We start from the raw sequence: 72,089 nt of genomic DNA, 5'->3' as shown, positions 1-72,089 counted from the left end.
TACAGGGAAGCAGGATGTGAGTACCATGCCCACCCCAATCCCAGGCAGGGCCGGCTCTGAGGGGGCTACATATGTTCTATCATACATATTGCATGTCTCATCCCCTTTGTCACATTTTCTCTGAAGCAGGAAAGAGTAATTCAGAAACTTTGAATAGAGGAATAACATTTGTGACAATGACAACATTCTGGACATCTGTACTGTTAGAGTACTTATAATAAAGTCACATGGCCATGGGGAAATTTCACAGAATTACAATCACAGTAATTTGCCAAGGTGTATAACTAGTTGGCTTTCAGCTGTTCTTCTCATGAATAATTATCAATCAGGAATATCCTAAAGCTAGCACAAGCTGTCACTTAACCAAAATATTCAATATTTAACATCGGATTTAGAATTTCATAAATGAAAATAATTACAGTAAAAGCAAAATAATATACAGTGTGTATATTTGCATGCCCAAATGCACACGGCTACATGTGAAAATTCAGATTCCAAAGCACCCTTATCAAAGGAAAGCATGTCTTGAAAGTTAAGGAGGAATAGAAGAGATCTAAGCACAAGTAAATCTCAGCCATTTTCAAGTGCAGCTTGGTCTTCAGTACTTTGAAGAACTGCCTCTCCATGCAAAGTGGAAAATGAAAACCAGCCTCTGCATATTGATTGTAGCTGATTACAATTGTGTTAGGATCTTTATTAAAGTTTGTTAAATGTTTGGAAACAAATAGTATATAATGGTTACCCAGTTATATTTTTAAATTAATACAAGTACATCGCTAAACATTTTAGCATTCATTTTTGAAGTGAATAGCTCAGTTCACTCTTAAGTATTTTCTAAAAAAATCTCTACTGCTGGTACTGAGAATTGCTAGGAAAATCTGTATGGCTAAAGAATGTCATCTCTTATAATGCACACCACCAAGCTATTAAGCCTGGGGTGGTGGTGGTGGTGGTGCAGTGTGTGTGTGTGTGTGTGTGTGTGTGTGTGTATGTTTAAATTTCCAGTACCTCTCCAAAAATTATTTGACTAGAGCAAATAATATTTCCCCCAGTTTTAAAAACCTCTGAATTTGTCTTGAATTTATAAGATGTGTACTTTAAGTTTTTGGAGTAATTCTAGTGTGTATTAGATTTTTGCTTGTTTGTTTTACCGGCGCCTGTGGTTCAGTTGGTGGGGCGCCGGCCCCATATACCGAGGGTGGCGGGTTCAAACCCGGCCCTGGCTGAACTGCAACCAAAAAAAAAATAGCTGGGCGTTGTGGCGGGCGCCTGTAGTCCCAGCTACTTGGGAGGCTGAGGCAAGAGAATCGCTTAAGCCCAGGAGTTGGAGGTTGCTGTGAGCTGTGTGATGCCATGGCACTCTACCAAGGGCCATAAAGTGAGACTCTGTCTCTACAAAAAAAAAAAAAAACTCAATAATACAGCTTAAGAATATATTTTTTCAGTTGAATAAAAGATAAATGATTTTGGAGAAGAAACTCAAACATGAGAAGCAAATCTAACTGAATTGTAGGTAATAAGTAGAATTTCCTTTGGGGGATAAATAATACTTATACTTGGATAACACCATTTGGTTGTCTGAATAGAATATTACTTTCCCCAAAACTTTAGGGAAATACTTCTTCTTTGTTTCTCCTATGATTTATTTTAATCACATCTATATGAAATATATAAAAGAAAGAATATTATTTGGAGCTAAGAATTACTACCAAGGTAAGAAAGGTAAAACATAGTTTCCATTTTAACTTGTAAATGATCACACATTTTCATACAGATAGATAACTTCTCTTGAGCAAGAAAGTAGATAATTCTAGTGGAAAGACTGCTTCACTGTGAATGGAAAGGTGGGGTCGTCATCCAACTAGGTCTACCAACGATTCCTCAAGATTTATGCTAAATCCATTTATGCTTCAGTTTTTTTTTTTTATTAATGTTTCTCTCTTTTAATATAAAAGTTACATTTACTCACTAAAGAACATTTAGAAATACAGGAATATGTAGTGAAGAAAATCACTCCTAGCTACTGTTACTAATCTGGGATAATTCCCTTATTCCATTTTAAAACAAGGTGTAGGATTTTTTTTTATTTTTTTTTATTATTAAATCATAACTGTATACAATGATATGATGGGCTTCAGTTTTCCTATCCCTAGAAATGAGACTATTAGGCATGATAGAGAGATACTAGTACCACTGCAAATAGAGTGTGGTACCAAGACGTGAATGTAACCAAATACAAGCAGAAGCGTAACTGTAGATGCTGAAAAGAGAAATGGTTTATTTTTAAATATCAATTACTTTGTCCACTGTACTGCACAGATAACTGAACATGACTGGCAGATCAGAAGAACAAAGTGGTCTTCCAACTACGCGTTTATTCTCCCTCATCCTTCAGAGTTATAAACCCCTGCTGCTGCTGTTTTACTTCATTCTCCCATCTTCTCCTACCTAGATGACTTTAACTGTTTTAGTATCTAATCTTTCTTCCATCCATCTTTCCCCCGTCCATTCACCATGCATGCAAAGGGGGCCTCAGAAACCTCTTCAGCTGAATTGCCTACTCCCTCCACCACTTCCTGATCTCATGTTATACTCTCTTACATCACTATGCTTTTCCTTCTGCCAAAGATACCTCCACCTCTCAACCCAGCCACGGAACGCCTATTCATACCCCAAGATTCACTGAAGTTTCTTATGTTCTGTATACCCTTCCTAATTTCCCAATTAGAAAAGCAGTCAACTCCAAGTACCACAGACCTTTCAACCTAACTCTGCCATAGTCCTAATTATAATACTCAGGAGCCAAATCCATTTGTTATTCTAAGAAGTATTGGGAATATTTTTTAAAAGTCTCTGGAACATAGTAGGGGTTGTATTTAATTGATCCCTAGGAAAACTGATCTTCGAGTTTGTTGGAAAGAGTAAGTGGAAGTATTCCCGACAAATGCATTCATTATTTATAACCATCGAATGTACATAACGGAAGACTTCTGATATAAAATGGCATCTGGCCACCATCCCCTGGCACCGCCTCTCCCAGTTGCCAATAACATACATATGAAAATGGAAAACTTTAATACAGAAAAGTAAAAGTGACAGGAAGCCCAGAGCCAGAAATCTGAGAAATATTTAGACTGATTAAAAGGCTGATGAGTCAAGAGTGAGAAAACATCCAGTAGCCTATCCAAGCATCACCTCATAAAGCACGAAAGTCCACCTCCTTGAAAAAGCAGTGGGTATTTTTTTTCCTTTTTATTTATTTATTTATTTATTTATTTTATTGTTGGGGATTCATTGAGGGTACAATAAGCCAGGTTACACTGATTGCAATTGTTATGTAAAGTCCCTCTTGCAATCATGTCTTGCCCCCCAAAAGTGTGACACACACCAAGACCCCACCCCCCTAAAGCAGTGGGTATTTTTTCTTCTCCTATTAACTGCTGCACAGATCAGAGATTCGAAGGCTCTAGTAAATAAGAAACTGAGCAGATTTTCTGTTCAAAGTGGGTGCTGATTTTCAGACAGAATATTATATTCCCTTTCCAATCCACTAATATTTCTATGCTATTCAGACAAAAAATAATAATTGAGGAAAAGAACAGTGGGAGAATAATTATAGCACATATCATCCTGGGAGATGCTGTACCCACAAATGCAGTGTGGAAGAAAAAAACTGGACGAGTTTCGCTCTCAAGGCATTTGGATGGCTGTAGTTTCAACCAGTCCCATCCTTTCTGGTGGATAGTGGAAGTGACAGAAGACTTCACCTCAGTAGAGCAAGATGATACGACATGAACGTCCCCTGGTGACTGGAAATTAGGACGGAAAATGAACACATCAACCTCCCAGAGGGTACATGGAGGAGGGTGCAAAGAGGAAAAGTGGGAAACAATGAATCTGGAAAAAGTTCTCCTTGGAGAAAATGTAAATAAAAGATCTGTGGTTAAATATTGTAAAACAAGCAAAGGGAATATCACTTAGAGGTTTATATATTTCTTGTTCTCATAGAAACGAGTAAATCTTTTATAAAACTGTTTGGCATCCTCAATATGTTATAAAGAAAGAACAATCTGAGGTGTAAGGAAAATGGGTTCGGATGAAAAGACTACTAAAACTCGAATAAAAAGAAAAACATCACAAATGGGAAAATTAAAATATAAAACCTAGTGATGAGCCCTGAACTAATTAAATGGAAGCAGCAGAATTAAATAGCAATTGTAAATATATTTTAAAATCTAAATGCAAGTGTTAAAAATAATTTTTGTAAAAGATTCATCTGAAGCAACAATAATTTATGAAATATCAATCTGAGTCTGAGTCGAGTACCTCTTTCAACATGAGTCAGTGAGGTTGGGAGGGTTGGGAGGAGGAAATGCGAACACATTCCTTGCGGATAACTAAAAGTTACTGTTTCCTTCTTGACCGTAATAGCAGAAAAAATAGAAGTTGGATATTTTGGAAAGTGAGTAGAATAAATATCAAGATGTCCGCTTTTTTCTAATCACTAAAGAAGATGAAAGCAAGTCCATGAAAACAACTACCACCAAAACAAAGATTAAAAGGAAAGAAATATAAAAATTAAAGGGAATGAAAGAAAACACTGCAAGGAAGATAACAGAGAGAGAGAAAGACCAACTTATTTGGTTTTTAATAATTCAAATAGCTGGCAGACCATCAGATTGAGTCAAAAGATGCATTCTAACTACGCGCTGCTACTGTGATATCTCTAATTTACAGGTGCAAGTAAATGTTAAAAATAAGAGAATGAATAGAGATTTCTCAAGCAAATACAAATTAGAGGTGGCAATGTTAACTTTGGACAATGTAGCTTTAAGAGAAAAAGCATACAATGGAATAAAAGAAAGTTGCTTGATATTGATACAAGTTATAAAGAAGACACAGCAGCCACGAACCTTTATGAATTAAAAAATGTAACATTCAAATATATTAAGCTCAAACTGGCAAGCAGATAAAAATGAAGAACGGATAGAAACAAAGTTGTCATAAGAGATTTTAATACAACTTTCTCAGCCTTAGATAGATTATGAAGAATTTGAGAATATGGAGAGTTGAGTTATTATAATTAAAATAACAGTAAAATGAGAATTTAACTAGTATAGTTAATAATATATATTAAGCTGTCTACTCTAAAAGCACATTTTCTTTGCATTTGAAGAATCATGTATGATATTTTTAAAAACTGGTAAGATATTAATCTACGAGAAGAAGCTCAATTTATGATAAGAAGCAGAAGTAATACAGATCAAATAATCTTACTATATACCCTGCAACTGCAAATATTTTAATCCAGGCTAAAAGATTACCCAATTACGTGAAAATGCGTGTGCATGTGTATGAGACTGTTTATATACACACACACTCACATAAACACAAATAAACACATACACACAAATACCTGCACACATACATCCTAAACACTTTTTGGAATAATGAGATACTCAAAATTTAAAATGTACTTAAATATTGCTATATTTCATAAGGCCTAGGATTTACATTAAAGTACCACAGAAAAATGGAGTAGGGGTGCCGCACAGGGAAAATCAGGATTGATAAATGTTGAAGGTTGATGATAAGTACCTAGGGGTAATTAAACTATTCTCTTTCTATGCATACGTGCCAAATTCTGAATATATAAAACAGAAATATTTCTTAAAGTGCGCCATATTATAACCCATGTGTTGCTTAAAAAGCTGTAACCTGGAGGCAGCTTCATAATCCTAAATGCTATTAGCAAAACAAACTTAGGAACATCAGAGAGAAGAAAATGTTAACAATGAAAGTAGAAATGAGTAAAAATGTTTAAAATATATATGTCCACTAAAATTAAAAAATAATTACAAGAGCTGATTTTTGCAGACATTATTAGGGTAAATATTCAAGAAACCCAATTAAGAAAGAAGATGCAAATAGCCAAAATTTAAACAAGCAACACAATAATGGAAAAAAACACTTAACATTGAAAAGAAACGAAATTATAAAAGCATTATTAATTAATTAATAAAGACAAAGAAACCATAATAATCTAGAGGGAAATCTATCTGAACATTTAACTTATTTCACGGCAGATTAGTACTGCTTAAGCATTAAAGCAATTGGAGGAAATTAAAAAATAAAAAGCTTGATGGATATGTTTAATGATAAAATTTATAACAATACATGGAAATGATCAAAACAAAATTAATATTCAGATGACAAACATGAGGGCTTGAATCAGAACAATGATAATAAAGATGGAGAAAAAAGCAGATTCAAGAAACACTTTAAAAGACATGAAAATAGGAAAAAAAGTTTATCGTAATTTGAATGAGGGAGGATAATGGTGCCACAACGAAGGGTGATCACTGTCATAGGAAGGTGTTTGGTAAAGTGACTACTACCCACATCCATGTTATTGAGCTTAACTATAAACTTCCCAAACTTCATTTCATCCCTGAATTTTAGCTTTTAGAATTTTTTCATGTGTTGTTTGTTTGTTTTTAGAATCTGTTGACATGCCTCTCCACCTCATGAAGAATGAAATTTGTAAGTCTGAATCTCAGGGAGGAGCACTGGAGTTAGTGAGGTAGGACAAGGAGTCATCAGCACAGGAGGAACTAGCTGTTAGCATGAAAGTCTGTAAAAGCATCCAAGAGGAGAGAACAGAACAAGAAGAGTAGAAGATGGAAGTTTTAAAACTGGATAAAATGATCTTTTAAAGTCAGAACTAAAGAAGTGAATCAAGAATGAGAATTGAAAGAGGAACGTTAAGAAAGAAGAAAATATTATTGGAGAAGCCAAGAGAGTTGAAGAACAAACAGAAGATCAGGAAGCCGCCTAGGAAGAGATTAACATCTGATGGTCCCAGGTATTGGGGCTTTGCTTAACCTCAGATTCCAATATATCCTGGAATTGGCTTTCCCGCATATAGTTTCTTCAGCCCTGGTCTGGAGCCGAAAATGAGTGACAGCCTTGTACCAGCCACTAGAATCAGAATCTTGGGGTAAACAGGAAGTCTGTCCTTTTTGATTACCAACAGTGTACTCTGGAGACCCAGTGGCTTCATACTGCTCTGAAAAAAACTTCTGATCTGGTTGAAGATTGGGCAGAGCTTGGGGCTCATCTGTAAGGCAATGATACAACGTGCTAAAAGCTGGGAAGTGTCCAATGAAATCAGAATGCCATCTAATGTCAGGGTAGAGGGATCATCACTTATACCAAGGGACTGTAGTCTGCGCAGTCGGATGCCGACTTTCCTAAATCCAAGTACCTTTCTCTGGGGTAGTCTACTCTTCTTCTTCTTGGATGCTTTTACAGACTTTCATGATAACAGCTAGTTATTCCTGTGCTGATGACTCCTTGACAAAAGACCAGTCAAAAAAGTAAGAGTTACAGAATATTATTTCATTATATTCTCTGGCAATGGGCAGGGGTTGATAGACTGAAATAGGCTATTCTCAGCATTTAGAAATAAGGACCATGCCAGCTAAGGGTATGAATTAATGAGTTTCAAGTTCACATTTAATGAGGTAGAGAAGCATTTCAACAAATTCCAAGAGCTAAAATTCAGGGATGAAATGAAGTTTGAGAAACGTATGCCTTCCTACGATAGTGACTACTCTTACGGTGCCATCTATGTGGTGTAATAATGACAATACAATTAATCATAATAATAAACAAGATGGATTGAGGATTTATTATGTCCCAGACATACTTTACTAGTCTAACCAGTAAGGTAAGGAATCAGAACTCAAACCTGGTAACCTGACTGCAGAGCCAACATACTTAATTGCAAGGCTCAGCCTACAGCCTTCCAACCATTCCTACAGTAAAGAGGATGAGACGGTCCTCAGATAAAATGACTGAAACATGATCTTTGTCACATGCAAACTGCAAAGCTCTGGGGAATTTTTACTGAAAGCCCTCAAATTGTTTATCATCTCCAAACTAGAAATAATACCAGAAATAATACTAGAAATAATACCTACCAGCATGGTCAAGAACTAATGAGATGACATGCAGCGCTCGCTTTGTACCTGATAGATAGTAAGCTCTCCACAAACAGTAACCCCACAGTGAGGAAGAAGAGGAGGTGGGTCATCCTATTTCTCATCATTACGATTATTGGTTTGTTTTGGGGTCAGGGCTGCATTTGTTTTGTATTGCTGCTATGACAAATTACCACATTTGAAACTTAGTGGTTTCCAATAATTAAAAATGCATTATCTTACGATGCAGGTCTCGCTGGGTTTAAGTCAAGGTTAAAATCTGAAGATTCTAGGAGAGAATCTGTGTCCTTGATTTTTTTCAGCTTCTTAAAGGCTGTCCACATTCCTTGTTTCATGCCCCCAAAACACTACCTTTCCATCTTTAAAGCCAGCAATGGTGAGTTGTGTTCTCACATTTTTAAATTCCAACCTCCTCTTCTGCTTTTAAGGTCCCTTGTGATTACCTTGAACTCACCCAGATAATCCAGAGCTAACATGTTTAGCCCCAAGGCTCTACTATGCAGGCAGTCCCTGAGATACAAACATCTGACTTAGTACAACTTACACTTACAAACAGGGGTTATTATAGGTAATAGATGAATGTACTTTATCCAACTCACACACGAGTTCAATTTAACAACAAACCTACAGAGCCTCGCTCCTTCACAACCTGGGGTCTGCCTATAATCTCTCTGTTTTGAAGTCAGCTGATTCACAACCTTAATTTCATCTATAAACCTAATTCTACAGAGATTATTTGTTCGATGATGGGAAATCAGCACACATACATTTCATTTTATGTTATTTTCAAAAACAAAACATACTTTTCTGTACAACTTCAATTATAATGGCAGTTCATTCATATCACTTTCTTACTCAAAAGTCACTCATGGCATAGCATTATATATGCAAAAAAGCTAAACATTTTTAGTTCATCGTTCAACGTCCTCAATGATCTTATATGATGTAAGTCCTTGTATTTTGAAACAAATTTCTAATCACCACGTCTCAGAGAAAAATAGACTTGGGCCATACTTATTCTGCCTAGAATATCCTTCCCCCAGCACCATCTAATTATCTAAATTATTCTTATTTCTCAGAATATGATAGAATTAAATATAATTTTATCTGTGATATATTTCCACTCAGGATGTGCAAAAATTTCAATGACACAAATTGTCAGTACCTTCCTTTGTTATTTGTCATGAACAAATGGCTATGAACACTTTTTTTATTTCTTTGGTGCACACACATAGGCATGCTCTTTCAAAATCTTTGAAATGATTGGCTGTTTAAGTCATGTAAGTTTGTGTTTAGAATATCCCACAATATTATTTCTGCAAATTTCTAAGCTAATTCTGATATTGGAAGGTTTTCTCCGAACACATACTCTGAAAGTGTATTTCTAAAAAGTATTATGCAATTTCATAGACCCAAATGAACATTTAAAATGGGATAAATTATAATAAAATAGTGCACTACTTTCCTGCCAGCCACCAGATCCCAGAGATACTATTATACTAATAAATAAAAATGGATATGATAAACTGTTTTCAATTGTGTACTATTTGGAACTATATTAAGTATTCTAATAAGAGGAGAAAATAGCAATATAAAAATGCTTGTGGAGAAATGCAACAGAATAAACATTTAATGAAAGGTTCAGAGGAGAGAAATGTATTCTCGTCTATTCGTTTTCCGAATACAAGCTTCTAAATACAAGAGACCAATTCAAATACAATAAAGTAGAAGGAACACAGGATAACAAAAGTCCACTGCTGAGGAAGTGGGGTCTCTGGAAAAGTCATCTACACTATGCCTCACTTTACACACCTATAAAGCAGAGAATATTAAATACTTGATTTCCAAGACTCATCCTCAGAAATTCCAGGATCATTTGACGTAAAGAGCCTACTCATCATCTGGGTAAATGACGTAGTTCATTATTCACTTCAAGTAATCTTTATCTTTTTAACAAAATATCATTTTAATACATATCAGTGCTATTTAGATAAAAGATTATCTTAAAATTAAGCTCATTAAAATTAAATTATAACATTTTACTCAATCATCATTCTTGCAAATGTACCATAATCTTATTAATATTTTCAAATATATGATTCAAGTTTATTATATTCTATTAAACATCATTGAAATGGTCCAGTTTAATATCTATGGCTATTGTGTAAGGCTAAATAGACCCCTGCTTTCATGAAACAACAACTGCCACAGAAGTTTCCCCATGTGATCTTTCCATTTGTGACATAGTTACTGAATTAAAACACTAGGCCATCAGCATGAGCATGTTAGTTGCTTTTTCTATTTACTATTTATTTCTAATATGGCAACCACATATTATTCAAAAGATTTGACAACCACATATTACACATATACTAAAGAATCTTTTTTTGGTACCACAAGGTGGCATCTTCTTATTTTGATATAAATATAAACCTCTGAATATTTACATAATTTGAATAATTCCATACACCTGAACTATTTTTTTTTTAATTTTAAGACAACCATTTAACAGCTGTGCAAATATATGGCAATTCTGTTGGCTAATACAAGTAATACTTGTGGATATTTAGGCTCCTGGTACATTCAGAATATTAAATCTTTAATAGAATGATGAGCTGTTAACACTAAAAACTCAATAAACACTGTCCTCTAAATGTTAAGCTCATAAAGATTAGTAATACAAAGTATACAGTGTAAAATAAATGTATTTAAATGGAAACTTCCTTTAACACAGCCACAGTGTGAAACAGACCGAGTCTCCATCATTTAATTAATTGTTCATCACAGCTAGACAAAATAACAAATGCACATTTATTCTATGGCTACTCTAGGCCAGAAAACTACGTGAGGCAATCTTACCTATATTTTCACAACATTTCCTAAGAAAATGTCTCTAAATATATCAACTCTAAAGCCAAATGCAGTGGTCTAGTTTTTCTGAAACATAGTAGCTATGTAAATCATCTGGGGAGCTTGATAAAATACAAAATTCCGATTGCCAGCCCTTAGAAATTGTAACCTCAAAACAACATATTACACATAAACATCAATAAATGTTAACAAGGAATTCTGACACATTAAAAATAAACTTTACAATAACCTTGCAAAAGTAATCTTAAAAAAAGAACTACTAATCTGAAATAAATTGGTGAATACATAAAACATACTGACAAATCACTAAGCCTGCTTACTTCTGGCAGTTATGAAAATTGTAACTCTTAATATGCCTTGCTTGAAATTTTTTGTCACCATTTCTTGCCCCACATCTTCTGGTGAAAAATCGATAATGAGTGTGATGAGAGCTTCCAAAAAAAAGAGGAAGAATAGATAGGGTAAGATTTCTCTCAGTTATTGCACTTTCCTGTGTACAGCTTAACCAACAACTTGCCATTTTGTAAAAAATAAATGGAAGACATATCCTATAAAAAATACAATGACAATTACAACAGGGCCACAGACAGCTCTATGCTCAAAGTGGTGTCGCAACCTTTAGACTCTGATGACAAGATTTGGTCATCGGCAGAATATGTCGATGGACAAGAGGAAGTCACTTATCTCTGGACACATTCTGTCCTGTTACATAAACATATATCCCTGCAGTTAAAACACTGTAATCTAGTACTGTTTTATCTAGAACAATCACTGATTAAAGATGCAGGTATTTTTGATGAAGAAATATTCCCAAATTTTGAAAATATTGTAGCTAATAAGATCATAGATCCAGGTTGAAAATGGTTCCCAAAATTCTAACTGTCATTCTACAGTCATTCTCTCTTTCAAGCCTATGTACATACATACGCATTCATAAATATGGAAGCATCAGGTGATTGTTGCTACATTTCATCCAACTTTTAGACAGAAAAATGATGCTATAGCACCACTGTGATCTTCATTGGGTCTATGAGATGTGAAGTTTCTCAGTTGCTCCTCTCTAGCCTTTTTAGTCTTTTGCATGCTATTTCCTTCAGATAGAAAAGATAGAAAAGTTGCATTTCAAACAATAGTGAAAATTAAAAGAAAAAAATCCCTACCTCACACCACACATCAAATTAGTCCTGGAGTTTAAAAAAGGAAAATAAACTATAATGGCACTATAAGATGTTCAATTCTAGAATAGAAAAGGTCGGAATGCACAACCCCCAAGGCATAACATAACTATTAAAAAATGGATGGGTTTGGTAATAAAAAATAAAGATAAAAACTTTAGTATTTTTATCAATTCAATGAAAGGCAAATAATGAACTAGGGGAAATAGTTGCAAAATATAATATAAACAAAGTAATTTTGCACATATTCATGTATATTGCATACATTTTTGTAAGAAAATAGCAAGCAACTTAGAAATTGTGAAAGTTAGACAATTCTCAAAGAACTACTAATATAAATAAACTTAAACTTATTCAATTTCATTAGAGAAATCAAAGAAGTTCAAATTAAAACAGTAATAAAAGGTTTTTTTAATCTCCAGGTTAGATTGGATTTTTTTTTTAACACCTAATATTAGAGGGAGGAAAGAAAATAGCAGTCTAGAATATTGCTATTGAGAATGTAAACTGGTATTTTCTGGAAAGCAAGTAAATAATTCATGTAAAAGTTTTAAAATGAACACATATATTTTTAAATAACAAATGCATGTGTAGTAATATATTCAAAAGATAAGCGTGAAAAGATATAATGTCCATATAAGATGAAAAGCATAAGAATACAATAATCCTTTCAATCTGCTACATTGCAGCTGTGAAATATGAGTTATAAAGGAATTAACTTTAATGAAGTGAGAAGCTGTGTATATTATGAAGATCTTTATTTTCATACATTTATTTTCAACATTGTAAAAAGAAAAACTATAAACATAAGAGGAATATTCCAGGAATATACATTGAAACATTAAAAGAGTTTATTTGAAGGGGCTTGATTACATGCGCTTTTTTAATATCCACTTTTAGTTTCCTTTTATTTCTAAAATTTCCATAATGAGTGTGATGGTTAATTTTATGTGACAATTTAGTATACTATAGCGCCCAGTTGTTTGGTCAGACCCTAGTGTGGCTGTTCCTGTGAAGGCATTGTTTAGATGTGATTACCATTTACAAACAGTAGACTTTAAGCAGGTTTCCCAGTGTGGGTGAGCCTCAGCCACCCAGCTGAAGGTCTAAGAGCAAAGTCAAGTTTCCTATAGAAGAAATTCTGTTTCAAGATTGCAACATACCAACCCTATCTGATTTTTCTGTCTGCCTGGCCTGCCCTGCAGATTTGGGGCTCAATACTACAACATCCACTCCTCCCTGAGGTTCTAAGCTGCCAACACATCCTAAATTTTCTGATTGCAAGCCCCCACAGTTCTGAGAACCAATTCCTTAAAATAAATCTTTCTCCTTCTCTCTCCACACACACATACACACACACACACACACACAGACTCACACAAACACACACACCACTGTTGGCTCTGTTTCTCTGGAGAATCCTGACTAACGCAATGACATCTACAAGTTTTGGCATAAGACACAATGAATAAAAAGATCTTTGAAAATTTAACAATAGGGAGGCAGAGCAAGATGGCAGCCGAGTAACAGCTTCCCTGCATCTGGGCACCGTGAGTCTGGGGAGATAGGAATCCAGGCATCTCTGGCTGGTGGGAACTGCCTATCATCACCCCTGAGAGGATACAGGGAGTCAGCGAGAGACTTCTGGACCCCAAGAGGAGGAATAAAACAGTGGAAAACCGGCAAGTGTGTTCAATCCGTCTAAACCCGCCAGCAACTTCCACAGGCACGAGAACTTAAAGAGCAAGAGGAGGTGAAAGGAAAATTAGGGCAAGGAAACAGATAAAAGAACTCACTCATGAGGAAGAATCAGCAGAAACCTCCAGGCAACATGAAGAACCAGTCCAGAACAACCCCACCAAGGGACCATGAGGTAGCAACTGCAGAGGATTCCACCTATAAAGAAATGTTAGGAATGACAGAAAGGGAATTTAGAATACACATGTTGAAAACAATGACTGGGAACTGCTAATAAAGTGGAAAATAACCAAAAGGAAATCCAAAAACAGAATCAAATAAGAGATGAACGATATGAAGAATATAAAAAGGATATAGCAGAGCTGAAGGAACTGAAACAGTCAATTAGGGAACTTAAAGATGCCATGGAAAGTATCAGCAACAGGTTAGACCATGCAGAAGAAAGAATTTCAGAGGTAGCAAGACATGATTGCAAGAGGAACTTTACCTAACAATTGCAATCAGTGTAACTGGCTTATTGTACCCTCAATGAATCCCCAACAATAAAAAAAAAAATAAAAATAAAAAATAAATTGAAAAAAAAAAAAAAAAAAGAATTTCAGAGGTAGAAGACAAAGTTTTTGAGATAACTCAGATAGTAAAACAGGCAGAAAAGAAGAGAGAGAAAGCAGAATGTTCACTGTCAGAATGATGGGACTTTATGAAGCGTTCCAACATACGAGTTATAGGAATTCCACAAGGGGAAGAAGAATGCCCCAGAGGAATGGAAGCCATACTAGAGAATATTATAAAAAAATTTCCCAAATATCACCAAAGATTCTGACACACTGCTTTCAGAGGGCTATCGGACCCCAGGTCGCCTCAACTCTAACCGAGCTTCTCCAAGACACATTGTGATGAACCTGTCCAAAGTCAAGACAAAAGAAAAGATTCTGCAAGCTGCCAGGAGTAAGCGCCAATTGACCTACAGGGACAAATCCATCAGAGTGACCACAGACTTCTCTAATGAAACTTTCCAAGCAAGAAGACAATGGTCATCTACCTTTAATCTACTTAAACAGAACAATTTCCAGCCCAGAATTCTGTACCCTGCTAAGCTAAGCTTCAAAATTGACGGAGAAATCAAATCATTTATGGATATACAAACATTGAGGAAATTCACCACAACAAGACCAGCTCTACAGGAAATATTTCAACCTGTTCTGCACACTGACCACCACAATGGATCAGCAACAAAATAAGAACTCAGAAATTAAAGGACAGAACCTAACCTCCACACTGATGCAAAAGATAAAACTAACCAATGGACTCTCACAAAATGAGAGGAATAGAATACTACCACACTTATCAATTATCTCAATAAATGTTAATGGCTTGAATTCCCCACTGAAGAGACATAGATTGGTTGACTGGATTAAAAAACACAAGCCATCCATTTGCTGTCTGCAAGAAACACACCTGGCTTCAAAAGACAAATTAAAGCTCCGAGTCAAGGGTTGGAAGACAATTTTTCAGGCAAATGGAATTCAGAAGAAAAGAGGAGTTGCAATCTTATTTTCAGATACACGTGGATTTAAAGCAACTAAAGTCAAAAAAGACAAAGATGGTCACTTTATATTGGTCAAGGGAAAAATACAACAAGAAGACATTTCAATTCTAAATATTTATACACCCAATTTAAATGCTCCCAGATTCTTGAAACAGACCTTACTCAGTCTGAGCAATATGATATCTGATAATAACATAATAACAGGGGACCTTAACACTCCTCTTACAGAGCTGGACAGATCCTCTAAACAGAAATTAAACAAGGATATAAGAGATTTAAATGAGACCCTAGAACAACTGTGCTTGATAGAAGTATATAGAACACTCCATCCCAAAGACAAAGAATATACATTCTTCTCATCACCCCATGGAACATTCTCCAAAATTGATCATATCCTGGGACACAAAACAAATATCAACAGAATCAAAAGAATTGAAATTTTACCTTGTATGTTCTCAGACCATAAGGCACTAAAGGTGGAACTCAAATCTAACAAAAATGCTCGACCCCACCCAAAGGCATGGAAATTAAACAATCTTCTGTTGAATAACAGATGGGTGCAGGAAGAAATAAAACAGGAAATCATTAACTTCCTTGAGCATAACAACAATGAAGACACAAGCTACCAAAACCTGTGGGATACTGCAAAAGCAGTTTTGAGAGGAAAATTCATCGCTTTAGATGCCTACATTCGAAAAACAGAAAGAGAGCACATCAACAATCTCACAAGAGATCTTATGGAATTGGAAAAAGAAGAACAATCTAAGCCTAAACTCAGTAGAAGAAAAGAAATATCCAAAATCAAATCAGAGATCAATGAAATTGAAAACAAAAGAATCATTCAGAAAATTAATGAAACAAGGAGTTGTTTTTTTGAAAAAATAAATAAAATAGATAAACCATTGGCCAGACTAACGAGGAATAGAAAAGTAAAATCTCTAGTAACCTCAATCAGAAATGATAAAGGGGAAATAACAACTGATCCCACAGAGATACAAGAGATCATCTCTGAATACTACCAGAAACTCTATGCCCAGAAATTTGACAATGTGAAAGAAATGGATCAATATTTGGAATCACACCCTCTCCCTAGACTCAGCCAGGAAGAAGTAGAGCTCCTGAACAGACCAATTGCAAGCACTGAAATCAAAGAAACAATAAAAAAGCTTCCAACCAAAAAATGCCCTGGTCCAGATGGCTTCACTCCAGAATTCTATCAAACCTTCAAGGAAGAGCTTATTCCTGTACTGCAGAAATTATTCCAAAAAACTGAGGAAGAAGGAATCTTCCCCAACACATTCTATGAAGCAAACATCACCCTGATACCAAAACCAGGAAAAGACCCAAACAAAAAGGAGAATTTCTACCTTTACCAAGTTTCGCAAATACCCCTGTAATATGCACCACAGGTAGAATGTAAATGTTTTGGCACAGTAACTGAGATAACGCCAGAAAGGCTATGTTAACCACTGTGATAAAAATGTGCCAAATGGTTTATGAAGCGAGTGTATGATACCCCATGATCATATCAATGTATACAGTTATGATTTAATAAAAAAAAAGGAGAATTTCAGACCAATCTCACTCATGAATATAGATGGAAATATCCTCAACAAAATCCTAGACAATAGATTACAGCTTATCATCAAAAAAGCCATTCATCATGATCAGGTAGGCTTCATCCCAGGGATGCAAGGCTGGTTTAACATACGCAAGTCCATAAACGTTATCCACCATATTAACAGAGGCAAAAATAAAGATCACATGATCCTCTCAATAGATGCAGAAAAAGCATTTGATAAAATCCAGCATCCTTTTCTAACTAGAACACTGAAGAGTATAGGCATAGGTGGCACATTTCTAAAACTGATTGAAGCTATCTATGACAAACCCACAGCCAATATTTTACTGAATGGAGTAAAACTCAAAGCTTTTCCTCTTAGAACTGGACCCAGACAAGGTTGTCCTCTGTCACCTTTACTATTCAACGTAGTGCTGGAAGTTCTAGCCAATACAATTAGGCAAGACAAGGAAATCAAGGGAATCCAAATGGGAGCAGAGGAGGTTAAACTCTCCCTCTTTGCTGACGATATGATCTTATACTTAGAGAACCGCAAAGACTCAAGCACAAGACTCCTAGAAGTCATCAAAAAATACAGTCATGTTTCAGGATATAAAATCAATGTCCACAAGTCAGTAGCCTTTGTATACACCAATAACAGTCAAGATGAGAAGCTAATTAAGGACACAACTCCCTTCACCATAGTCTCAAAGAAAATGAAATACCTAGGAATATATCTAACGAAGGAGGTGAAGGACCTCTATAAAGAAAACTATGAAATCCTCAGAAAGGAAATAGCAGACGATATTAACAAATGGAAGAACATACCAAGCTCATGGATGGGAAGAATCAACATTGTTAAAATGTCTATACTTCCCAAAGCAATCTACCTATTCAATGCCATTCCTATCAAAATACCAACATCCTACTTTCAAGATTTGGAAAAAATGATTCTGCGTTTTGTATGTAACCGGAAAAAACCCCATATAGCTAAGGCAGTTCTTTGTAACAAAAATAAAGTTGGGGGCATCAGCATACCAGATTTTAGTCTGTACTACAAAGCCATAGTGCTCAAGACAGCATGGTACTGGCACAAAAACAGAGACATAGACACTTGGAATCAAATTGAAAACCAAGAAATGAAACTAACATCTTACAACCACCTAATCTTTGATAAACCAAACAAGAACATACCTTGGGGGAAAGACTCCCTATTCAATAAATGGTGTTGGGAGAACTGGATGAAGACTGAAACTGGACCCACACCTTTCCCCACTCACAAAAATTGATTCAAGATGGATAAAGGACTTACATTTAAAGCATGAAACAATAAAAATCCTCAAAGTAAGCATAGGAAAAACACTGGAAGATACTGGCCTGGGGGAAGACTTCATGAAGAAGACTGCCATGGCAATTACAACAACAACAAAAATAAACAAATGGGACTTCATTAAACTGAAAAGCTTCTGTACAGCTAAGGAGACAATAACCGAAGAGACAACCTACACAATGGGAAAGGATATTTGCATATTTTCAATCAGACAAAAGCTTGATAACTAGGATCTATAGAGAACTCAAATTAATCCACATGAAAAAAGCCAACAATCCCATATATCAATGGGCAAGAGACATGAAAAGAACTTTCTCTAAAGAAGACAGACAAATGGCTAACAAGCACATGAAAAAATGTTCATCATCTCTATATATTAGAGAAATGCAAATCAAAACAACCCTGAGATATCGTCTAACCCCAGTGAGAATGGCCCACATCACAGAATCTCAAAACTGCAGATGCTGGCGTGGACATGGAGAGAAGGGAACACTTTTACACTGCTGGTGGGACTGCAAACTAGTACAACCTTTCTGGAAGGAAGTATGGAGAAACCTCAAAGCACTCAAGCTAGACCTCCCATTTGATCCTGCAATCCCATTACTGGGCATCTACCCAGAAGGAAAGAAATCCTTTTATCATAAGGACACTTGTACTAGACTGTTTCTTGCAGCTCAATTTACAATCGCCAAAATGTGGAAAGAGCCTAAATGCCCACCAACCCAGGAATGGATTAACAAGCTGTGGTATATGTATACCATGGAATACTATTCAGCCATTAAAAAAATGGAGACTTTACATCCTTTGTATTAACCTGGATGGAAGTGTAAGACATTATTCTTAGTAAAGCATCACAAGAATGGAGAAGGATGAATCCTATGTACTCAATTTTGATATGAGGACAATTAACGACAGTTAAGGTTATGGGGGGGGAAGCAGAAAGAGGGACGGAGGGAAGTGGGGGGGGGCCTTGGTGTGTGTCACACTTTATGGGGGCAAGACATGATTGCAAGAGGGACTTTACCTAACAATTGCAATCAACGTAACCTGGCTTATTGTACCCTCAATGAATCCCCAACAATAAAAAAATAATAATAAAAAAAATAAAAATCTGTCATGTAAGAAAAAAAAATTAAACAATAAATTGGGAATAAGAAAAAAATATCAAATTCTCCTGGAGATAAAGCAACATGACTGAGAAAAATCATCCTGTTTCTCTACTTATTATTTAAAAGTCACTGGCAATCATGTACAAGATAGACATAATGTAAAAAAAAGTTATATCAGCTCTATGTAATCACATCTTTGCCATCTCTATTATGTGCGATGATGAAATTTGTCACTTGTCTGCTATTTACGGGTGAAATTTTAATAATTTATACCATGTAAGCATTTGCTGATAAGATAAACTGCAATCGTGAAGGTGTTTCATGTGAAAAATAAGAAACATTTTCTATTTTGTTGCCTTTTCGTATTAATATCTGCTAGTCTATCATGCTAATTAATAAACATAGCAGGCAGGGTAAGTCTCTGGGATTTTTTTCGTATTTTATTTAATTTATCAAATGGAAAATAATCCAGCAAAGAGTCATTAATTTAATTTCTTCTGAGAGGGAATCATTACTAGATATGTTAAATTTTCAACAATGCTGTTTCAAAACAGCTGTAGCCATGGAAAATTTTTATAGTTTTAATTGAACATCTGTGCATTTTAATTGAGAAGGGCTGATTCTGTACCAACAGAATCACAAATGTCCTTGTATAATGCAAGGTAGGAGTTAGGATCACAGAAAGCAACATGATGACATAATCAGATGTTGGAGTCCAAGAAAGATATGAACATAGTGCAGTGACGGGTTTAAATATCAGGATGGGGCCATAAGCCAAGAGAGATAGGTGGTTTCCAGAAACTGGGAAAAGCAAAGGCATGAATTGTTTCCTAGACTCCCAAGAATAAACGCAACCCTGCCTACACCTTGATGTTATCCCAGTAAGATACATTTTGGAATTCTGACCTCCAGAGTTGTGAGATAATAAATTGGAATCACTTAAAGCCATAAAGTTCTCATAATTTGTTACAGTGGCACTAGAAAACAATCACACTCCTTGATGTCACTTTATTCAGCCAAATGTTTTGTGGTTACATTCAACACTTGGATCTATGACAACCACTTGTGTCCACAAGGACGTGAGCCTTAGGAAAACTCAGGATAATATGCTGAGGAGGATGAGCTAAAGATATACAGTACCTAGCTACTAGCTATAGTTGAGCCCAGCAGTCAGCCCTAGAAGCCCTTGCCTCCATATTTAATGCAATTAAGTCAATGAATGGTGGCATATTCTGTGATTTGTGCCAAAAATACATCTTATGTGACAACCCTTTCCTGCTCCTCCCAGCTCTGCTCTCAAGTCTCTCGCTCAGTCATGATGAGTCACGATGTGAGGACTCCTAGAGGTAACCAGGCCCTGCAGGCTCCAGATGACCCCTGTGGAGCTGACTCAGAATCACTCCTTACGAGGGGGATGCCCCATGACGAGCAGGGACCCACTTACTGAGCAGGAAGGGCCACATAGTCTCAGCTGTAGTCTCAGAGGCATGGCCAAGGGGTTATAGGTACAGCAAGGGGACAACCCAGAGGTCCCAAGGTGTAATGTGTGAACGAGCTCCAGATGTGGTGGATTCAAGTTACATAGGCAGATGTGGATCCATCTCCCACTTATTCCATGACCTTCATTGTGGGCAGCATAAGAATCCCCTCTGGGTGAAAAAAGTTGCTCAGAACCACCCACATACCTCCTACCAAAATAAATCATGCCAACTTGCTGAATCACAGAATGACTCCTTCTGTCACCAACCCTTGGTGTCAAAGTTCTGTGATTACAACTGTATGCTACTGATGGCTTTTAAGACTAAATTTATTGGAAAAAGCATAGTTTTAGATTACAGGCAGTTTCAGGTTATAAACAAGATAGGTAGGCTCCGTAGGTTTGTCCTTAAGTTTAATTTGTATGTAAGTTGGAGTAGGTACATTCATCTATTACATGTAATAGCCTCCATTTGTAAGTGCAAGTCATACTTCAGATAGATGTTTGTAGCTCTGGGATTGCCTATAGTAATTTCTGGAGGAATTTCTCCTTCATGTGAGCTTAACCCAATTTATTTTCGTGAAAAATAGCTACCAGTTCTTTCCTTCATATTTGGATGAGGAGGGAAGTATACAGCAAAGTTCAAGGGCCAAGCTGCCAAAAAGGCTCTGTTGTAATCGTATTTGTACTTTTATCATATCCAGTGATGAAATTGGCACTGGCATCCTGGAATACAGTAAGCATTTTCATTTATGTATAAGTTTACCTCTAATTCTTTCCAAAATGTATCTTAACATAAGACCTCTGCATTTCCTATTAATCTCAAATATTTTGTGTTTATAATTTCTACTTTGAAAGGAATTGCTTTTGCAATATGTGTTAAAGTGATAGAGATTTTGTGTGTTCACTTGGGTGCTTTGACCTGTACATTTTTAGTTCTTTTTCTGCCTGGCTTATATCACTGATTTTTAAAATATTTAGTTGACTTTTTTAAATATGTTAACATTATTTGTTAGTAAATTCATTTTTATGTCTTTTTCCCAATAATTATAGTATTTAATTTTTTCATCTTTTTTGCATTAACAAGAAGATCCAGAAATTCTAAAATTAATATTGCTGAGAATGGATTTCTTTCTTTGGTTTTGGAATGTATGTATATCTACCTGTCCATGGTTGTTGAAGAGAGAAGTAAACAAGAACAAGACCCAAGAAGAAAGATGGGAGTTAATTTTCATCAAGAGAAAAAAGGTCAACTTCCTAGGGCAGACAGAAATACTGAGATGAGTTGTGTTCAGGACCAGCAGGAAGTGGCTGGTTGGCTTCTTCCTTGTCCATACCCTAGTGGAGAAAGGACAAAACACCATCACACTGAGGATAGTGGGAGGAACAGTGGGAGTCCAGTCCTGGGTGACATCAGTGGGCAGTTAAACCAGCACCAGGAACCACCTCCTTGCAGATTTTCTATTCTTTAAGGAGACAATGTTGATTATTTGGGTTTTCATTTTATTTACAACCAAACACATCCAGTGGAAACAGGTTGCAAAGGTGTGGACTAGATTATTCCAAACATGCCTCACTGGTTTATCCTGCATTCTGAGGACTTCCTGAATTCTTCTTTGAGGCAACCCATTTTCTAGAGGCTGTCTGTGGTCAGCCTCTGGTCAGAGCTCACACTCCACACATTTCTACATGCTATGTCCAGTGTGGGTTATCTTGCTGTTACCTTATCTTTGATGTTGGGCGAAACAAATGGAGAATAAATGAGTAGCAGTAATAAATAGAACAAAGAACTTCTTTTCTGGGAAAAAGAGCTATGATGCTAATAATTTACAGGTAAAAACACTGATTAATTTATCCATATTAATACTTCTCCAACCTGAAGTTCTCAAGCTCTGAGAAGTTCAGAGATGTGTGCTAGAACCTGACAATTCTGTGTGAACTATATGAGGAAAACTAAATGTTAAACTTTATAATTGAATTAAATAACTACTACCCTGTTTTCCCCAAAATAAGACATCCTCTGAAAATAAGACCTACTCACAGGAAAGATAAGATGTCCCCTAAAAAAAAGACCTAGCACATCTTTGGGAGCACACGTTAATATAAGCCACTGTCTTATTTTTGAGGAAACGGGGTATTGCAAATTCAGCCATTTTCCTATATGATCCACAATGCCTTCATTGCAAGTTCAAATCCCAAAACATTTTCTAATGAAAATTTTTTCCCTGTTATGAATCTGCAAAATATGTATGAACTAATAATGTTATTTATACTTTGTCTTTCTTCAAACTAGTGTAAATCTTGTACTTTGCTGTGGATATACTCATGTGTTTGATGACCAGGCATTAATTCAGACATATTAGGGAGGTTATATACCTCGTGGTGGATACACCTTACTATCCTACTAAAATCCGAGTAATTGTGAATTCCAAAATACTTTTGGCCCTGAAGGCTTTGAAGAAGGGATCAGGGCACTGAATGTTGCTGAAAACAAACAAACAAACAACAAAAAAAAGCACAACCTTGGGCGGCTCCTGTGGCTCAGTGGGTAAGGCGCCGGCTCCATATACCGAGGGTGGCGGGTTCAAACCCAGCCCCGGCCAAACTGCAACCAAAAAATAGCCGGGCGTTGTGGCGGGTGCCTGTAGTCCCAGCTACTCGGGAGGCTGAGGCAAGAGAATCGCTTAAGCCCAGGAATTGGAGGTTGCTGTGAGCTGTGTGAGGCCACGGCACTCTACCGAGGGCCATAAAGTGAGACTCTGTCTCTACAAAAAAAAAAAAAGCACAACCTTTCTGACATTTTACATGTCAATAGTTAACATCTGTTCAGAGATTATGTTTTTTTACAAATTACAGTAAACGGCATATTTAATTTGATAAATAGGAAAAAGTATGCAATTATTAAAAGTTGCATCAAAATAGATTTCATAATTCAATCTCTAATAATGCACTTATTTTAAAGCACCCACCTTTAACCATAAATAATGCTTTTACTCTATACCATATAAACAGAAAAAGATATTAAAATAATTTCCTAGGGGACTTGCTTCCTCAATATGTAAAAGACCTTCATCAAACATGAAGGTTAAAAACTAGAAACATCCCCGTTTACATCCAAAACAAAACAAGAATGATTGTTAGTAAACACGACTATTTAAAATGGCTCTGTCGCACTAGCTATGACTATACAACTTTAGTTTTATTTTAAATTGAAATATCAATGGATATGATATTTTATTTACAAAAGCCAAGAAAAATCCAAGGAAACATAAGAATAAAAGACATCTGCCTGGTCTCTGACTAAACAACTAATACACAAAACCCAACAGACTTACTAATTGCAACAAAGATTAAGACAATGTGTAGCCCGAAAGTGAACCACGCAGGCCCCTAAATTAACAATCCCTGTAACAAGTTTGGTAAGCACACGACGGCTCAGACATGTAATCCTAGCAGTCGGGGAGGCTGAGGCAGGTGGATTGCTTGAGCTCAAGAACTCCTGGAGACCAGCCTCAGCCAAAGACTCCCCACAACCTCTAAAAACAGCTGGGTGCCTGTATTCCCAGCTAATCGGGAAGCTGAAGCAAGAGAATCACTTGAGCCCAAGAGTTTGAGATTGCTGTGAGCTACGACACTACTCTGGCACTCCACAGAGGGTGACAACTTGAGATTGTGTCCAAAAAAAAAAAAAAAAAAAATTAGCAGGCAGTGTGCAGGACCACTAGAGGGAGGCACAAGGCTTTGAGAAACACCAAGAAACCTCAAGGAAGACAACAGAAAGAAATCCAGGATAGATTAGCAGACCCTGAGCCCCAGGAAGAGAACATCAGAGCCCCTAGGCTAGGGCCCCAAGGAACACAAGACCACAGATTGGGAAGGCAAAATACCACATGCCAGTCCCTGAAAAAGCCAATAGATCACAGACCACCCTGGACTTAAGGAAGACCAGCAAACTACACATCCAGCTCCCACCTCCAGCTTCCTCTTCCTGGATATGTGTACCTGGCACCCAGAAGCAAACTCGAACTCAGGAGCTGAGCAGAGGATCCCGGCCTGCCCACCCCTTCCACATACCATGGGTGCAGTCAGTCCTGATCTACTCCCTACAACTGTGTGGACATTCAGGCCCAGCCACACTGCCTGGGAGACAGTTAATCCCTTCTCTTTAAACCCCCCCACCCCTCACCCCCGGCAAGAACTAGGGTGAATGCTTCGCCTCTCTCCCTCCCCACTTCCGGTGGACAGAGACTGCTCACCCCACCCACCCACCCACACCCGGGGTAGGCCTGGCCCACTGCTCCCAGGCCTGGGCAGATTTGAGTCCCAACACCCAGCTCCCCCTAGTCTAAAGCGGGCGGGCCTACAGCACCAATGAGCCCTCCCCCGCACAAGTTCATCCCCTTGGTACCACCTTCCTCCCCCCAAAATGTAGTGGGTTATTCGCTCTGCCCCGCCTCTCCCACTCAAGGGGGATGGTGGCCTCTAGGTCCAGCCCCTTAACTCCGGACCTGTCTGGCCTTCCTCCACCCCAGAGCAATGTCAAAATGAACCCCGCCCAAGCAGCCTCGCCCCCTGCATAACTTCTGGCCTGACTCCCCCTTCCCGCGCCTTCCCTTTCTCCTGCTTCCAATGGGCCCCAGGAGGGGTCGCCCACATGGTGGGGCACGACTTTCTCTCAAACTGGGTTGCCCTGCACGGAAGTGCTGGGGACTTGAGGCCTAGCTTCTCTCACCAGAGACCTCCCTCCCACGCCCCCCCCCCCCCCCCGCGCTCAGCTGCACCGCTGGTTGCCACTTACCGGAGCCTCTTTTCTCCCCCAACTCCCAGCTTCGCCTGCCTCACCTAGCGGGCTGAACAAGATGGCCGCCGGGGCGAGGCCGCGGGGAGAGCCGCGGGGGCTTCTGGGAGTTGTACTCCAGCCGGCGCGCTGACGCACTTCGCGGCGGGGCGACAGGCGCCATTGTGAGGCGTGCACCGGGTGAGTGGGGCTAGAAAGCCGTGTCCGGCGGGAGCTCCCTGGGCGGGTGTGGGGTCAGTATTTGGGAGCGGGCACAGCCTGGGGCCCTGCCCTGCCGCGCTTGGGAGCCCGGAGTCAGACCTGCCTGCCGTCCTGACGACGTGCTATGGGACATGGTGTGACCTGGAACCCCGAGGGGAGACGGCGGTCTCGGGACCTGAGGGCTGAGGGAGCCGACTGTGCTTGGGAGCGCGGGGCCCGGGAAGGCGGACGACCCCCTGCGGGTACGTGGGAGCTGGGAACAGCGCGCTCCTGTTGGCCAGGGTCCTCTCCAATCGTGCTGCAGTGCGCTTTTGACACATTCTGGGCTCCTCCTGTGAGGGTGGACTTGCCATTTCCTGTGGATGAAGCCATTTGCGAGCACACCCGGGGAGAGCTCCCTGGCGATTTCCCCTGAACCCCACTTTGGTTTTCTCAGGACTTCACCCATTCCCGAGACAGACTGAGAGGGAGAAAAGTATGGCCTTCAGGCATCTGACGACCTGGTCCTGGGTGAGTAGAGGCTTCTTTTAGCTTTTGAGTCCACTCCTTTATGGGGGTGTGGTGGGGAGAGACCCCCTTCCGTGAGATTTCCTCGGGCCCCAGAGCACCTCAGGAAGCTGCAAGGGGTTGGTTGGGCGTGAGACAGTCCGCAGGTTGCTTTGCTTTCTAAGGGGTGTGGTTAGATTAGTGGCCAGATTGGGGGTGATTCTGAAGGGCAGGCTGAGGTGATTCCAGTTTACTCTAATCCATACTGAGCTGAGTAACTGACAGGTATAAGTGAGGATTAGGCTTCTGTTGAGGTTTCAAACAAGACGTGACATGAGCTCAGTTTAGCAATAAAAGGAAAAGAGAATAGTGGATGGATCCCTGAAAATAAATGAGATAGAAACAGAAGGGGCTCCGCTCAGCTCGTCTCAGCTCGTCTCCTGTAGCACAGCGGTTACGGCGCCGGCCACGTGCACCGAGGCTGGCCTGTTCGAACCCGGCACAGGCCTGCAGCACAACAATGACAACTGCAACAACAACAAGAAAAAAAACCGGGCTTGTGGCGGGCGCCTGTAGTCCCAGCTACTTGGGAGGCTGAGGCAAGAGTTTGAGGTTGCTGTGAGCTGTGAGGCCATAGCACTGTACCGTGGGCAACATAGTGAGACTGTCTTGAGGGAAAAAAAAAAGAAAAGAAAAAAAAAGAAACACTAGGGGCTGAAGTCTATTTTTTTTTTTTTTGAGACATAGTCTCACTATGTTGCCTTAGGAAGAGAGCCGTGGCGTCGCAGCTCTTAGCAGCCTCAGTCTCTTGGGCTTTAGAGATTCTCTTGCCTCAGCCTCCCAAGTAGCTGGGAATACAGGCGCCCATCACAATGACTGGCTGTTTTTTGCTGCAGTTGTCGTTGTTTGGCCCGCCCCTGCCGAACCCGCCAGCTCCCGTTTACGTGGCTGGCACCCTAGCTGCTGAGCTACAAGCCTGGAGCCATGGGCTGAAGTCTTGCATGTGATGATTCAGCTCAGGGAATTCCTTAGGAATTCTTATACTCCAATCCTCAGATTAATAAGAAATGGGCAGGATTTCATATGCCAGCAAGGTCTGGTGACCTGAATAGGGTCAAGCTTAGTGTTTGCTCAGAGTTTCTGACTGGCACAGAATCTCAGGATGTGACTCCCAAGATGATCATCATCTTGTACACCATTCTGTGATTTCACGGGCTCTGTCATCCTCCTTTGTCTTTCTTTGCCATGGATGAGGACATGCCCTGACTGAAGAAAAATCTGGATTTTAGGAACCAGTGACTTTTGAAGATGTTACACTGGGTTTTACTGGGGAAGAGTAGGGACTGCTGGACCTGGAACAAAAATATCTGTACAGGGAAGTGATGCTAGAGAACTACAGCAACGTGGTGTCAGTGGGTAAGGCTGGCCTCCATGTCAATAAAGATCTGTGCTTTGTGTGAAATGTGTGTCTATTTGGGCTTAAACTGCAGGGATCACAGTAGAAGTGTTATGGCCCTGGAGCCTGAGGAAGCAAGTGTGATTTTTCACCTGTAGGATAAGGACTTACTACTGCCTAATCCATTGCTAAGAGCCCCCGAGTACTAGGCATGTGTCTGTTAAGGATGTTTGCAGCTGCAGTAGTGTATGATTCCTGTTTTTATAATAAGAATTACATAGGATGTGGTATAAAATGTTCTACCAGGTCAAGTGTATCGTCATCAAAGAACCTAATCTCTTGCATCTCTGGCTACTGTGAACCTTTCCATCTTCTGGTTAGTCATTGTATGCCTGTGGCTTCAAACAATTCTGCATTCAAGGCAGAAATAAGGGAAGGGGTAGCGCTGGCCTGCTCCTTTTCACAGCTTTGCATTTAACAAGAAAACAAGCTTTTCCCAAAAGTCTCAGCTAACCCATCTCCCTTTGTGTGAGTGACTGGAACTGAGCCAAGATAGGGGATGGATAGGATTGTGGTCATCAGAAGTTATGTCATGCCATCACAGGGAGGAAGGTGGAAACAGCTTGTACAGCAGCAGGGCAGCATTTTCTCCCGAACACAGACCACCCCTGCAAGCCCTGTCTCTTTTCCTTTGAGCAGAATATCAGCTTTCCAAGCCAGATGTGGTATCTCAGTTAGAGGAAGCAGAAGAATTCTGGCCGTTGGAGAGAGGAATGCCTCAAGATACCTTTCCAGGTGAGAACCAGGCACATGGGAAGACCTTACAGGGAATGGATCAATTGATTAGTCTGGGACCAATGTTTTAGAAAAGAGTTGGAGAAGGTTGGAGTGATATAGTAAGTAACCACAGACATGCAGAACCAAGCTTTTCTGTGGCTCTGCCGCGGACCGCCCGGTCGGTGGCTTCCAGTCCGAGGGAATTCAGGGAGAAGAGACGAGGAGGGTTAAAGGGGCGACGCAGGAAAGACAGACTGACACACTTCACAGGTTGGAGTATGTAGCTGCAAAATTTATTGAGGGTATATGTTGGTATTTATACATTTTCTTTTCAAGGTTCAAATAATGCAATCTTTATTCTGCTTATGCTTGTAAATTATCTTTGTGTCTGCATATGCGGTTTATCATGCATTACATGTTTTCAAGGTTTTGCTCTCCGGAGGGAGGTTTATCAGTAACACCTGCTTACTCCCTCTTTAGGAATGTCAAGGCTTATAACTCCTCTCAGTTTTGCAACTCTTTTCAGTTTCTTATAATCTTTTTCTTTTTAAAATAGCTTGACATATTCCTTTATGTATAATGCTTGATTACTTCTATATATATTTTCTATATATTTTTATTCTTATTAGTAACTATATATGTTAGTGTTTAGTAATAGTATAGTCTGCTTTTAAATTCTATTATATATTTCTTTTACTACTTTAATTCTAATTAGATTAATTCTTATATTCATATTTTTAATCATGTTTGTGTTTTCTACTGTGCATCTATTGATTATAAACTTAGTGGCTTTAGGTGTTTTTCGAATAAATGGTTATTGTGAATAGTGATTGTGTGTATTGTGTTAAGACATGCTGTTTGCCCCGTGGCTCATTGTCTTAGTTTACTGACATTTATGATGGAAAAGAATTGCAGTCGCAAGTTTCCTTGTGGGCTATATCTGGATCAGTAATCTTTGAGTTTATTCTGTTGAAACTTCTTGGTTGCTTATCGGGAACAAACAGACATAAGACACAAATCAATAATCACATACACTCTCCTTCTACTAGTGCCTTCACCTATTAGGAATGCGGAAAACTGTGTGCTAGGCAGCATTTCTGCCGCTGTCGCACACAGGGGGTGCTGGGGGCCCAGCTCCGGGGAGCACTAACCTCCACTCCATCACTTACAGCGCGGACAGCGCCACCTCGCTGCGGCCTGATGCCGAGGGTGCGGCATGGCTCCAAAGTTAGTGTCCTACTTGGTTGAAAGGGAACCTGTTACTAGGCAGGTGGTATATGTGTTGACAGTAGGGGCTCCCTCACACTGTTCCATTCATTGTCTGCATTCCTCCCCCTCATGTAATCATTTTTAAGTCTGGTGTGTCTCTAGCCAGACTTCTGTTTATGGGTTTAGTGCACGTGTATAAATTTATATAGATGTTTTGGGGGTGTATTATACTCAATACAGACAGGTCTGCTTCACTCTTTAACAGATTCATTGTAGTCCACATTTTATTTTTCTTCTCTCCCCTTGGGAGACATTCCAGTTGTTGGAAAAAACTTGCTTGTATACAGTTTTTTGCACATACAAGTTAGTTTTTCTGTAGGCTAGATTTTTTTCTTTTTTCTTTTTTTGGATACTGTAGCTTGATGTACTTGCCATAAATTTGGTTACATTCTCCCTGAACTGAATCCAAATAGGCAAACAGTCATGCAGACCTAGGGCACATGTCACAAGTAAGGCTGCTTTAGCAGGTGTGGTGGCAATCCTAGGCGCATCAGTTATCTGTGCAAGAAACATAGTTGATACCAGTTAACTGTAGGATTGACTAAAGTGTAAGCTAAAAATCTGGTAGCAATAAATAGCCACCTAAAATCCTGTAAAGTATGTATAGCTCAGGCACATGAGTGCTTTTTGCCCTCTCTATCACCAGGGAAATTTTTTTTTTCTTTGCCCTGAAACAGAGTTTCATTATGTCACCCTTGGTAGAGTGCCATTGGCGTCACAGCTCACAGCAACCTCAAACTCCTGAAATCAAGCGATTCTCTTGCCTCAGTCTCCCAAGTAGCTGGGATTACAGGCACCTGCCACAATGCCTGGCTATTTTTTGTTGTAGTTGTCATTATTGTTAAGCTGGCCCATGCCTGGTTGGAACCCACCAGTCTTGGTGTATGTGGCTAGCACCATAACTGCTATGGGTACCGAGCCTTAATTTTTTTTTAAGATTTGTGGGTTTGATGGGTAAAGAAAAAAATAGCATATTAGGTTTAGTTCACATTTTCCTCACAGCTGCCAGAGTTGCATGTTTTATAAATTTATATACTCTTGGCATTTTTTTCTTCTGTGAGTTTGTGTATTTTCCCTTTTTTGTCACCTTTTATATGTGGTAATTAATATTTTCTGGATGTTAAGATTGAAATACTATATTCCAGACCTTCTATCTTCATGTAGTCTCTCTACAGAAGTTCTATAATTTCAAGTATTTTTTTTTTCAGGTCTGTTTTTATTACCGTTCTTGGTTTTGAATCATAAGTAGGCCAATAGTACGCATACTTTTGTGTTTTCTAGTATTTTCAAATTTATTTTTTGGTTAGTTCAGTTTATATGGAGTTTCCTCTGACACTTGGTGTGGGGTACAAGTTCTTTCAGCACTGTTTACTGACTATGTTCTTTGTTCATTGGATGTTAATTGTTTTTACTTTTTGGAAGAAGTTATGTAATTGCATTCACATGAACTTCCAAAGCATTGTGAAGCTGAGAGTGTGAAGAGTGGATGTCTGATTTCCAGATTTTGATGCGCATGACACTGGATTCTACTTCGATTCAAAACAGTTTATCTGGATGAAGAAATAGTCATCTAGTCTTTTCTAATGAATGAAAATCAGTAATATCCCCAGTTTCCCACCCAGAACCTACCACGGTGGTCATAGGGATATTTTTTTCCTTTAAGCAGTTAGCATGGGGACATAATAGACATAGAAGTACCCTTAGTGTAATGTGTAGCTGGAGTCTGTTGACTTTTTTTTTTTTCATGTCAATGCTGATAAATTACTTTAGGGAGGTGGGTTTTTCTTTGCTATCTTTTTTAGCTTTTCTATCATCAAGGCGTGCTGGCTAGAAAGCACACTGGATGCTTTGCCTTCTCTTTGTTCTCTGTGCTCTGATTTAAATACCACTGTAACTACCCACTTATGGTTACTATGTGAAATCTGTATTTGAAATCTGTATCTGGCCCCCATGTTTGATGATGGACTGTTCACCACAGAATAGTGGGGGTGTGGTCTCTCCTCTTCCTCTTTTTCTCAACTCTATTTCAGGTTTTTCCATGTTTTAGCTTGACATCTCGATTTTTTTTTTCTTTTCCACATTCAGAGGCCTTTCTGTTCTCTTCACTGAAAATGTTTCTACCCATTGGCACAGGTAACCAAACTATATGTCCTCTACAAGGTACCCTGCAGTGCAAGCACTTTGTGTCTGTCTGCCCATTGGTTTCAACCTTGATCATCTAGACTCCTAATGTCCCTTCTGGTCTTTATGGTTCCAGATTACTCTGGATGGGACGAGTTAGTGTCTCATCCTCCCTAGAGCTTAAGTCCCATATCCTGCATGGGAAACCTCCAGGTCATGTACTTCTGGATATAGTTCCCTAAATCTAGCTGCTCTGTGGGGGCACTGTGGGTGCCTATGGTTCTACACATAGGGGAAAGCTGGCTTCACAGGTGACAGATTGAGGGGTGGTGTCTCAGAGTTATAGGCTGTGTGAGGGAAGTTGTGTGAGGTTAGGGAGCTCTTGTATTTTGTGCCTGAGATGATGGGTGCCCAGTTAATCTCTGCTTTGTCACAGAGTTATTTGTTAGATGTTTTACTTCCTCTCCTTTCCTTCTTTCACCTCCCAAATATTTACAGACAGTCTCTTCTGTCCCATGCAGTATACTAAACACTTGTGTGAGAAACTGAAGCCTTAACTTAAACCCTGCCACCATACAGTTCATAATCAATTTGATGGCTGTTTGTAAGCAGATAGCACAGATAGAATAAGTTGTAGTAAGTACTGAAAAGTAAAAGAACTCAGTGGAAAGGGGAGAGCTATGAGAAATTAGGGAAGAAAGACTCTGCAGGGGTGAGATTTAAGCCAATAAGGGAAAATAAGTGTGCCAACATGCAAGAGTGTTGGTGAAAAGAGCTTCCAGACTTGGAGACGTCATTTGTAGTGACCATGAGATGGGAAAGAGCTTGGCTTTCTGAAGAACAGTAAGTTGCCCCAGTGGGGCAGGAGTAGATAACAAGTATAAAGAGGAGCATGTAGTTTGGCATAATCAAAGTCTCATTGGCTGTGAGCGGACTGCTTTGCATTCTTGAGACCGGGTGAGACGTACCTTTTCACGGCTCCCTTTGGGTAGCTTGTGAAGAAAGAACTGAGGTACAGCACTGTAGTAGACCATATGCCTTTAAGGAAAGGAGAAGCAAGAGCTAAGCTTGGAAACACTCAGCAATTATAAGAAACACCTGTAACATCTTGGTACTATTAACACCTTGGTGATAAGGGCATGGGGTAGGGGGGCCACAGTAGCACCTAAGAGAGAGGTCCTAGTACCAGGCTTGAGAGTAAGAGCAGGTTTAGGGAGAAGCAAGTGTGGGTGATTCATGAGTGGACTCAGTGGGGGTAGGTGAGTAATTGGTTGAGGATGGTGAAGGAAAAGCAGCCAAGAATTCTTCATAAGTGAAAGGAAGACTGAGTTCCTGTGATTATTTATAACATGTACTTACTACATACAGTGGTCCCCCAATATCGATGTGGGATTAGTTCCAGGACCAACCTTCACACAAGATACCAAAATCCACAGATGTTCAAGTCACTTATATGAAATGGTTTAGTATTGGCATGTAACTTATGCATAGCCTCTCATATGGTTTAAATCAATCTCAAATCATCACTCATAATGCTTAATACAATGTAAATGGTAAGTAAAGTAGTTGTTAATACTGTGGTGTTTGGGCAATAATGACAAGGGGAAGATTCTGGAAATGTGCATTATGGACACAACCATCCATTGATTTCCCCCAATACATTCAGTCCACAGTTGGTTGAATCAACAAATACAGAACCCATGGATATAGAAAACCATCTGTACATTCTTTCTTATATGTCATTATCTTATTTTTAAAATGTGATAAGGGAGAAAATTTACTTCTGAATTTTTGGCATGAACCAAGGACAGCTGGTAAATGCATGGACTTTTTCAAGGGGTAGAAGTACAGGGTTTTTTTTTTCTTTGTTTTGTTTTGTTTTTTGTCTTTGGGGGTTTTGTTTGTTTATTTGTTTAGCAGGCCCTGGCCTGCCTGGTTCAAGCCTGCCACTCTTGCTGCACAGGGCTGGCATTCTAACCATTGAGCTATAGGTGCCCAGTCTACTTTTTATGTTTAAATAATTTTAAACAAAATGTTTACACTAACACTACAAAGTCACAGGTTTTGCCTTGATTTTGAACTATCCCATGTCTTGACTGGTTCTGTTAATAAAGAGTTTGCGTGAGAAGAAAGTAAGAGACAGCTAAAGAGGTTTGCAGGGTGGCGCCTGTGGCTCAGTGAGTAGGGCACCAGCCCATATACCAAGGTTGGTGGGTTCAAACCAGTCCTGGTCAAACTGCAACAACAAAAAAATAGGTAGGTGTTGTAGTGGGTGCCTGTAGTCCCAGCTACTCCGGAGGATGAGGCAAGAGAATTGGCTAAGCCCAAGTGGTGAAGGTTGCTGTGAGCTGTGATGCCGTGGCACTCTACAGAGGGCAAGAAAGTGAAACTCCGTCTTATAGCCGGGCATTATGGCGGGTGCCTGTAGTCCCAGCTACTCAGGTGGCTGAGGCAAGAGAATCACCTAAGCTCAAGAGCAGGAGATTGCTGTGAGCTATGACGTGACAGTGCTCTACTGAGGGCGACACAGTGAGACTCTGTCTCTAAAAAATAAATAATTAAAAGCTCTATACTTCTAAAAATAATAATAATAAAAAAGAGGTTTGCAAAGCCAGTTGAGTGCACCCATTTGACCTCAGAAGGAGAGCCAGTCAGCACATAAATGTTTTTGGAATGGCAGCCTTTACTGTTGGCTGAGACATTTATCCCTCATAGAGGCCTCTTTATCCCACCACTGGCATGGCTATCCCTCATTAATGGACAGAACTGGAAGTGAATTCAAAGCTGGGCCTTTTTGGCAACTCAACTTGTGTACTTTTCCAGCTTTCTGTGTTCACAAGAATGACAGCCTAGGTCCTGGTTGTTGAAGTAGAAAGAAAATTCAATAAATGCCATATTCTCAAGAAAGCACTGAATGGGTAGTGATGCTGTGAAGGTAAAAAATGTGCTGAGGTAAATTTTATGGCAGTCACACTTCAGCTTTCAGTTAGTGTCCATCCCAAGAAGGCATTGCTCTGTGTGGCTATTGGGTAGAATACTTGAAATATAAACTAGATTTAGTCATTAGGGAAGCAAGGCAGGGAAGGGACTATTAATGAAGGTTATGCTCATAGGACATCCTACAAGAATTTAACACTTTTTACTTGTGAAGTCATTTAGTAGGAAATGAGCTCTAAAAATAAGAATATGGCATTCTTTTCAAATCTAAATTTTTGCAAAAAAATAATTTAAGGAAGGAAGTAGTTTAATTGGGAGAGAGAGATGCTTCTGTAGATTCCATCCTTCATGTAGCCCGACAGAATCACATAGACCACAGAGTTAATATATATATATATATGTATGTTATATATAGAGATAGATAGATAGATAGATAGATGTATATATAGATAGATAATGTAGGAAATGAGTGGAATACACTTGTTTGATAGAAAAGATAACTCATCTAAAAACAGAATGGAATAAAGCCCACTTTCAGCTCAGCTTGTCCTTTAAGGAAAGACTCACATGGGAGGTTAACCTTCAAAGACTATGAATGAAGTTCTTTTCATGAGTTTTTTAGCATCTGAGAACTCACACAGGGAAAAAAAATCTCAGTAATATCACATCACGAAAGACTCTGGCATAACTCAGACTTGAGAGAATTCATACTGTAAAAGTTCTTAACAGGCAGTGATTCTGTCTGAGAATTCTGAAATGATGATAACATGTAATTGCTATGGGGAAGTTGTATGCATAGCTCTCCTACTCAGCATCATGCCAAAATAGCCCAAGAATGTAATCAGTGTTGGGAATGCTTCAGGTGTTATAGAAGTCACTGGCAGGGTGCCCAGTGAATGACAAAGTGGGAACCCCTTCAGTAGGAGTCCTCATTGTTTTCAGCATAAGAGGACTCTTATGAGTGGAGATGTTCTGAATTTAATCTCTTCAGGCAAATTAACTGCCTTAGCCCTCACTTTATTTAACAGAACAAATAAATTTACCCTGGACAAGACAGGTGGATTGCTTGAGCTCAGGAGTTTGAGACCAGCCTGAGGAAAAGCAAGACCCTGGTCTCAATAAATAGCCAGGCCCTGTGCGCCTGGGAGGCTGAGGCAAGTGGACTGCTTGAGCCCAAGAGTTTGAGGTTGCTATAAGCTATGATGCTAGGGTGACTAAGTGAGACTGCCTCAAAAAAGAAAGAAACTTATGATAGAAAGAAACATTGAATAATGTAAAGGTGCTGTTTTATCTTGTTTTTTTTTTCCGTTTTTTTTTTTTTGTTGTTGTTGTTGAGACCAAGTCTCACTATGTCACCCTAGGTAGTGTGCTGTGGCATCACGGCTCACAGCAACCTCAAACTCTTGGGCTTAAGTGATTCTCTTGCCTCAGCCTCCTGAGTAGCTGGGACTTCAGGTGCCCACCATAATGCCCTGCTATTTTTTGGTTGCAGTTGTCATTGTTGTGTAGCAGGCCCAGGCTGGGCTCTAACCCAACAGCCTCAATGTATGTGGCCGGCACCCTACTCACGGAGTTACAGGAGCCGAACCTTATCCTATTTTTTATATCATACAGAACATAAGCCCTACCTAAAGGTTCGGTAACATAAGTATATAAATGTAGTAAAACAGATCTTTACTAGTTTGTTTTACTCTCACCTCCCATATTTGTCTTATAAGACCTGTATAAAATGTGAGCCTCTTGTCTAGGGAACAAACACTCTCTGGCATCCAGTGTTGGCAGCCAGGGCTAAATGCAAGGGCTGAATTGTCTTTAACCTTTATCTGAATATGAAGGAAAACAGACTAAACTTTTGAGGCAGACATTTTATAGAAAAAAGAAGAACACTTCCTCACCTTGGCGCTTGTTGCTCAGTGTCTAGGGTGCCAGCCACATACAGTGGGTTCAAATCAAGCCCAGGCCTGCCAAACAACAATGATGACAACTACAACAATAAGGAAAAGTAGCCAAGCGTCATGGTGAGCACTTGTGATCCTAGCTACTTGGGAGGATAAGGCAAGAGAATCGCTTCAGCCCAAGAGTTGGAGGTTGCTATGAGCTGTGATGCCATAGCACTCTACCGAGGGCAACATAATGAGATTCTGCCTCAAAAAAAAAAAAAAAAAAAGAAATTACTAAGGGTTTTAGTAATTAAAAAAAAAAAAATAAAGTGCTGTATAAAGAGGTAACTCACCAGAAGGTTTACTTTTTTGTGTGTTTTTTTTTTTGAGATAGTCTTACTATGTCACTCTTGGTAGAGTGCTGTGGTGTCACAGCTCACAGCAACCTTTAACTCTTGGGCTTAAACGCATCTCTTGCCTCAGCCTCTTAAGTTGCTGGGAGTACAGGCAGCCACCACAATGCCCGGCTATATTTTTGTTGCAGTTGTCATTGTTTTTTAGCTGTCCCAGGTCAGATTCGAACCCACCACCCTCGGTGCATGTGGCTGGTGCCATAACCACTTTGCTATGGGCACTCAGCCAAGGTTTACTGTTAAAATGTATAATTCAGGGATTTTAAAACTATTTTCACAGGGTTCTGGAACCATCACCACTATCTAACTGCAAAACATTTTAATCACCATGGCAGGGAACCCATGTCAGTTAGCAATCCCCTTTCTATTCCCTCAATTCTTCCATCTCCTGGCAATCACCAATCAAGTTTTTGTCTGTATGGATTTTGATATTTCATATAAATGTACTAATATGGCCTTTTATATATGATTTCTTTCACTTTAGCATGATGCTTTCAAAGTTCATCTGTGTTGTGGAATGTATCAGTTGATTTTTTTTTTTTTTTTTTTTGAGACAGAGTCTCAAGCAGTTGCCCTGGGTAGAGTGCTGTGGTGTCACAGCTCACAGCAACCTCCAACTCTTGCACTTAAGTGATTCTCTTGCATCAGCCTCCCAAATAGCTGGAATTATAGGCACCTGCCTCAATGCCTGGCTATTTTTTGGTTGTAGTTGTCATTGTTGTTTGGCGGGCCCAGGCTGGATTCAAACAGCTCTGGTGTATGTGGCTGCCATCTTAGCCACTTCAGCTACAGGTGCTGAGCCTATCAGTTGATTTTTTCTTGTTGCCAGATACTTTGTTGTACAAGGGGATCACAATTTCTTTATACGGTCATCAGTTGACGGCTAAAAAGGGGAAATAACACAGATGTCCTGTTATGAATAATACTGCATTCTGAGACAGGTTTTCGTAAGCATATGCTTTCAGTTCTATAAGAAATACTCAGTTCTTTTGGGAATATTTACTAGATGGAGAGTTGGGGAGTTATATGTAACTTTACATTTACGTTTTTGAGGTTTTACCAAAGTATTTTGCAAAGTGGTACAGCATTCTGTATTGCCACCAGGAGTTTGTAGGTCTAGCAGTTTTTCCATATTCTTACTTGTTACGGTCCATCTTTGATAAAAACCGTTATTGTAGGTATAAAGTATATTTTATGATGATTTTGATTTGCAGTCTTCTGATGGGTAATGATACTGAGCATCTTCCCATATGCTTTTTCACCATTTGTCTTGTTCTGTTCTTGACCTGCAGAATATCTTGGGCCTCAAATCAAAATTCAGCTGGGTCCTCTTCCTGGTGAGAATCCCCTGATGAACATTGAGGTTGTTGAGGTCCTCACACTGAACCAGGAGGTAGCTGGTGCCTGTAATGGCCAGATTTGCACCGTCTATGCTGAAGATGGGATCCTGAGTCCTGACATTCTCAAGGAGCCAGTATAACTGCTGGGTGAGCATCCAGCTGATCCTGAGGCAGCTCATCAGAAATTTCGGCAATTTCATTATGGGAATGTGGTAGGTCCCCGAGAAGCCCTCACCTACCTTCGTGAACTGTGTCACCAGTGGCTGGAGCCTGACGTTCACTCCAAGGAGCAGATGCTGGAGTGCTGGTGCTAGAGCAGTTCCTGGGTGCACTACCTGGGAAACTCCGGATGTGGGTGGAATCACAGCATCCAAAGGACTGCAAAGAGGTGGCAGCCTTGGTGGAGGATGCGACTTGGATATCTGAGGAGGAAGGTGAGTGCAGTGGAAGGGTAGGTAGGTGTGCTGCTCCATGTGGGTGTGTTAGAGGACTCTGCAGGAGAGAGAACTTCAGACTTCCTGGGAGAGTCAGGGGACGGGTAGTGCACACTGTATGCAGACCAAAGATATCTGTGTCCCCATGTCAGAGCTATTGAAATCCCTGGGGTAGGTTCCAGCACTACATTCTCCAAGGAGCCCTCCAGAGGCTCCAATGAAAGCTTCCAGATAAAGTACTTCTTTTTTTTTCCATTTGGGATCCCTGCTGTACTACGATTCCTTTATTACTTGGTGAGACAAACAAAAGTATTGAGCTCTCAGAGCCTACAGTCTAGCAGGAGAGACAGGGATTTAACAAATGAATGTGCATGTGATGATGGTGGGATCACGATGAGTTTGAGAGTCCTCTTGGAGCTCATGGAGGCTGAGTCAGTGGAGTTGACACCTGGCCATGTAAAGAAAAGGCAGGAAGAATGAGCATTGCTTATTAGGGCCTAAGAATAGATCACAGTATGTGCATGGATAATTTGGGTAGGTTGGTACAGAAAGGGAGCAGGGGACTGAGCTGGCACAGCCTGTGAGGGCCCTGTGGTGGTTTGCATGCTGTTCTAAAGATAAAGCAGTGGGAATTGATCCCTGAACTCTGAAGGTGGGGGCCACAGTGAGACTTGAGACAGGTACAGGTGTTCCTGCCTGTAATTCCAGTACTCTGGGGGGAGGATCTCTTAAGCTCAGGAGTTGCAGAACAGCCTAAGCAAGAGTGAGAGTACATTTCTACCAAAAAAATAGAGAAAATTATGTAGTCGATGTGGTAGGTGTCTGTAGTCTCAGTTACTTGGGAGGCCAAGGCAGAAGGATTGCTTGAGCCCAGGTTGCTGTAAGCTAGGCGGATGCTAGGGCACTCTAATCTGAGCAATAGAGTGAGACTGACTCTCTCTCTCTCAAAAAAAAAAAAATTGCTTTGAAATATCAAGCAGGGACAAAAAAAGAAGAAGAAATGTATCATGCTGAGTATGGTGGGTGATGAACAGAGGACAGAAAGGAGAGTACAAGCATAGTGGCTACTTTGAGCTATTGCCCATCCTCCCAAGAGAGGTGGCTGGCTGGGGAGAGAGCACACATGTGAGTTTTACAGAGTATGGATGCTTCTGCATTGTGTACCTCCATGTTCCATGTTGATAGGTATCCATAAGATGTTTCTGAAGTGAATGAATGATTAACTGGTTGATGTTTATGATTAAGGGGAAAGGAGGAATCCTATAGAGGAGATGGTGGGATTCTAAGAACAGGTAATCCTGGAGAAGGTGTGGTGGGGGGGTGGGGGGGAAGGCAGATACAGAGTTTGGGGTGCTGTGGTCTTCAGAACAATTGTCGCAAAGGTGTCTGTGTCCTCATTGTAGATGCACCCTCTACATCTATTATCTTAACAGGGACAAAGGGATCTTGGAGATATGATTAGGTTAAGAGTCTTGAGATGTGAGAATAGGTTAGATTATATGGGTGGGTCTAATGTAGATGTGAGAATAGGTTAGATTATATGGGTGGGTCTAATGTCTTTGCAAGGTTCTTTTTTTTTTTTTTTTAAGAGACACTTTATTGCCCTTGGGAGAATGCCATGGCATCACAGCTCACAGCAACTTCCAACTTCTGGGCTTAGGTGATTCTCTTGCCTCAGCCTCCTGGGTAGCTGGGACTATAGGCACCTGCCACAATGTCCAGCTATTTTTATTGTTGTTGTTGCAGTTTGGCTGGAGACCGGGTTTGACCCACCACCCTCGGTATATGGGGCCGGCGCCCTACTCACTGTGCCACAGGCGCCACCCCATTGCAAGGTTCTTAAGAGAGGGAGGCCACAGGATCAGAGTCAGAGAAATTTGATGACAGAAGAAGGAGTGATATGAGGAAGGGCCATGAAATACATATTTGGGATAGCCACTAGAAACAGAAAAGGCCAGGAATGGGTTTTCCCCTAGAGCCTCAAAAGAAGCCCAGCCCTACTGACACATTGATATTAGCCCAGTGAGGTACATATCATACCAGACTTATGATCTCTAGAACTGTGAGCTAACAAATATGCTCATTTGAGCCACCTAGTTTGCAGCAGTTTATTACACCAGCAATACGAAACTAAATATCGGTTCTGGCCGGGGCGCAGTGGCTCATGCCTATAATCCTAGCACTCTGGAAGGCCAAGGTGGGTGGATTGCCTGAGCTCATGAGTTCGAGACTAGCCTGAGCCAGAGCAAGACCCCATCTCTAAAAGTAGCTGGGTGTTGTGGCAGGTGCCTGCAGTCCCAGGTAAGTACTTGGGAGACTCAGAAAAGAGAATCACTCGTGCCCAAGAGTTTGAGGTTGCTGTGAACCATGATGCCATGGCACACTACCTAGGGCGACATAGTGAGACTCGGTCACCAAAAAAAAACAGGATAGAACATTACATTATTCAATGTATTTCTTTCTAGCATAAGTTTCTTTCTTTTTTGAGGCAGAGTCTCACTTAGTTGCCCTAGGTAGAGTGCCCTGGCATCATAGTTTACAGCAACCTCAAACTCTTGGGTTCAAGCAGTCCACTTGCCTCAGCCTACTAGGCCCATGGGGCCTGGCTATTTTTAGAGATGGGGGTCTCGCTTTTCCTCAGGCTGGTCTCAAACTCCTGAGTGCAAACAATCCACCTGTCTTGTCCAGATGAGACTCTGTATCAAAAAAAAAAAAAAAAAGAGAGAGAGAGAGAAAGAAAGAAATACAGCTACCAAGGAGACAGCTGTGGAGTTCCTGATATCCAAGTCAGTGAGTTCATCCTGTGTTTAACCTCACACATGGATGGAATCAATTAATATCACAGAAAACAGAAGTCTTCCAGGAAACCCTCAGAATCCCTCTCTTAGTGATGATCACATCACTTGGGACTCTTAGGTGTGACTGCCACAAAACACTTTCATAGAATGGCTCAGGGAGGAGGAAAGTTTCTTGAAAAACTTCTTGGATGATGTAGCATCAGACACAGCTGAATCCAGGACCTCATAGTGTCCTCAGAACTCATCTTCTCTCCCATGTGTCAGTTTTTTTGCCCTTGGTTGGCTTCACCCACAGGCAGTCTATCTCTCTGCGGGTCCTCCCATTGTGGAATTTCTCTTTTCCAAACATTCCCAACATTCCCAAGCCTGTTGGCTCTGATTGTTTGGTTGTGGGCTGTGTTCATCCCAGATTCAATCACTGGCCAGGCTAGGTTACATCAGGTACCCCTTGATGTTGCAAGTGGAGCCAGTATGATACAAGCTTGCAAAATGTGTGGTGCCATGTAAAGAAGATCACAAGGAGGAGCCATGGTTGAGGGGTCATGGGGCCAGATGGGCCTGTTTTCTAAGGTGGAAGAAAGTTGATGAAGTTCGTGTCAAGATTGGTACATGTCCTGAACGCTGGGGAAGTCCATGAGGTGGCAGGAGTGATGGCAGAAAGGAGTGCCCACGTGGGCAGGGTGGAGGGCTTGGATGCTAGAAATGGGGGCTTAGCTTCACAGAAGGCATGAGGCAGCCATCTCATCGGGGCTGGGGCCCAAGATAGTCCGTAGAGAGGGAAAGAGTGGGACCAGGAGTCTCAGCAGTGGGAGCACTGCTCCCTGTGGCCTGTGCAGAGTAAAGCATCTTGTACCCATCCAGATGTGGGAAGACAAGTACCTTGAAAAGACTGGAGGGTCGAGAGTAGAGGGCTGAGCGTGGGAGAAGAGAAGGCAGGACCAGGGACATCACAGGGTGTAGCAGAATGCTGGTGTGCGATAGCAGAGATAGGCTGCCTTTGCCCTTCTGGGGTATGACCACACCTACTGATGTCCTCCCAGCACCACCTGCCCAGCCTTCACAGGACCCCACCTGCTGTCTCAAAGTCCCTGCCCAGCAGGAAAAGAAGCAGCAGAAGGCTACAGCCATCCAGCCAGAGATGGCCCTGCCTGAGGTGAGTGGGGAAAATCACCCTCTTCTGGTCCCAGCATCCCTTGTGAAGCAGGCCCACAATTGAGGCTTTCCACAGGTTGAGCCATTCCAAATCTCAGCTCTTAGGTCTGTGCTGGACTCTGAAGCAACCTGAATGTGAAGAGAATCCCTGCCCTCTAGCCACAGTGGCATCACTAGAGAGAGGGCACGGTGACCTGGGAGTTGAGGCATGAGACAAGGGAGGGGACTGACCAAATGTTTCCATAGACTTGAGAGATAGAACAACCTCAGGCCAGGGGTGTGTGGACATTTATATCCCAGTTCGTGTAAGAGCCTTCATCCTTCAGAAATGCATTTCTGGGATTTGCTTCTGAATAACCCAGAGCTAGGGTCTGGGTAACACAGGTAGGTCGTGTCTTGCTGACCATCAGGGTAAGGGTGTATCTGTGGCATTGGTCAGAATTATTTGCAAGTGACTGATACTGACTCAAGCATAGAAGTAAATTTATTGGCTTTCATGTATTCTGGATTAGGCTTAAGGCAAGGCTGCATCCAGGTGCTTCCAGGTGATGGAAAGAATCTCTGACCATCTCCAGTCTCATGGCTCTGCTTTCTCTCATTCCTTTTCAGGAAGGTTGTGTCCCATATGGGCAAGATGCCTCTCGTCCAAGCAAAGCAAAGTGGAGGTGATCTCATCTTCCCAGAAAGGACCAATCATAGCACAGCCAGAGTGACTGTCCTGCTCTAGCTCAAGTGGGGAGGTAGTATTCATACAAGGAGAAGGCTCTGCAGTGGGAAGTTGTCAACCTAGGGTAGGGTAGATACAGATGTGGGAAAAGGGAAATAGCTTGCATATACTTGGGGCTCTTTGTGAAGTAGGAGCTTTGGTTCCTGGAGAAAGGGACCCAGTAGACCTCTTTAGCCACAAGTGGGTATCTCTAAACAAATCCCCAAAGCAGGAGAGTCCCTATCACAGTGGGTTTTGTAGGAATACTCAGCCAGATTTTCTTCTGCCCCCATTAAGAACCCTCCTGAGCAGACAACACATGTGACTTCACGGGAACCAGTGACTTTCCAGGATGTTGCTGTGGACTTTACCCGGGAGGAGTGGAGGCTGCTGGGCCTAACACAAAAGGACTGAGTACCATTATGTGATGCTGGAGACATTCGGGCACCTGGTCTCTGTGGGTAAGGCCAAACCCTCCCTTTCCCTGTCCTAGGGCTGATCTGCCTTAGGGACTCCGAGTTGGGGTTTCCCCTTCTCTGGGCTGAGAACTAGGACTGGTTATTATTCCTTGGGGATCATTCCGGTCACTCAGCATCAGAGAGTTCATTCTGGAGAGAGACCATTTGAATGTCAGGAGTGTGGGAGACCTTCAGTGATCGCTCGGCCATCTCCCAGCACCTGAGAACTCACACTGGAGCTAAGCCCTAGCCATGTCAGGACTTCCGCCAGAGCTCCCACCTCATTCGGTATCAGAGGACTCACACTGGGGAGCGTCCATATGTGTGCCACAAATGTGGAAAGGCATTCACCCAGAGCTCACACCTTATTGTGCACCAGAAAACCCACAATAGGACAAAGTGGAAGAAGAAACAGCCTACATCATAGCTCTCAAGCCAGTTGAAGAGACAGTGCCTTTTCAACTTGATTCTGCAGTGGAACATGCATTTGGATGGTTGGGAATTGGGACTGAATGTGAAAGAAACAGAGGGAGGACATTCCCCAAACCAAAGAACCACTGGGGACACCACCATTCTTTTAATTAGAGTAAAGAAAATGAGGAGTTGTCAATGTTTGGGAAAAAGATTTAATTTTTCAATCAGTTGATGTGCTACTGTTTGCTCATTCATTTAGTCCTTAAAAATTATATTAGTGACAGTGCCCGTAGCTCCATGGGTGGCAAGCTGGCCACATACACTGAGGCAGGTGGGTTCGAACCCAGCCTGGGCCAGCTAGACAACAATGACAAGTGCAACCAAAAAAAAAGGTGGCGCCAGTGGCTAGAGCACCGGCCACAAGCAAAGTTACATTAGTAAAATCTCAAAATGCTTGTAATTTTTTTTTTTTTTTTTTGAGACAGAGTCTCACTTTGTCACCCTTGGAATAGTGCCCTGCATTATAGCTCACAGCAACTTCAAACTGGCTCACGTGATCCTGTTGTGTCAGTTTTTCCTTTTTAGTAGAGACAAAGTCTCACTCTTGCTCGGGCTGGTCTCAAACTCGTGAGCTCAAGCAGTCCACCCACCTCAGCCTCCCAGAGTGCTAGGATTACAGAAATGAGCCACCCCACCCAGCCAAAAATGCTTATGAATTTAAAAAGACAGGTAATTAATAATCTGTGTACTGATTTTGTATCCACAGTAAAAATTTGAGTCTGTGGACAAGGACTTTAAAAAGAATGTGGTTAAACTATATATTTCTGTATAGAATCTCTTTCCTTGGCCAGAATGGTGGCTCACTCCTGTAACCCGAGTGCTGTGGGAGGCTGAGGTGGGTGGATTACTTGAGCTCACAGGTTTGAGACTAGCCTGAGCAAAAAAGTGAGACCCTATATCTACTAAAAATAGAAAACCTGAGGCAAGAGGATCACTTGAACGTGAGTTGGAGGTTGCTGTGAACTATGACACCACGGCACTCTACCCAGGGTGACAGCTTCATACTCAAAAAAAAAGAATTTCTTTCCTTCATCTACTTAAATATCCTTACAGTAATGTTTTCATATTTAAAATAACACTTCTGAAGCACAAAGAATAAAATTATATAATTTTTTTAATTAAAACAACCACCTCAGTGCCTGTAGCTCAGGGATAAGGGTACCGGACACATACAACAGGGCTGCTAAACAAGTATAACTACAACAAAAAATAGCTGGGTGTTGTGGGTGCCTGTAGTCACAGATACTTGGGAGGCTCAGGCAAGAGAATCGCTTAAGCTTAAGAGTTGAAGGTTGCTGTGAGCTGTGATGCCACAGACTCTATGAAGGGCAACATAGTGAGACTGTCTAAAAAAAAAAAGAAAAAGCAATATTAAAAGGAAGATTGCCAGATAGTTTCAGCAAATTCTGTGCAAGGCTGCACAGTACCTTGGGCCTAAAGTTCTACCTTTGTTGGGATGACCAGTTCATTCCACTCTTTAGGGTATTATGATACAGTTTGTATAGAGAAGGGAATCTTTGAAGAACCCAGAGGACTAGAAAGTCCAGGAAAGTATGTGTTGCTTTCTGGGAGTATACATTTATTTTGTTTCCATTTTTCCTAAGACCCCTACCAAGGAGGTAATGGCTGTGTCCAGGTGCCAGCCAGGAAGTTAAACAACAGTACATTGGCAGCATTAAGGTAAGATACCCATATTAAATATTCTCCAAGTCATACAGCCTGTATAGCACATGCCCATTCAATCCCTCCACAGCTGCACATATATTGAGTTCTGCATGACACTCGAAAACACCCTCTTAAAGCTGGACAAAAAATACTTAAATTCAACAGATGTTGAGTGCTGCTCTGCATAGCTCCTTAAGAGTCCTTAGGGTCATGCCTTCTAAGCTGAAGGCATCTCCTTTCTCCACAATCTGAATCATGTCTGAACATGTGAACCCCATGGATGCTTCCTTGCTAAAGAGCATTCTTCTCTAGAGCTATGATTCGAAGCTACAAGGTATCAATAAAATTGTTGGAAGTGGGCACCATCTCCAAACTGGGTTGGATTTCCATTCTGGTGAGCTAAAGTGATCCCAGATTCTTTGGGAACTTTCCCCCTGAGAGGTGGGGTTCCATTGAGAAGATGGTATCCATGGCTGCTTCAACTAACAAAATGAGGTGGGAGTTAGTGCATCAGTCCCCAGGCCCAAGCTTTGGGCAGCTTTCATGTCTTTATCACTTAAAACAGTGGTCTGTTCCCAAACATTTTGGACCCGGCATTGTTTAATGGAAGACAATTTTTCCATGGACCAGGGCCTGGGGAGATGGTTTCAGGAAGATTCAGATATGTTACATTTATTGTGCACTTTATAATAATAAAGTAATAACAGGCACTGCCTGGGTTATGAATGAGACAGGCCCTGTAGGTTTGTTAAGTTGAATTTGTATGTAAGTCGAAACAGGAACAATAACCTATTACCTGTAATAGACTCCATTTGTAAGTGCAAGTTGTATGTAAGTTGGAGATTTGTAACTTGGGGACTTACTGTAGTAGCTGCTGTTCATAAGTGAAGTTGTAAGTAAGTCGGATGTTTGCCACTCTGGGTCTGCCTGTATTCCATTGTAATGTATAACAAAATAATTATACAACTCACCATAATGCCTTCTTCCGTCACCTCTACACACAGGTGAGAAGAGTCTCACAAATTCTGAATCACAGAAGGGGAAGAAGTGAAGTCTGTGGAGGGACCACACAGTATTTCTGAGCCATGGTTTGCTCCTGCCTTGCAAAGACTACAGGGAGCTGAAGGATTCTGGAGATTGGTGGACACATTTCCTGAGTTCCTCTGAGCTGCAATTTTTGACCCGCTCACTAATGTTAGTAATCACTGTATCATTGATAGAAGGTGATTTCTTCTATTTTAGAATCAATAGAGTTCATTGCAGTATGGATTTTAGACCCAAATGGGAGAATCAATATGTTTATCATATTATTATTCCTCCCAGGAACTAGGAGCCAGGAAAAAAAGGACAGTCTCCAAAATACATCCTCTAAGTGTGCTATCGAGGACCAGTAAGTATCCCCGAGTGGCAGCATTTCCTATCAAAATGCGACAGAATTTCTTTTTTTAGAAAAGTGCCAAGTTAATTAGCACCTTATAGGCCCTTGTTACAGCTCAAAACGACTTTACATCTGCTGATAATTTAATCGTTATGAATGTGACACATGAAATCGAGCTTCACATTCTGTTACGTAATGTAAATTGACAGCCAACACCACTCAGTAGCTTCATGTCATTAATAAGGTTGTTTCTTAAACTCATAACTGATATCAAGTTGTTTTTTCTCAGTAGGTTAAGACAATAGACCCAACACATGTGACAGTTTTGAGATGTGAAACTTCCTGGGGGCATCTGTGATGCTTCTGGAAGTCATGGGCTGATGATGGGGGACATCAAGTGGGCCCTGATCTCTGTTTGAGGTCAAGAAGGTTCTACAGGGACATCCTGTGGGGCGGGGCAAAGGGCTCTCCAGCCACCACTGCCCCACGTTGTCTTCGGCGATTGATGGAGGTGAGGGAAGGATCCTCTTCTGCTCTAGAGGGCTTCAGGGAGGGGTGCAGATGCATCCGAGGTTGTGAGGAGCAGGTGTTTGTGAACAGAGCCACAGACCCATGCCCTCTTAGGCTTCCACAGCCTTTCATAATTGGCTTCTGGGATCCTTCTGGTCAGAACATTCTGAGAGACACTCTTGGCACAAGTGCACCGCCTGTCAGCACAGGGACAAGCCACACCACACAGGGACAGCATGACCCATGCGCCTGCTGAGCACCAGCTCAGGCCATGGGTGCAAACTCACATGCAGTCTGCATGGCTAGCTGGTGGCTTTCACTCTTGCATCTCACACAATGTTGCCTGAATCCTCAATATCTCCTGGAGTCTTGGCCTCTGTCCATCCATGACTTAATTATACTTTTCCTTTCAGACATTCTGAAAGATAGGAGGGAAGCTCCTTTCCACCTTTTTCAAGTGGAGTAGAATTGTGCTCAGGGTTGAAGATTAAAACCAGAATCAACAAACAAAAACAAGTCAACAGCAAAAACAAAGAGAAGGCAAGGGCTAGCAGGAAGGATGGAAAGAGCAAAAGATTTGGGTTGGATGGAACAGAAAGGTCGTGGGTTTCATAGGCTTCTCAGGGACTTAGGCTTGGAGACTGCAGGGTCCTTGAGGACTTGAGAACAAGGGTCTGACATTGGGAGGACTGGACGTGGGGAGGGGGTGTCTGAGGCCACACCGATCCACCTCTGGAGTTTAGAATTGGAGCACCCGCCCTGGTGAAGGGGGTTCCCGACTTAGGTGCCTGGGACAGAAAGTCTCAAGGACTAGGCAGGGAAACCCATGCGTGGGTCTGCAGGGGGTGGAGGGGACTTCGGCAGTGCAAGGCAGGGGATAGGAGCCTGCAGGATTCTCACATCTGCAGCCTGAGGAGTCCTGGTCACTGCTCATGAGGGAATCACATGTGTCTACAGCTCGGTTTGTGAGCTGTGAAGGGTACGTCAATTGGAAGTAGTTAAGACCCATACCGGGTGTGGTGGCTGAGTGGTCTGTCTATGTAAAACCAACTCTAAATCCAGCCTGTTTTGTGTTCTTGAATAAGAAATTACGTAGCTTACAATGTGTGGGGTATGTTTTTCCTTCTTAGTAAAAATAAATACATGGTACTAGTAGGAAATCTATCAGGGTGTCCAACCTGCAGCCCGCAGGCCACACGCAGAGTTTTGAGGAATGTGGATCTTGAAAAGTATGTACAGGCTTGGCGGTGGTTCCCACCTGCGATCCCAGCACTCCAGGAGGCTGAGGCAGGAGGATTGCTTGAGCTTAGGAGTTTGAGACCAGCCTCAGCAAGAGCAAGATCCTGTCCCTACTAAAAGTAGAAAAATTAGCTGGGTGTGGTGGCGGGCACCTGTGGTCCCAGATACTTAGGAGGCTGAGACTAGAGGATCACTTGAGCCCAGGAGTTTGAGGTTGCTGTGAGCTGTGACACACAGCACTCTAGCCTGGGGCAACAGAATGAGACTGTGTCTCAAAAAGGAAAGAAAAAAAAAGAGAAGAAAAAAGAAAAGTATGCCTGGATCTTCTTTTTCTGCTAATCAGCTTTTGTTAGTATGTGTGGTGTTGTTGTTGTTATTATTATTATTGTATTGTTGGGGATTCATTGAAGGTACAAAGAACCAGGTTGCTTACATTGCATTTGTTAGGTAAAGTCCCTCCTTTCATTATGTCCAGTGTTTGTGTATTTAATATATGTCCCAAGATAACTCTTCTTCCAACATGTGGAAAAGGTTGAACGCCCTGGCCAACCTGGTACGAAAAATAAATAGATAAACAGAGCTCCTAAATATACTATTAGATAGAGATAAATCCGTACAATAAACTTGATATAGATTCTTCCTCTTCCTCCTCCTTTATTTCTTCCTTTTTCATCATCTCTCATTGTGTGTGTGAAATGGATACACAACATATCGCATTCTACTTTGTATCATGATTTTCCTCCTTAGTAGTGAAGACAACTTTTCGTGCATCTGAGACATTATTGTGATGGCTGAAGAGTGTTCCACTGTGTGGTTTATTCAATCTCATTGCCTGATGATTGACATGATTCTCCCTCTAGTATTTCCTTTTGTTTGGGGAAAGAGGACATTGGGGGATTATATTCCTTGAGCTGATAGTGAGCCCTGAGGTCTGCTGGGGAGGCAACAAGGAATGCTTTCAGAGACATAGACTCTCTCTCTTTTTATTTTTATTTTATTTTATTTTTTGAGACAGAGTCTCACTTTGTTGCCTTCAGTACAGTGCCATGGCATCACAGCTCACAGCAACCTCAAACTCTTGGGCTCAAGTGATCCTCTTGCCCCAGCCTTCCAAGTAGCTGGGACTACAGGTGTCTGCCACAATGCCCAGCTATTTTTAGAGACAGGGTCTCACTCTTGCTCAGGCTGGTCTCAAACCTGTGAGCTCAGGCAATCCACCCGCCTCAGCCTCCCAGAGTGCTGGGATTACAGGCATGAGCCACAGTGCCCAGCCAAGAGACATAGACTCTCAAGGTGGGTTACAGTTTGGGAAAATTTTGACCCAGTTTCATTCAGGGTCATTTATAAACCCCTTCCCCTTTGGGGTGGTTCAGTCTGGACTTGACAGTGACTGGGAATTTACTACATCAGAAAGCCACCAAAGAACTTTTAAAATCCTTTTAAAGTTTTTTTAATGCAGTGATCCAGAATTTGCTTTAGAACCTAGGATCTAGAATCAGATAGGCTGAGACTGTAGGCCTGGCTCCTCCACTCACCAGCCTTGTGAACTAGGACAAAAGGCTTAACCTCTCTGGCCCTCGTTTTCCCCATCTGTAAAATAGGTACAATAAAAGAATATGCCTCAGTTGCAAGGAATAGTAAACAAGATAAGGGACGGGCAGTGCACAGAGAGAGCTCAACAAAGGTCACCTGTGGTCACAGTAATGTCCGTACATAGTCACAACACAAACTGTATTTGGTCCCTGCCATGTGACAGCAAGTTAAAGGCGTTGCCTGTTCTTGGAACCTATTTCCGTCTTGTTGTCTCTAAGTTTCTTTTCTTCAAAGGATAGTAGTCATGTACCTCATCCAGCTCCCTCTCTCCCGAATATGCTTCCATTTTTACCATTTTGAACTGCTTTGAGGCCATCTCTTTACCTGCTCCACCCCTTCTGCACTTTCCCAGACAAAAAGCTACCTTTGTGATTTGATCCCCACGGGGTGCCCTGTTTAGTGCACAGGGGTCTTCCCTCCCCAGGCCTCTGTTGCATCCCAGCCTCCCTGCACATGGGTGAGGACCTTCTCTGGGCAGATGGATTATATCTAAAAAGAAGCTGTTCTGATGTTCAATTTCATTTGCTTCCTGCTTCCCTCTTAAGGACAAATTTGGACGGACTTATCAGCATAAAAACGTCCCTAAAGTGGAAATGATACTGAATTTCTTGAGGGCAGACCTTTTCTGTTATCTTACCAAATGCTTTAAGTGCATTTTAAATGTTCCAACAACATGTTTATAAAGGAAGCTGTTCTACTAGTGTCACTTGAACAGTTGGGGAAAACCTGGAATTCAGAGACATGAAGCAAAATATTACAAAACACTGGGCTGTTAAGTTTGGGAATTTTAGCATGTCAATAAATAACTTTTTCCTGCTCTCACAAATTCAAAACGAATTGACAGACAGACCCAAGAGTCAAACAGCTTTAGTATTGCAAAGCTAATTGGAAAATGTGGTTATAGATTTATGGCCAATGGGGCTTGTTGACACCTTCTTTTCTGTTTCCTTCTCATGAGTTAAGATTTTGTAAGAGGCCAACCAAGGGACAAGGGAATGTTAGGGGTTGAAGAACAGTTTGCTGCTCCACGTCGATCAGTGGTGAGTGGACGGGGGAGAGAAAGAGAGGGGTAGAGAGAAAGAATATGAATTCCCAGAACTTGTTTATTTTTTTGAATTCAGATTAACATGAAGGTACAAATGATTAGGTTACATCATTGGTGTGTCTAAGGTAAAGTTCAAGTTGTAGTTGAGCCCTTCACCCAGGGGGTGTGCTGTGTACCCTCACAATGTGCCCACCAGGTAAGAGCTTGCCAATCCCTGTCCCTCCTCCCCCCAACTTGAATATACTTGTGTTTTTTCTCTCATATGGGCATGTAGTTGTTTTTCTGTTGGTTTCATATTGGTATTGAGTACATTGGATACTTGCATTGCCATTCTTGTGATACTTTACTAAGAAGAATGTGTTTCAACCCCATACAGGGAAATATACAAGATGCAAAGTCACTTACCATTTTTATGATTGAATAGTATTCTATGATATACATATCCCACATTTTGTTAATCTATTCGTGGGTTGATGGGCATTTGGGTTGCTTTCACATCTTGACGATTATGAATTGAGCTGTAATAAATATTCTAGTGCAAATATCCTTGTGATGTAATAATTTATTTTCTTCCAGGTAGATACTGAATGATAGGATTTGGGGATCAGATGGAAGGACAACTTTTAGTTCTTTGATTCTCCATACTTCTTTCCACAGAGGTTGTATTAGTTTGCAATCCCACCAACAGTGTAAAAGTGTTCCCTTCTCTCCGTGTCCTTGCCAACATTTGCAGCTTTGGGATTTTGTGATGTGGGCTATTCTCACTGGGGTTAGGTGATATCTCAGGGTGGTTTTGATTTGCATTTCTCTGATGATTAGAGATGATAAGCTTGTTTCCTTTAAATAGATCCAATTACCAAGAGGCTGGGAGCCTTCTCCACTGAAGATCCTTTGCCATAAACATGATTCCAGGGCAAAGGAGAGTCCTCTACCAATCTTCCATCAGATTTGAACCCAGACCTTTCTGGCTTCAGCGTGTTTGCATCTTTGAACAGGCTTCCCTGCCTCTCAGTGGTTTGTTTACTGAAGGACTTTGCTTCCCTCTTCAGAATACATTAGGAAGGAGGTTATGAAAAAATTTCCTCTTTGGAGATTTTTCTCATGCATCAGTATTTGAAAAAAAATTAAATACACAGTATCTTTGCTTGGCAGAATTCCCACTCCTTACACCATGCATAACTCTGCGTGTGGCAGCAACCCAAACTGTTTGGACGGTGCACGTGACTGGAGCTGTTTGCTAAAACCATTAAGTGACCAACAAGATTAACAGATTTTCCGGGTCTTCCCACTCTGACCAGCCATCTTGTCCAGCCCGATGTCTTTTCCTAATTAGAATAGATCAGAGAGAATGGTGTCTCGTCTCTAATTAAATTCTACTCGTTGCCCAACTGTTTCAAAGGGCAACTGTCTTAAACCTTTGAACTTTATTTGTAATACAAAACTTCAATTAGATAAAGGACAATAATTAGCAGATCTTTTATCTTTGGGTATAATTAAATCTTTAAGAAGGGATGTTTTAATCAATGAGATGTAGTGACAAGTTCATAAATTAATCCCACCAATACAGACTTGGCAGTAATCAATGGATCTTTAAAGAGGTCCAGGGTGAGGGGACATAGCTCCGTCTGGAATGCAGATACTCTGTTCAGTTTGGTGTAAAGATTCTCATTTATTAAGGATTAGGTGGCTCAAAAGATGATCTATTTATTTAAGGGAAAAAGCACTTAAAATATTAACTTTTAATGGGAGGAAAAACCTTCTTCTGGAAAGTTTTGCTTTTGGAACTTTCTTCTTAGATCTTTCAACTCAGGCCCCAGGTGTCAAGTTTTTCTATTAACTTTAAGGAAAAGCTATCCTAATATTGAAGACACAATATGTGGAACTTTTCACTTAACAGTTTGGGGGCAAATTATTTCTGAAAGCAAACATTTCTTGAGTCATAGTATATTGATATCAAATGTTGCTTTAAGTTGCCTACACTATATGCTAATTCTGTTTACTAATATTGTAGCCATAAAAGTCATTATTTTTGTTTATTCTTTTCTCTAATCACTAATATTATTTAATGCTCATTTTGTAAAAGAAAAGTTTTTCTTGGAAACACTTTTGTGTGAGTATATTTTGCATTTAACAATAGTCGTGTAAAAATTTTAGCCCAAGACTCGTTGTCATGTATTGAATTTTTATTTAATTCTTAGACTAACATAACGTGACCTTTTTTCTCTATTAGTTCCCATATCACTGCTTCTTTGAACCTTCAAATACTTAGCAAAAAGGCCAGCCATCAGATTTGCTACTTTAGAAATTCTTCGGATCTGAAACACAGCACTGGGAAAACAGCAAACCAGGTAATACTTTCAATTTTGCACCGAACAAATTACTTTTTAGAGGGGGACCAGATAGCTCCTGGGATAGGTAATTGGATGCAGCGCCTCTAACCTTCAGGTCAACCTTTGCACCTAGCCTGGGTTAGTGGTGACAGAAAGCCATTAGCCTCTGATTGCTGTTTGCTGACCTATGTGAAATGAGTTGATGGCTCCCATTCAGTTTCGAGTGGACAAGTGTATGGATCACATGTGGCATGTGATAGTTGGTAGTTCCAGAAAAATAGAGATGGATTGAGTAGGCTTTGAGGTTAAAGTGCCGACCTATCAGATTAGGATCGACTTTCTGTGGAGGGGAACTTTGCTCTTTCCTGGTCCTCACTTCATACTTACTTATTAAGTAGACAAATGAAGTGCTTAGCATGCTACTTTTATTATGCTTTATTTTCTTTAAGACTGTAAATTAAAAACTTGATCTCATTTCTAAGAACGGTTTTCTTCTTACTGGATGAATGTTTTGTAATCAGAATATAATTTTATAACTTATTTATTTATTATTAAATCATAGCTGTGTACATTAATGCAATCATGGGACACCATACACTGGTTTTATATACCATTTGACATATTTTCATCACACTGGTTAACATAGCCCTCCTGGCATTTTCTTAGTTATTAATTTCATACCTCTTAGTGAACTCAATAATCACCAGGTATGTAAGTAATGAAATGAGAAAAATGATAATTTTAAATATTGCTATTATTAAATTTACAATTAATTATTTAATTTGCAATTAAATTTACAATTTGCTATTATTAAATTTACAATTTCTCTAGCCACTATAATTTGAACTTTTTCCCTCTGAGAGAATATTTACATTCCAATTTTCTTACCTTGGTTTGAGTTTTGGCCTCACCTGGAATACTCCATTTGTGTTCCTAAGCTTCATACCTTTACATCAGTCCCTAAGTGAAGTCAAATGTTCATTATAAAACAACCCATAAAATTCTGATCCATCCATATTTAATTCCCCATTTACCTTCTGAATTGCACTGTTGAGTAATTCATCACAGCTTCTCTGATCTTATAATTTTATGCATTTTTTCTTACTATTCTTAACTGTCAATGTTTACTAGTTAATAACAATAATTAATAATATTAGTTAGGGACTTAAGTTTTATTTCTTCCACATTTCCTAGATTATCTAACTGAATAGAATTCACAGAATGGAGGTATTTGTTTTGCAGGATAAAATTGTATGCCATTTCTCTTAAGCATTTATTTTTTACACATTCACAGAAATCTCCGAGCACTAAAACTCATGGCTTCTTTCTTTTAGGTAGACATAGTCAAGTATTACTCTGAGGAATGCAAAAGGCCCTGGAGAGAAGGCCAAGTGTGAGTTCTTACCCCTGAGTGTTGGTTACACAGAAACTTAGCAAACTGAGGAAACGTCGTGATCTCTCTGGAGGCGTATTGCTTCATGTATAAAATGGAAATAAAAATAAGTACTACCTATCAAACCAAGTGGTTATGAGAAAAATAAATGAGACAATTGTGTGGGGGAAAATCTTGTGAATAGTTAAGCGTTATGTAAATTTAAATATTTTAGTAAGCAATGTTTCATTAAATATTCAATAAGTACTTATTGCTTTGATAATGCATTCATTACAAGTTGAATTGTGTTCCCCAACATACAAATTCAAATGTTAAAGTCTTAACACTAAGTGCCTCAGAATGATGCTTATTTAAATGAAGTTGCTGCAGATATAATTAGTTTATATGACATAATACTGGAGCAAGGTGGGCCCACCAATCAAATGTAACTAATATTTTTATAAAAAGTAGAAATTTGGATAGAGATGCACATACTAGGAGAAGACCTTGTAAAGATGAGGGCAGAAATCTCAGTGATGCTTCTGCAGGCCAGCAATGCCAAATATTGCCATAAACCACCAGAAGCCAGGTGAGAAAGAAACTTGGAAAAGGTTCCTCCTCACAGTTCTCAAAAGAAACTAACCCTGCAAATATCTTGCTTTTGGAATTCTAGCATCCAGAATGTGAAACAGTAAATTTCTGTTGTTTAAGATGCCTAGTCTGTGACACTTTGTATGGCAGCCCTAGAAGCCTATTCAACGTCCTATATTAAAAGTATTACTCATAAAGAGTAGAGAGGATAACCACTGCTTTGTAAAACTTTTTTGCTTTAGAGGACACTACCAAGAAAATGAAAATAGAAACCGTAGAATGAAAGAATGTATTTTCAAGTCATATTTTTAATAAGAAATTTGTATCAAGAACTCTTTCAACTCAGAAAATAGAACACAAGCAACCCAAGTAAAAAATGGGCAATGAATCTGAATAGACATTTCTCCAAGGAAGACATGCAAATTTCCAATAAGTATGTTGAAAAGATGCTCAGTGTCATTAACCACTAAGAAAATGCAAATGAAAACCACAATGAGACACTACTTAACACCAGCTTGAATTACAACCAAATAAGGAGGAGATGTGAGGAATTTGGAACATTTATGCCCTCCTGGTTGAAATGCAAAATGGTGTAGCCAAACAGTCTAGTACTTCCTCAAATAATTAAACATAGAATCATCTAACCCCAGTGAGAATGGCCCACATCACAAAATCTCAAAACTGCAGATGCTGGCGTGGATGTGGAGAGAAGGGAACACTTTTACACTGCTGGTGGGACTGCAAACTAGTACAACCTTTCTGGAAGGAAGTATGGAGAAACCTCAAAGCACTCAACCTAGACCTCCCATTTGATCCTGCAATCCCATTACTGGGCATCTACCCAGAAGGAAAAAAGTCCTTTTATCATAAGGACACTTGTACTAGACTGTTTATTGCAGCTCAATTTACCATTGCCAAAATGTGGAAACAGCCTAAATGCCCACCAACCCAGGAATGGATTAACAAGCTGTGGTATATGTATACCATGGAATACTATTCAGCCATTAAAAAAAATGGAGACTTTACATCCTTCGTATTGACCTGGATGGAAGTGGAAGACATTATTCTTAGTAAAGCATCACAAAAATGGAGAAGCATGAATCCTATGTACTCAATCTTGATATGAGGACAATTAATGACAATTAAGTTTATGGGGGGGGAGCAGAAAGAGGGATGGAGGGAGGAGGGTGGGGCCTTAGTGTGTGTCACACTTTATGGGGGCAAGACATGATTGCAAGAGGGACTTTACCTAACAGTTGCAATCAGTGTAACTGGCTTATTGTACCCTCAATGAATCCCCAGCAATAAAAAAAAAAATAATAATAATTAAACATAGAATTATTTTCTGGCCCAGTAATTCTACATGCCAGGATATTTCAAAGACAAATTAAAATCTATGCTCAAAAAAAACTTTTTTATGGGAGTATATCAATCAAATGGGTAAACAACCAAAATCTTCACCAACTGATGAGTGTATAAACAAGACGATATATATCCATGCAATGAAATACAGGAGAACCTCCATAGCTGTCCAGCTTCCCACATTGACCACCTCCTTCAGTTGGCCTATTTTTCATAGACTAGGCATGTACCATGTGTATGTAGGCCTCATTTCTTATTGTAACCACCTCTGTATGTCTACCTGTTTATTACAGTTTCATGGGTGATAAACAATTTACAGAGGTTCAAGAAATTAAATATTTATATAAACTATAACATGGATGTAACTTGAAAACATTATGTTAAGTGAAAGAAGCCAGTTACAAAAAAACCCCATAATTTACCACATTTTTAAGCAATGTCCTGAGTAGACCAATACATAGAATAGAAAATAGATTATTAGTTGCTTAAGATTTGGTAAGTGGAGTATATGGGTGTGATAGCTAAAGATATATATGATGTTTCTCTTTCAGATGATATAAAATTGTCATGATGGTTAGCTCATGTGGAGAAAATACATAGAAAACACCAAGAAAAACTGACAAAACTTAAAAAAAAAAAGATCTAGGAATTGACTTACTCTGTATCAAACATTTTATAAAACTACAGAAATCAGAACTACATGGTTTTGGTGGAGAAATACAGAAGTAGATTAACAGAAAAAAAATAAAGAAGTCAGCAAGAAACCAATTTATGTTTGTCAATTTATATGAAGAAGATGGCATTTCAAACCACGCAAAAATGAATTCATAAAAATTATGTTGCTTCTTTCTCTAGTGTGAGGCTATAGCTGTTGATCTACTAGTTCAGCATAGGATTGAGCACGTGGGATGCTTGGTTTTCCACATATTAGGTTCAATGTAGGGGGATATGGCGCACTTCCTGAATAAAGGACTCAATTACAACTTGGACTTTGGATTTTACCTTACAAACACAAATGCTGCAATTTAATCGTATACTCTCAGATTAACCTTAAAAAAAATTATGTTGTGGAAATTAGAAAGATAAGCTACAACCAACAAAAAAAATTCTCTCTTAAAGTATTCATAAATTCAAAATTTGAATAGATTAAAGCATATGAGTGTAAAAGTCAATGCTGTAAAAGAATTAAAAGCAAAATGGGACAATTTTGTCTGGGTGCAATGGCTCACACACCCGTAATCTCAGCACTCTGGGAGGCCAAGGCAGGTGGATAGCCTGAGCTCAAGAGTTGGAGACCAGCCTGAGCTCGATAGAGCGAGACCCCATCTCTTAAAAAAAAAGAAAAATAGCTGGGCATTGTGGTGGGCGCCTGTAGTCCTACCTACTCGCTACTGGAGAGGCTGAGGAAAAAGAATCGCTTGAGCCCAAAACTCTGAGGTTACTATGGGCTATGATGCTATGGCACTCTACCATGGGTGACAACAAAACAAAAAACAAAAGATAAAACAAAAAGGGCAATATTTATTATTAACATGGCTTATAAAATAATATATTATTAGAATGCATAGATTTAAAACTGTATAAAAACAAATGCATAAGTAATTGACCAGGAGAAAATATTTACAATATGCTGGCAGACAGTATGACTTATTCATAATATATATATATATTTTTATTTTATTTTATTTTTTTTTTTTGTGGTGTTTTATGACTATTGTCATGATGTTGGGCATGGTCATGTTACTTGCTCTGATTAGTAGTATTTGAAAAGATGCGATGCATTTCCTTTCCAAACAGTGACCTTAAATATATATATGCAGTCAGACTCATTCTCTTGTACATTTACCATTAGTGGGAAAAGACAAACAAACAAAAAACATGCCCACGTAGCTGATAGTTTCTAGCCTGAGATCTAAGAACGATTTCTATATTTGATTTACATGCATACTAGAGTCAAGCCCAGTTATACCAAGGCAAAATTTGCCAAAGCTCAGGCAATCTGCAGACCTCAGATCAAAAACAAAGTAAATAACCACTTTCTAAAGTAATAGAAATTCAGGGCTTATTTTATGTAAAGCATTATAACAGCAGAAACATGAATGTTAAAATATATGTATATGCAAAGTATTTATAGTCATATATACAAAAATAATTTCTAGTGGCCAAAAAGAAAAATTAGCTATATAGTAACCTCAGCAAATTATTGCAAAATAAAATTTTGCTAAATATTTGAATATTTAAATGTTGAAATGGAGCATGTTACTCCATTTGTATAACGCTTTAGAAAATTTTATAAGAACAATGTATGAAAATTGAGAGGAAAATGATACTTTCAAACAAAGTTGTAGAAATGTTAAATATATGAATTTTTGAGAATACAGTATAAAGGATGTTATTAAAGTATCAAATATGCATATTATTTGACTAAGAAATTTACTTCCAAGGATCTTATGATCAGAAATATATGCATTTGTGTCCAAACATATACTTAAAAGGATATCCTTTGCAATGCTGTTTTTACTAGAGAAAAAAGGGGAGGGGAAGAGAAGATTTATTTATACATAGAATGAGGTAAAAGGCAGACCGTTGAGAAATTGCATGGAAGATTTCTTAGATATATTATCATGTGAGGAACAAATCATATAACTATGTATCTACTATGACTTATCTACTGTAATTTATGTTAAGGAGTAACTATATGAATATAAAATGTTAGAGAAAAGTTGGAAAGATATATAACAAGATATTTAACAGTGTTTACTTCTGAATAGTAAAGGTAGGCAGAGGATTAGAAGATTGAAACAGGAGTCACAATTTCCACTCTATATTTTTGGGGTGACTTCCCCCCCACAAACATGAAGGAAATATTAAAAATGTAAAATATTAAAAATTTAAGTTACAATAAAAGTAAAAATAGGCAGGCATGAACTTCTTTTTTTCTTAATAGGAAGGTCATTACTTCCTGGAGTCATTAAAGTGATATTTAACATATTGATTTCATGACAGCATTAGAATAAAAATATTGAAACTTATTCGAAGCTCTTAAATTCTAATTTATGTGGTATTTATTAGATATATTTAAAACTGAACAATTCCAAATATAGAAGTCATCAATCTCTGAATGGCAAGACTGTAGATTATTCATTTAAAGAAATGAGTCATGGTGTTACAAAGACCATCTAAGTAGCCTTCTTACTGTAAAAATTTCATTGCTGGGAGTTCTATGGGTGACTCTGGATACAGAATCATTATAAAAATTGGCTTTTTGGTAATCCTTACAGTTAAATTGACTGTAAAATTATTAACACAATGGTGGATATATTTCCTTAAATGCCATCTTATTATTTGGTTGGCAAGAATGAGGACAACAGATTGAAACCCAATAATATTTTCTAATTCATTTTATACAACATTAATATGAAATTTCTAAAGAATGTCTATGTTATATTAAAGTAATATAGATATTTTCTTCTTGAATAAGGTGTTAAAATGTACTGTGGGTTTTTTCATCTTTTAACTAAGAGATTATATTTTGACATTCTTTCTCATAAAGTACTTCTGATCATAAAATCTTGATGCCCCAATTACTGTCTCAATAAGTTGCTACATTGTGCCTCTACTTTAAGCTTTCTGGAATAAAATGTTCTCCATTATACCCATAGTAGTTATCGTATATTATTATACTGACTCTTGTGAACCATATTTTATATAATTAATAGTTTATAGTTCTTAGTCATTATTAAAATTAATATTTCATATTTATTTTTTCAAAGATATAAAATGTTTTGTATTCAAAATACAAGGATTTCTCTTGTGATGTGCTTTGTGCCTTGATTTTTAATTCATACATTTTGTGGCTTTATTTTCCCTGAGTATCTCTATAATAGCTTTGTACCTTTTTCCATGTACTTAAAGAAATACATATTTACAAAATTATATTTGGCAAATTTTTAAACATCCTTATTTATTCTGATGATGTATCTTTTCTGAAAATTCTTTGGATGATTCAAAATTGTTTTTGTATGTTGAGGGAAATATTTCAATGAGTGAATTTATAAAGTCTATCTTTTTCTTGTGATTTGTGATAGTTTGTGTTAATCTTTGAGCAAACAGAATTACTCAAGATCAACAGTGAACCCTTTTGAAACAGAAGCGTGGAACCATTTACCAATAAAATGTTAACAATTGTTCACCCCTCCTTATTCCATGGGCATTCTCCTAAAATAGAACATTTAACACCCTAATCATTGGAAAATGTTTCTTAGGAGATTATTTGTAAATTATTGATGTAATCCTTTTCAGAATATAATTAAATAATAATTATTTATTGTTATTATTTTTTAAAAATATGACCTAAAATGTGCTTAAAATAGAATTCATATGGACATTTTTGAATTTTTCTTTTGGTGCCTGGTTTATATGAATGATGAGATTAATTTAAATGAATTTAGGTGATATTGCTCTCAAATCTATGATCTATAAAGTAAATTTTCCTGTCTGGACCATAATATTTTTATCTGTAAATGAGTAATCTGAGCAATGCTACATACACAGTTGGACAAGCTTTACTATTTCTTGAATAATAATAATGGCTGAAATATTTTGGTAGAATTTCATTTCTGCTTAAATAACAATATGGGTCAAATACTAAAATAGTTCCAGTTAGCAATTTTCAAAAGAATTATTATTTTTTGACATTTTATGGTATGTTAATTTCTATGTTCATTGTATAATGTAGTGTATTAAATGGGATCCTCTGATAAATAGAACCAGTAGGAGATTATATATTACATAATATTATAATATATAATACATTATATTATAATAAAATATTAATTAATAATTATATTATTATTATAATATATTATATTATATATTATAATATATTATGTATTATATATTATACAATGTATAATATTGTATTATAATAATACACTATTATATAATAGTGTATATTAATATTATTAATAGTATATTAATATATTAATAATATATTATTATATTATATATAATACATACATATAATACATAATATATTATAATAGTATAATATATTATGTGTTATATATTATACAATGTACAATATTATGTAATATATAATCTCCTTTTAGTTATATGTATATAAAATAAAGAATTGGCTCATGCAATTTCAGATGGTGAAAGATCTCAAGATCTACAGTCAGCAAGGTGGAGACTCGTTATAGCTGACGGTGCAGTTCCAGCCCAAACTGCAGGGTCAACACACAGGATGGGCCAAAATTTTAGTTAGAATCTTAGAATCTGAGGGCAGAAAAAGACAGATGTCTCAGCTCATTCCATCAGGCAAAATAATTTCTCTCTTATTCAGCATTTTGGTTTGATTAAAGTTTATAATTGATCAGATAAACCCCATCCATTTTCTGGTGAACAACTACTTTACTCAGTCTACTGATGTAAATGTTAATCTCATCCAGAAACACCTCATGTACACATCCGGAATAATATTTGACCAAATACCTGGGCACTTTGGCCCAGTTGACAGATAAAAATAACCACCACCTGCAAAAAAATATATGTGAATACACTAAATAAATATTTCATACTTTTAGTTAAAATAATTTTAACTATAAAAGATACATTAGAGTGCAGTGCCTGTGGCCCAAAGAAGTAGGGTGCCAGCCCCATATGTCAGAGGTGGCGGGTTCAAAGCCAGTCCTGGCCAAAAAACTGCAAAAAAAAAATATACATTTAGAATTTTTCATTTTAGAAAATTTAAAGAAAATTGTCTGACAAATACACCAAACATACAGTGAACAGTAGTGCTTGAAATGTCATTTTTTAATTAGTGGCATTAATTTAATTTATAGCACAGTTTAAAGTGTAGTCTATCTACTGAATGTTCAAGTATATGTCTCCAGTTATAATTTCCACATGCCTATAATGGCGAAAAAATGCAAGTATCTGATTATCATTTGAAAACTACCAATTAAATATTCAAGTGTGACACTAACAGGTGACAGGAAGAATCTGAGTGTTGATTAGAAATGTAAGCATGTCTAGGGCAGCGCCTGTGGCTCAAGGAGTAGGGCATCAGTCCCACATGCCGGAGGTGGCAGGTTCAAACCTAGCCCTGGCCAAAAACCGAAAAAAAAAAAAAAAAGAAATGTAAGCATGTCTAAGCATTTACTTAGCATATTAATTAAAAATTAAATGTATCTAAGATTTGAATAAAGGTAGAGATATAGAAAAAGTATGATGAGTGTAGAAGCATACTGAAGAAATTTTAGATGCAAACTTGAAAAGTTTACAGAGAAAAATGTAACTGATAACAGGCTCATGCATAAAAGAAAAAAATGATTAGAATGATAAATAATTGTTGACAGTTAATCAAATTGAAATACCACATGAAAATAATCAGCAGCCTGTATTTGAAATGAAAGATATAACACAAAAATTTTAATTTTCAGTATGATGTCCCTTTACCTGAAGCACATGCAAAATATTTCATATTTTTCCACTTATAATAAGGCTTTTTCAATGTATTTAATCAGTTTTATAACCATTGCCATGTCAAGAAATACAGACAGTTATGAATTATTTTTATTGAATTTTCAGAAAATTATATTTAAATTATATTTATTGGGAACCAATATGTTGTTGCTTTCTTAATAATTATTAATTCTATTATTAAGAGATGCATCTCTCTCTGTAAATGATGACAAACTGGATTTACACATACCTACATGGTTATACACACAAATAAAATTTTTAAAAACTTATTGATGAATATTAAGTAAAAAACACTTAACACTATACAATCAGTACAATACTAAACTTCAGGTAATGGAAAAGTTATCTTATGCATATCTGACAGAGAAACAGTAGAGGATAGAAAAAAAATAAAGCATAAACCAAATGGTGTATTTTGTGGTTAGGTGATGATAGAAACAATACTGTCTAAGCTAACTCATATTACATTTAGTGAAAAATTGTTATAGACAAAGGAATCATATCTGTAAGAAAAAAGGAGTTTGGGCTCAGCGCCTGTAGCTCAGCGGCTAGGGCTCCAGCCACATACCTGGGTTTGTGGGTTCGAACTCAGCCCTGGCCTGCTAAACAATGACAACTACAACCAAAACGTATCCAGGCATTGTGGTAGGCACCTGTAGTCACAGCTACTTGGGAGCCTTAGGCAAGAGAATCACTTAAGTCCAAGAGTTTAGGTTGTTGTGAGCTGTGAGCCAGAGTACTCTACTGAGGGTGACATAGTGAGACCCTGTCTCAAAAAAAGAAAAAGGAATATGGGATTAGAAGCATTTCTTAAGCACTCAAACATACCAAGTGCTTTACATACTTATTTTTAATCTTGAGTTTAACTCAAATGAGTGAAATTGTGCTTTTTAGAGTTAAGGAAAATGACTCAGTTTCATCAACTACACTTCTGAAGGTGAAGCGACTATTTGGAAGTTGCTGAGGGCAGTCAGTGAATGCAGACCTGTCTCTCTGACTGCACAAGTGATTTTGGTGTGTGTAGTTCTGCAGCTGGCATTGTATTTACCTAGCTTTCTGAAGAAATACTAGATAATCATTCAAAACTATGGGAAAAATAGCCTTTAAGTTAGAGGCTATGTGACAATTACTTAAAATTGAAAAAAAAAATCGAATGAAGGAGCGTGTAAACATTAACTGCTTTTTCTCATAATCATATGTGATCTACTAACTAATTTGTAGTTTTGTTTCAATTATTGCTATACTTGACACCAACATGTTTGCAAATATTCTACTCCTCCTTCTGGACATAGGGATGGATTTCAGCATGTAGCATTATCAGACTGAAAACTAATAATAATTAGTTTTCTAAAACTAATAATAATTAGTGCTGGCATTTCCTTGTGCTCAGCACCTCTTTCTCCCACTAGGAAGTAGTCTGATGAGTACAGCTGTGTGCTGCAAGAAACATCAGGGGTCCTTTGGATACAGTAATCTTTCTCAGGCTACAGCCACTGGAGTCTCCAGGACATAAGAGTTTACTGGACAGTATATCCCAACAATGTGCCGTTGACCTCTGCAAGAACAAGTATCAGTAAACTAAAAGACTTCAGCTGGATCATATCCTATGGAAAACAGAAGAGAACACTTCTTATTGCTTCTAATTGAGACGATGGCCTCGTATTTTATAGAGTTATAAACAACAACAACAAAAAGTTCCATTTTCTAACACTCACACACCCAAGACCAGTAGCTTTTCTTCACTGTATTTAAACATGAATGAAATTGTGGCCAGTCTTGGAAATGACTAAGTATTTGTTATTGTCATTTCCTTCTTCACCTTAAATGTATTTTTTTGAATGAATCGTTTATATCTCCTTGCATATAAATTGTTTTTATTCCTGTCAAACCAGTTCAACAGACCTCAGCATGCAATTCTGAATCCCTATAATTAACATGGCCAGTATAGTTGTCAGGAGCTATCGCATTCTCCACGTAAATAAATTTCTGCTGTGTCTATTTCACCAGATATCTAGAAATTTACAGAAAAGTGAACACAATCGCATTCAAACTAGAGTTACCACTGCATATGTGTTTCTATTGCTACTGACACTGACTTTTTCCTCTGACTCCCATTATCTTCAGTGGATACTGTTTCACCACCCCATTATCTAGTCTTCCTGTCACACTCCTCTACTCTATTCTTTGCTATTTATAATCCATAGGATAAAATTCAGCAATCACAATCTATTTTTAAATTATTTTTCAACCTCACTTCCCACTACACCCCCAAACCAATTATCTATTTCTTAAAAAACTGAAAGTCCTACTGTTGCCTTAAGCCATCCTGTCCCACCGTGCATGCGTGACAATTCTGTCTTCCATTTCCAGTGAGGATCTCAAGGTTCTATACGCTCTTCTGCCTGCCCTTCAAACTCTACTTTAAAATAAACTTGCTCTCTAAGGATATCAGGCAGAATTAATCACTCGCTCTTTTGTGCTTCATTATATTTAAAATAAGCAACCGATTATTATTTTTTGAATGTCTGTGTCCACAAATAAAATCTGAGCTCCTTTGTTGACCTGAGCAATATGACCTCTTTATTATTGTAGCCCCTGATTTTATTGAAAGAGCTTCCTAAGTAAATATGATATTTCTGTTTATTGAAGGTGGAGGGTTAACTAATAACTGCTGTAAATTATTTCACAGCTCTTCCTTGTCTCCAAGACCTGCTTTAAGCAAAAGGAACTAGTAATAAAAAATTTTGGTCAGTGCCATGCCCTTTTTGGAACCAGAACTTTTCTTCAGGAATCTAGTTTCCTTTGGATGCCAAGCCCTTCCCCCATACACACTTATGGTTTTAATATACATCCTTCTTTTCTTTTTTCTTTTTTTTGTAGAGACAGAGTCTCACTTTATGGCCCTCGGTAGAGTGCCGTGGCCTCACACAGCTCACAGCAACCTCCAACTCCTGGGCTTAAGCGATTCTCTTGCCTCAGCCTCCCGAGTAGCTGGGACTACAGGCGCCCGCCACAACGCCCGGCTATTTTTTGGTTGCAGTTTGGCCGGGGCCGGGTTTGAACCCGCCACCCTCGGTATATGGGGCCGGCGCCTTACCGACTGAGCCACAGGCGCCGCCCCATCCTTCTTTTCTTAATACAGGTAATTGCTCTGCAGAAGACATGGGATAAACTTCCAGCGAAACTGGTAAAAGTAAATGATAAACTGCATTGTTTCTTTCTCCACTAATATTTGCTGCTGCTGCTGCTGCTGCTGCTTTTTTTTTTTTTTTAAAGACAGAATCTCACTTAGTCACCCTTGGTAGAGTGATATGGCGTCTTAGCTCACAGCAACCTGAAACTCTCGGGTTCAATTGATCCTCTTGCCTCACCCTCTCAAACATCTGGGACTAAAGGCACCTGTCACAAAGCCCAGCTATTTTTTTTTTTAAATAAAAATATTATTTTTCTGGCTCAGGCTGGTCTCTATGAATTCAGGCAATCCATCAGCCTTGGCCTCCCAAGTGTTGGAATTACAAGCATGACCTACTCTGCCCAGCCTAATATTTGCCTCTTGAATATTAAGTGGTCAGGTAATGAGAGAAAATTATGCTTATGGAATAGAGGATATGAATGAATTTATAGATTATTGTTTAAGGAAAAGTGAGATTTTCTTGTAGTTCCTGAAATCACAACCTGTAAGGGAGTGTCTGCAACATTTTTTCATTGCCAATATTTAAACAACTTTTTTTTGTACATACTTTACTAATGGTTTGTTTTAAAGTTTCATTACTTCCTTAGATATCTTTCTGTGATCTTACTTCATGGAGTACCAAAAATTACCTCAAAAGGAAAAAATAGGGGGAAGATTTCAAGAAAAAATATTATTTGTAGATAGTTCTTTTTTGGAATATCTCTGTGTATCTTCAGAAATATAGATAAGGCAGAGTTGACTGGATGACTAAATATTCTGTTGGGTTGAGTTCAGTTACCTACAAAGGGATCTAATACTTAAAACATATTTCATCTGAATAAATCCAGCAAGGAAAAAGCAAGTACATTAGAGAATATATAGCATTAGAGACAAAGTCTGGTAAAGGGAGAGCAAATCACATTTTAATGAATTAGGGTTATAAATTTATCTTTTTGCTCAAGGACAATGTAGATGCCTGGTTTTTTTTTTGTTTGTTTTGTTTTGTTTTTCTCCTCCCCTTCAATATCTCTTCTGCAACTGTATTCGGCTGCCTTCCCAGCTGGGTTTCCTTGTCACGAGCAATGGAATGAAAGGCTTTTCAGAACGGCCTGTTAGTGCTCTCTATTGATGTTTTCAATTTTTCGGTTTATTTCAGGAAAAAAAGCCAGCATGATTTTTTTAAACCTTCTGAAAGAATTTCCTTCAGAGGAAAGTGGAATCAAGTTTTCCTCTTTCCTGATGTACATTTCCATCCCTTCAGCAGTCAGGATGTGCTAGGGCATCGCACACGCGGCTTTCACATCAGCTCTCCTTTCTCTGACTATCGTTTTCTGTAGCTGGATGCACTTCATAAAAACAAAAAGAAACAGGAAGTTAAAAAATGCAAACTCGGGCGTTGTGGCGGGCGCCTGTAGTCCCAGCTACTCGGGAGGCTGAGGCAAGAGAATCGCTTAAGCCCAGCAGTTGGAGGTTGCTGTGAGCTGTGTGACGCCACAGCAAACTACGAGGGCAATAAAGTGAGACTCTGTCTCTACAAAAAAAAAAAAAAAAATGCAAACTCATTTTGAAATTTCATGGATTAGTGCACAAACAACAAATTGTTTAAATAAATAGCTCAGAAATTATAGTTATTATTTGCATCCTGGAGCACCCTCGAATGGTAACCAAATCTTTCATGGTGATACTTAATGATTATTTTAGAATATGTGGAAAAACAGTGAAGCATGTATGCTTTACTCCGATACCACATCTTAGGCTTTTGTTTTCTTCGGGATTGCACATTTTGAAAATTTGGGTCTGAAAATGTTCCCCTTAGAACACTGTTTCATTGACTATTTTAAATGGGTGTATCTTTAATAAAAATGACTATACAAAAATGTAAGTGAGTCAATTTTATAATAATGGACTTTGCAGATACGTGTGGCTCAATGTCTGTACAGTGAATTAATGTAGACTGCAGAAATATTTTATTTGTATTTTTCTCTCGCACTCCTAATATTATTTTTTTTCTGCTTTACCCTAATAGGAAGCTTTTTAATATTTTCATAGGTGTTTGGAAAGAATGTAGGTTAACCTTATTAAAGGCTTTGCCATTATCTGAGTGATAAACAATGTTGTTCATAATGCGATGAAGCAAATTGAGATGGGGAATAGTAATGAGCACAGAACAGATACGTTTCCCATGCTCACTCGTCAACTGTGCCTTTTGGACTTAGTGACTATTCAGAGCACTAGAAATATTCATTTTAAATATGCTAAAGCAAACAACATCTAGGAGCCAAATACAAATTAGATGAAGATTTTTATTTGCATTGCATTATGAGATTATGGGGCTAGGTCTCTGACCATATTTCCTGGAATAATCTAAAGTTTAGCCTTAGCTTTTCTTGATATTTCTACAGATGGCCATGAGTTTAGTCATTCATCAGGCCAAATTTTCTGTAAAATACTATCTATACTTTTGCCAGAGGTTCATTAATAAATTTTACTTTCTAATTATTTTTAAAACTCAGTCCTGGGTAATAATTTGTCTTCGAATTCTATGTACATATTCCTAAGTATGTTTTTGTCAAAATGATTTTTTTCAGTATTCAAATTTAGTGTTTTATTTATAACATTTCTTATTTTTTTTTGTCTCTGAGAGAATGAAACTTGAGATAGGAAATGGAGCATAAATTGAGGGTATATACTTTTTCTTTTTTATTGCTCTTTATAGATTTTAAAAATTCTTTCCTTTAAATCATGTCAAAAATTCAATAGCATCTAGCATAGTTATTTCTAGACAAGAGAGATACAGTAAAATTTAAGTAAGGTTAGATACTGGGAATGGAAAACAAAATTTGTTTCCTTCAAGGATCTGGTGTATTTGTTTTCAGTGTGGTTTATAGGGGGGGAAAATGACATCTGAAACTTATTTGAATCTAACATGAAAATTTACTCAACCAGCACTATGAATTATTCTAACAACAATTCCAAATATATAAATCTATACAAGAGTACAAATACTTGGATTATTTGGATCATATTCAGTACAATTTTATTATTACAATTATTACTACAATGCTTATTATAGTCAATTCAAGAAAACTAGTACTACAGACCACACACACACACACACACACAGATCTTAATCTAATCCATTTAAGTCTTTTTAGCTTTAGTCTTTCACTTGCACAATGCTGAAGGATCAAAGGAAGATGCGAAAATTAGATGGAAGGTATATTTTTGTTGATTGCATTTCATATCATGTCACTCAACAATATCCTAAATTATAATTGTATAAATCAAAATATACTATGGGTATGGCAATAGATATACTGATCATATATATTCTTATTTATTAGGACCACTAATAGAGGTGAAATTTCAAATGAATCAGAAAAGAATAGTATATTTGCATAAAAAGCACAAAACAATTAAACCTGATATTTTGGATAAAGATAAAATTAGCTTCTGATTGTAATGAATAAGTCAAATGCATCCTAGAACATTTACACTTCATTATAATGAATGAAATTACTCAAATATTTAAAGATGATTATTTATAAAATACTGAAAGAGAATAGGCTTTTTAAAGCATGGTCCCTAATGTAAACACTGTTAAATTGACTTTATTTTCATAAACATGCAATACATGTATGTATCAGCACAGTAGGCCTAGTTCATTATGTCAACCACCTGTGTATGTTGACCAGTCTGTTAGGTGGCCAATTTATAATATATGCAGTTCTTCTTTTAACAAGAAAATATGTTCCCTTTTGAATCACATATATTCTCTTTATATTTGGACAGAAATAACAAATTATTTACCAATTATTAAGTCCAATTTTGTAGTACATATAATTTTCTGGAAACTCACAGGGAAGTAAAATTATAATCAGATACAAAAAATAATAATTTCATTATAAAGCAAGATAGTATTACAAAATATTGATAAATACCATTTATATGATCAAAAATCCTTTCAAAAATATTATCCCAGTTTTAATAACATTGAAGTGACTCTTACTTATTTTGAACTATAACTTTGAAAATTTGTTAAGTTATTCATTAAACAGCTACATTTTAAATGTATATTTAGCTATCCACCAAGCAAAAGCCTTAAATAGTATATAGCCTAATGAATGATAATAGGAAATGCATTACTTAATAAATATATTATAATAAGTCACAAGAAACTCCATAATTTGAATAAGTGAAAGCATTTTGAAAGATAAGTCATTTTGGCTTGACATTAACACATGAAGAATTGGGCAGATGGAAATTAATGAAGAATTGTGGCAGATAGCCTTGAATAAGCAGAAGCAGTAAATTCAGAGGCAGTAGAGTAAAAACACAGTGTTCACTACTTATAGAGCAAAGATAAAGGTTAAAATGGAAAATGATTGACAAGATGAATTAGGTTCTAATGGGGAAAAATTTTCAGTCCTCTAATGGGGAGTTTTGATTTTATTCCATTGTCCACAGAGGACAAAATAAAGTTGTTAGATAAGAAAGTTAGATTTTTCTTATGTAAAGTTGTTGTATGAGAAACAGATATGCTTCAAAAAACAGGTTTGCTAACATATTCTGGAGGCAGGAGAGGCTAAAGGAAAGCAAATACTTTTTTCAATATATCACAATAAACAGAATGAAAAACTACTGAATTTCTAAATTAAGATAGTGCTCCTCTGTAAACAGGTGTATGAAAATCTACCCCCTCCATGTCCAAGGGAACTGAGAGGCCAAAGAAAGATGCTGAAAAATCTAGTTTCTCAGAAAGAAATATTCAATAAGAGACTTAGGAAGAGAGGTGACGTCTCAGACATCTGCAGCGTGGTAGATCTCTGCACTCACTGTTCTAGTAAGAATCTTTCATATGGAAACTTTAGGGTAAGGCCATGTGCACTTGGTCATGTCTTAGACTTTTCTTGTCAAAACTTATGAC

The 72,089-nt window shown here is 38.8% G+C and overlaps 1 pseudogene; it reads left to right on the top strand.

The window, feature by feature from the left end:
* Positions 1-26,252: 26,252 nt before the first annotated feature.
* On the top strand, positions 26,253-55,609 carry LOC128584494 (neurotrophin receptor-interacting factor homolog; annotated as a pseudogene).
* Positions 55,610-72,089: the final 16,480 nt, after the last annotated feature.

Source organism: Nycticebus coucang, chromosome 4 (genome assembly GCF_027406575.1).
Source record: "Nycticebus coucang isolate mNycCou1 chromosome 4, mNycCou1.pri, whole genome shotgun sequence".
NCBI lineage: Eukaryota > Metazoa > Chordata > Mammalia > Primates > Lorisidae > Nycticebus > Nycticebus coucang.
The sequence above is the reverse complement of the archived record's forward strand: the minus strand, read 5'-3'. Positions and strand labels throughout refer to the sequence as shown.